General features: G+C 32.1%; 2 protein-coding genes, 2 non-coding genes and 1 pseudogene across 4 annotated transcripts; 3 read left to right on the top strand and 2 right to left on the bottom strand.

The window, feature by feature from the left end:
- The first annotated feature begins 6,890 nt into the window (after positions 1 to 6,890).
- On the top strand, positions 6,891 to 9,886 carry LOC131170691 (probable terpene synthase 13). The gene is made up of 7 exons (XM_058130379.1): positions 6,891 to 7,118; positions 7,213 to 7,477; positions 7,558 to 7,930; positions 8,457 to 8,675; positions 8,752 to 8,890; positions 9,068 to 9,316; positions 9,416 to 9,886. The coding sequence occupies exons 1-7, from the start codon at positions 7,017 to 7,019 to the stop codon at positions 9,704 to 9,706; spliced, it is 1,638 nt and encodes a 545-aa protein (XP_057986362.1). The 5' UTR covers positions 6,891 to 7,016; the 3' UTR covers positions 9,707 to 9,886.
- Positions 9,887 to 34,661: 24,775 nt separating this feature from the next.
- On the top strand, positions 34,662 to 34,768 carry LOC131170851 (small nucleolar RNA R71). Its single transcript, XR_009141616.1, has one exon. It is a non-coding gene; the product is annotated as a small nucleolar RNA R71 (small nucleolar RNA).
- An 8,031-nt stretch (positions 34,769 to 42,799) lies between these two features.
- LOC110635401 (probable terpene synthase 13) lies at positions 42,800 to 45,511 on the top strand (annotated as a pseudogene).
- Positions 45,512 to 56,120: 10,609 nt separating this feature from the next.
- Positions 56,121 to 60,036, bottom strand: LOC131170474 (probable terpene synthase 13). The gene is made up of 7 exons (XM_058129497.1): positions 59,807 to 60,036; positions 59,460 to 59,721; positions 58,999 to 59,371; positions 58,688 to 58,906; positions 58,461 to 58,599; positions 58,120 to 58,368; positions 56,121 to 56,548 (listed from the first exon to the last, which is right to left on the bottom strand). The coding sequence occupies exons 1-7, from the start codon at positions 60,005 to 60,007 to the stop codon at positions 56,258 to 56,260; spliced, it is 1,734 nt and encodes a 577-aa protein (XP_057985480.1). The 5' UTR covers positions 60,008 to 60,036; the 3' UTR covers positions 56,121 to 56,257.
- A 6,068-nt stretch (positions 60,037 to 66,104) lies between these two features.
- LOC131170842 (small nucleolar RNA R71) lies at positions 66,105 to 66,212 on the bottom strand. Its single transcript, XR_009141608.1, has one exon. It is a non-coding gene; the product is annotated as a small nucleolar RNA R71 (small nucleolar RNA).
- Between the last annotated feature and the right edge of the window lie 5,877 nt (positions 66,213 to 72,089).

Genomic DNA, 72,089 nt, shown 5'->3' on the forward strand with positions numbered 1-72,089 from the left:
AAAAATACCATTTTTCCTACAAAACAAAGTAAAAATTACAAATTAATCCAAAATTGACAATTATGAAAAACTAACTAAATAACTAATGAAATTAGTTAAAAGTGACTAATAATCAAATAAAATGGCTATGAAATTAAACCTAAATGATTATGCAAAATGTATGCATCAAGTTTTATGGAGATTTGACTATAATAGATCACCACAAGTATCTTGTATAGCTGTTGATGAAGAAAAGCGAGAAAAATACTCTACCCCTCAGCTAACTAAGCTAATCAATAAATAGACATGTGGCTGACATTGTCCCTCTTATGTGCCATGTCATTTTCCCTTTTACTTGACTCTATTAATTATTATTATCTCCCTATTAATTATTATTGAATTAATCCATATTATTTTTGAGAACTGAATTAATCCATATGTCGTTATATATCCATCAACCGTACATAAAAATTCATTGATGTGAAGTGAGATTTATATAATAAAGACAACATAAAATGTGTAACACCATTCTATGTGTAAACATTAATATTTATCTATTATTATTTTATTATATTTTGCTCCCTTTATCCCATTTAAATAGATTTTCAAGATTGTTGTATAAAGATTAAGTAAATAATTACATAACATTATTTTTATAAATAAATATTAATAATTAATTAAAATAATCTTACAGTATCATTATAATGTAAAAAAGTGTTAAGAAAAGATAAATCTATTAAAAATAATAATATATAAAGGTAAAATTGAAAAATAATATATTTTTTTAATTTTATTTCAATTTTTTTAAAATTATTTTTATAATGAGACAAAGGGAGTATAACTTCGAATTTTTTAACTTTTGAATTCCAATCCTCTAAAGTTTAAAGTTCATTCACACTGAATTTCCAGGGGATTTTCACACTTTTCCACGCTCAACTGTGGCTTTCAAACGTGCATTAATTGTAGTTAATTGAGATCATTTATCAAATTTTGTTAAATTATGCTCATTCTGTCCTCCAAGACAGAGTTAATTGCTCCTATCGTCATTGAATTTAGGAGTTTTTTTTATTTTTATTCATAAATTTTAATTTTTTAAAATAAAATCGCTCAATTTAAATTTCATTTCAAGAAAAATCACTCAATTTAAGCTCCATTTCAAGAAAAGTCACTCTTACCTGTTATCTTTTACTTGCAATAGCAGGTTTACCAGTTTAAAAAAATAAAATTACTATTTTGTCTATCTCTGAAAAGAACCAATCTCCTCGTCGCGATAATCATCCTCTACAGTAGGCTCTGACTTAATTTACAAATCAGCCACAACTTTTTCAAGAGAAGCAGAAAAGAAATCCATGTCACCACAAAATCTCATTTCATCGTTGATTATAAAGTGGGGAAAGACTTTAAAGAAAAAATTTCAATGTTGAGTGGAAATAAAATTTAAGTTGAGTGATTTTATTTTAAGAAATTAAAATTTAAGGACGAAAATGAAAATGCACCTAAGTTCAAGGACGATTGGTGCAATTAACCCTCCAAGATGTCGGGAATTCAAAATTTTTTTGATAGAAACTATTCGGTATTCGAAGTTTATTGACTTGACTAATCTGAATTTGTGCTGGATAAGCTCACAAATAGAGATAAAGCGCTCCCTTTCAAATTTGAAATGTGCTCTATATCTAGGGCTTAAATTCAAGATCATTGATTAAAGAAGAAGAGATTTTTATTATCCCATCTCATTCCTTGGTGATTCAGGAATTTAAATTTTAACAACCCATTTTTCTTTTAAAAATGTGAACAAATTTTTTTATTTAAAATAACGTTGAATCCTATAAATTGGGATCACTAACATTAAATTCTTGCATACAAACAAATTCTTCCTCTATTAGCCACTAGTTCTAGCTATTCACACTGAAATATGTTATGCTTATCGGTTTGGCCTTGTCTTCTATCTAAAATTAAAGTGGAGATGGAAATCGCAAGATTCCAAGTAGTTGAAATTCAAAGAAATCGAGGGTATTTGAAGGGGAAGTCATCCATCCACACAAGCTAATAAGTAATCTCAATGAGTGCATCCTTTCATGTTTCGCGTGGGTTTTGTTGTCTTGCTGGTCGGTTCTACGAAATAGCTTTTAACAAGTTGAGGCCCTGCAATTTGACTCTGGGGCCTCAACTCTAGAATCATCTTTATCATAATTAGACTTTGATTTAAATTACCCATTATTAATTTAGTTCAATTGCATCTAGATTTAGAATTTATTTGCTTGCTCTTTACCCATTCCAATTAGATTTATCAATTTACTTTGCTCATTTATATTTACCATTTATTTGTCAATCATTAGCCCAAATAATCGCTTCATTCATAGTTTGGTACTCAAATAGCAAATCCTCATGGAAATGATACTCGACTTATCACTTTATTAGTTGGTACGACCCATATACTTGCGGATTCGTCCATAAAAAAGTGCACTGAATGGAAGCCCCTTGGCATAGAAATGATGAGTTAACATGATCAAAAGACAAAAGTATGATATACTGGTGGTTTCGATTCTTGATAGAATTAAATTAAAACAATCGATTAAAAATTAAATTAAAAAAGCCTAACAAAATAGGCTCAAGTTAATAAATCAAACTAAATAAATTAAAAATTTTTAAATTAATATTTTTATTTTTTAGACTAACAATAAATTTTATAAATTACAAATCAATAAAAATCTGTCATAAATTGAATAAAATAATTGGTTTAATCTTGTGATTTTTATTGAAATTCAGACTTTTTAAAAAAAATTAATCAAATTGAACAAATTAAAAAATCGTTTTAAAATATAACCTATTTTTCTCAGCCCTAGGAATTTATCTGATCAATGGGCACATTACTCACTTCGCACTTGCCTTTATATATTAGCTTTCTTAAGGAAATCACAATTCAGAGAAGCAATTCTATTTGTAAATGATGAACTTAAAGGCAACAAAGCATTTTCACAGTAAGTGAGAGAAAATTCTGGCAGAAATAAACAGAAAAATGGAGTTGCCACTGCCCGCTGCACTCACACTATAAAAAAAATGTTTGATTTAATAGTAAAATTTTTTATTATTAAAAATATAAAATTTATTACTATAAATATATGAGAGCAAAATATAAATTGCTATATATAAAAATGTAATAATAATTGTGGTAATAGATATTTTATAATAAAATTATAATTATTATAAAAAAAATTATTGAAGTGAGAAAAAAAAAAGTTAGGTTGAGTAACCTAACGTGTTCAGATATTATTATTGGATTAGAGTACACTTGTGCTTAGAATTAGAAATAATTGCTTGGTTGAGAGTATGTGATTGTCATATGTGGTTGATAGTGGTGGAACGTGTTTAGATATTTTGGATTCGTATACATTTGTGATTTTAAATAATTGTTAGGATAGATGCTCAAGACGTAATAAATATTCATAATAAGTATGACGGGAATTATTTATTAAATATATAAATTTTATATATTTATATTTTAGATTAGATAAAATTTAAACAAAAATTTTATATTTGAAATAGAATAAAGGAGAAAAAGAAAAGTACACTAATGTGTTTATAGTGTTTGACTTTGTCATCCATATTCACATTTAACTTTGAGTCTTGCTTTCCATTAAGGACTTTTTTTTTCCCAAAATAGGCAAGAGCTGAGTCAATATTACAAGCCTAGAGTATAAGGGTGGTCACGGTCTGGTTTCGAATCAGAATTGAATTGGATCAGTTCGGTCAAAATCAGATCAAAATCGATTAAAATCAAAATTGTGAACCAACGGTTTCGAAAGTGATTGAACCGAAGATTTTAAATCAGATTAAATCGACAGTTTAAATATAAAAAAATTTAATAAATATCTCACTCAACTTTTAATTTATTTATATAAATATTAAATTCTCTTCACAATTATTTTTTACACTCTCTTTAATTCTTAATACTCTCTTAATTTTTCTCAAATTCTCTAAATAATTATTTTTACATTATTTTTAATTCTCAATTGTCTTTCAATTTTCCTATTTTATTATTTTATACATTCACTGAAATTTTTAATACTATCTCAATTATTTTGTTATTATTTTATATCCTCAATAAAATTTTCAATATCCTCTATTTTAATTTTTTTTCTCTTTTATATTTTTTTAATTATCAAATTATCAAACAATTTTTAGAAAAAGGGCAAACAATAGAATTGAAAACTTTGATTTCTCTAAATTTCAAGAGGATACAAAAGCAAAATTAAGTTCATGAACCTTTTTTTAATTTCTTTTAAAAAAATTAATTTCATCTCCTATTTTTTAATAAGTTCAAGTCTTTTCCTATTAAATTTTTCTTAAAGAAAAATTAATTTCATTCTCTTTTTTCTTATTTTATTTTGGTTGAAGGATTTCTAAGAAAAATTAAAATATTTTTACAAATATAACTTAATTCTAAATTAATAAAATTTTTCTCTATTTTTTTTTTATCTAAACTACCATTAAATTGCCCCTAAACCATCCCACAAACCACCCTTCAAACCGTTTTGAATAGTCTTTTTTTGAATCGCCTTTCAAACCATTTTAAACCGGACCTCGAATCAGAACCGGTGATTTAGAAACTATCTTCCAAACCATCTTATGGCGATTCGATTTAAATTTATAATTTCATTAAATCTGAACCGATAATTCAGAAACTATAACCAGCGATTCTTGAACCATGGCCACCCCTACTAGAATATGACCAATTGATTGATGAGTTTGCAAAATAAACTTAAATAAGATGAGAGAGTGAAAATATATATGCTTCGCATATTTTAGGCAAATTGATGAAAGCAAATTTTGAACCATGCATGGGTGCTTGACAATACAACTATATTTTTGAACCATGCATGGAATTATAGGCGGCTGGGATTAGGTTCAACTATCAACATGAACCACAAATGGATGCAACCCCTCTAATTTATTGGTTGCTTATATATATATATATATATATATATATATATATATATATATATATATATATATATTCCTGAAGCAACGTTTTTCAATATATCAATATCAAATATCGATATCAAACAAGCTAATAAGTAATCTCAATGAGTGCATCCTTTCATGTTTCGCGTGGGTTTTGTTGTCTTGCTGGTCGGTTCTACGAAATAGCTTTTAACAAGTTGAGGCCCTGCAATTTGACTCCGGGGCAGACGCGGGCTTGAATATGGATGGGGCCGGTTTTGAGATTTTAAATTTGAGTTATAGTTTCGCCGAAGTTAAATATATTAAAAAGGAGGGATCAAACTTAAATAGTCATATATTTTTTATAATTAATAAAAATTTATAAATCACATTTTTATTAAATAATAATTAATATTTATTATTTTTTTTTATAAATCATATATTTTATTAATTTTATTCATTTTATATGTGTACATTTACACATGCAACACCCATAAATAGAGCGATCATAAAAAGATGTGTGTCTTAATGATTTTTTTTTTAATATTTTCTCTATGTTTTTCAGAGTTCTAGTAAAAGATTGACAACAAGAAAAATAAGGTGAGACAAATAAAAATACGATTTATGAGTATTAAGCCAACATGTTACTATTATTTATATTCTGAGGGGGCCAAGAGCTCCTATTAATATATCATCTAATTTTTAAGCTAAGTAGGTGGGAGGGGATGAAGGGAGGATCCCTTGCTATTCACTTGTGTCTGCCCCGGTTTGACTCTCACGTCCTGCCGGCGACTTGGGTGAAGCTGGCTAATAAAGATAACATAAAATGTGTAACACACATTACGTGTACCATTCTATATATATATAATTTGTTTATTGAATATTAATATTTACCTATTATTATTTTATTATATTTTACTCCCTTTATCCCATTTAAATAGATTTTTAACATTGTTGTATAAAGATTAAGTCAATAATTACATAACATTATTTTTATAAATAAATATTAATAATTAATTAAAATAACCTTACAGTATCATTATAATGTAAAAAAGTGTTAAGAAAAGATAAATTTATTAAAAATAATAATATATAAAGGTAAAATTGAAAAAAAAATATTTTTTTAATTTTTTAAAATAATAAATAAATTGAAATATATTTTTTAAAATTATTTTTATAATGAGACCGATGGAGTCTAACTTTGAATTTTATAACTTTTGAATTCCAATCCTCTAAAGTCCTAAGTTCATTCACACTGAATTCTCAGGGGATTTTCACACTTTTCCAAGCTCAACTGTGGCTTTTAAACGTGCATTAATTGTCGTTAATTGAGATCATTTATCAAATTTTGTTTAAATTATTCTCATTCTACCTTTTAAGGTGTCAGGAATTTATTTTTTCTTTTTGGTATAAATTTTTTAATATTTAAAATTTATTAATCTGACTAATCTAAATTTATATATACTCATAAAGGGAGGAGGTAAAGTGCTCCCTTTTAAATTTTAAAAACATTTTATATTTAGAATTTAAATTCTAAATCACCAATTAAAAAAGAAGTGATCTTTATCATCCCATCTCACCTACTGAGGTTTAGGAATTCAAATTTTAACAACCCATTTTTCTTTTAAAAATGTGAACAAGTTTTTTATTTAAAATAACGTTGGATTCTATAAATTGGGATCACTAACATTAAATTCTTGTATCCAAACAAATTCTTCCTCTATTAGCCACTAGTTCTAGCTATTCACACTGAAATATTTAATGTTAAAATATTTAAAAAAATATTAAGGGAACTAATGAAATGAAAGTTTATTCTATTTCAATAGTATTTGTGATTATAAAATTTTAAATTCAAGTCATAATAAATATATATATGTGAGGGGCATGATTAAAATTAAAAAAAAAAAAACCCGCTGAATCCTATAAATTGGGGTTACACAGATTAAATTCTTGCATCCAAAAACTTCTTCCTCTATTAGCCTCTGGTTCTAACTACTCAGACTGAAGTATCTTATACTAGCTGGTTTGGGCTGTCTTCTATCTAAAATTAATTTCCCTTGCTTCCTCCTCTACTGTTCAAGCTGTAAAGTTAATTTATGGACTTGAAGATGAACTTCATTGCTTGTAACATTTCCGAAAATCACACATTGCGTTCTGGTCCTTCCAATGAAATAAACTATCTGGTTGGCTGCATTGGGGTGTGTATCCTCCCTTCATGCAACTATATATATATATAAAGTTTAGAAAATTCAAGATTTTTGAACCCTTTTCATTTCCCTCCTTGAATTGCAGGATGATATTCGCATTGAGTACGAGAAAAAAATTAAGGCATTCAAGAATATTCTGAAAAAACAAGGAAAAGATGCTGAATTTCAAAGTCTGGCTATGGTTGATGCTATCCAACGTCTTGGGGTTGAGCATCTTTTCCAGGAGGAAATTGACGCAACTTTACAAGGGCACTATATGATGATGCCTAAGACTCATAATGACACTGATCTCCATGAGGTTGCCCTTCGCTTTCGACTCTTGAGACAAGAGGGTTACTATGTTCCTGCAGGTTCTTGTTTTCGATACGTATATTAATCCTGTTTATATTGTTTGCTTTGAGTCTGCTCATTTGTTTGCTAATGGGTACAGGAGTGTTCGACAGGTTTAAGGGCGAGGATGGGAAATTTAAGAAAGAACTAACTCATGAAATCAAGGGATTAATGGCTTTATACGAAGCTTCACAGCTTCGTATAGAAGGAGAAGATATACTTGATGAAGCTGGAGACTATAGTTACCAGCTTTTGCATTCATACATGACAAGTCTTGACTATCCTGAAGCCAGAGCAATAGAGCATACGTTGAAGCATCCCCACTATAAAAGTCACCCAATGTTCTTCGCCAAACACTTCATTACAAATTTGCAAGGGGCTAATGGGTGGATGAATGAATTACAAGAACTTGCAAAATTCGATTTTACGATGGTTCAATCTCAACACCAACAAGAAATTCTTCGAATTTCAGAGTGAGTTCAGTTTTTATGCTCAATCTTGTATCAATATATACCATAATTTCAAACTTCATTGTATTTTTCTTTTCTATTTTTAAATTCATCGATCTATTTAATAGAAGATTAACAAATAAAAAAGGTAAATTACTATCAAGTCCAGTATTTTGTCAAAATTAACTACTAAGTCTCTACTTTTTTAAAACCCAATTAAAATGTTCATATATTTTGTGAAATCAAACTTTTTAATATTTTTGTTAGATTTTTGTTTAAAAAAAAAGTTAGTTAATTTATTTTAACATTAGTTGAAGGAACTAACAGGCATATATAGATAGTGAAATTATAATGACTAAATAGTATGAATAGTTAGAATTGTATGGTCTGAAAAGTATAAATATTTAAGGATAAAATAAATTGATTAACATTTTCTTTAACAAGATGATTTAAAAAAAAAAAAAAAAACTGCTCCAGCTAATATGGCATAATTTGAGCTCATGGCTCCTACAGGATCCTATCTCATTTCCCAGTAAAATTAATTTTTTAGGTGGTGGAAAGAGTTGGGCCTGAACAAAGAGTTGAAGTTTGCAAGAGACCAACCACTTAAATGGTGGATATGGTCGACGACAGCCCTCACAGATCCAAGCTTGTCAGAGCAAAGGATAGATCTCGTAAAACCCATATCTTTTGTTTACATGATAGATGATATTTTTGATGTTTATGGGACGCTGGATGACCTCACTCTCTTCACCCAAGTTGTCGACAGGTAAGGTTATATTTGATTAGTTTGGCTTATCCACTTAATAGGTAGAGATTTATTGAAATAGTTTGATTTTATATAGATGGGACATTGCTGCCACTGAACAGCTACCAGACTACATGAGGATATGTTTCAATGCTCTTGACAACGTCACCAATGAAATTAGCTTCAAGGTCTATAAACGGCATGGCTGGAATCCTCTACTTTCTCTACGAAAAACGGTATCTTTAACAATATCATTTTCCAATAAATTTAATGCTAATTTGTTAAGAATTAATCATAATCACAAACAACAACCAATTAACTGTATTGAAATTCTTACTTAAACTCGATTCATTGTAAATTCAAGATATAAATATGTGAGGCCCATATATTTAATAGATGATTGATTGTGGCAGTGGGCAAGTTTGTGCAATGCATTTCTAGAAGAAGCAAAATGGTTTGCTTCAGGTGATTTGCCAAATTCAGAAGAGTACTTGAAGAATGGGAATTTGAGTTCAGGTGTACATGCTGTTCTTGTTCACCTTTTCTTTCTGTTGGGTGAAGGTATAACCAAGGAAAATGTGGAATTGATCGATGCCAATCCAGGCATAATAAATTCTACTGCCAGAATTCTTCGGCTCTGGGATGACTTGGGAAGTGCCAAGGTACGTAACATCCAAGTTCAAACATGTTAATAAACCCTTGATGTTTCAGGGGCTGAGAGCTTGCATTATTTAGGCTACAAAAATTAAACTGAAATGCAGGATGAGAATCAGGATGGCTATGATGGATCATACGTGGAATGTTACTTGAAGGAACACCAAGGATGTTCAGTGGAAAGTGCGAGAAAACATGTCCACCAGATGATTTCAGAGACCTGGAAACAACTCAACAAGGAATGCCTTTTTCAAAATCCATTTTCACTCACTTTCACCAAGGCCTGTCTTAATGTTGCAAGGATGGTTCCTTTGATGTACAGTTATGATGAAAACTATCGCCTTCTGATTCTCGAGGAGCATATCAGTTCCCTCCTCCATGAAAGTGTCTCCATGTGAAGGAGCATACAATTGGATACCAGTAACTCTTCCCCCCTAGCAGCCTCTAGGCAAGAGGCCATTATATTTTGCTGTCTACAACTTAATTTGAGTGATGCTTTCAAATATCAAATGTCACATTAAAGATGTAATGAGTTTTCCCTTTCAAAAAGACAAAGGCCTTATTTGGTTCAAACTCTCTCAGAAGTGAACATCTCAGCAATGAAGGGCTTCTAATTATGTATCTTTAAGAGATTTTAACATTCAAAACGAGACAAGAAGCAGAAGATTGAACTACTTATCTAAAGGCAAACTTAATTTGTAGACATGCTTGTTTGATTTCCCAGTTCCACGAGCTCCTTGGCTTCTTCAACCCTTGATTGCTTAACCAACCAATATACCACGGCCTGGAACAGGCCTGCACCAATAAACCTCTATTCATAATCTCAATACACAACTCAAGAGCCATGTCAAAATCAAAATCACTCTTTGGCAAAGAAATGGAACGATCATCACATATGTGACCTTATTCGGCAAATAGCTATTGTCTCTCAATTTCCTATACCCCCTCTTCACTTCCCCTACATTCTCGCCGATTGTAATTGTTAGCATCTGATTTACATCCCTTGCTCTGCATTTCGCCTAGCAGTTTTAACCGCTTCCTTCATTCTTTTCTCTAAAATCTATCCTTGCAACCTCAAATTGTAGCTCTTTACATTACGGACAACATTCTTGCTTTCCATCAAATCCGATACACTATCTCCATCAACAAGCATCGTATTCCCATAAAACTCATTTAAAAGCTGGTAAATTTGGAGTGCATGTTGGTCAAATTATAATTTAATTCATTTTAATTCGATCTATATAAGTGATTAGATTACTAAATTGCTTTACATATCAAAAGGATTAGTCAAATTAATGTTATAATTTAACCATTTATATTTACCCTTTCATTTTTATACTTTCCCATATAGGATTTGTAATTCCAACACTCCCCCCTCGAGTGTAATCACATGATTGGTACTTGGCAATTAGTTTATATTTTTAATTCAATACAGACCTAATTATATACTCTTTGAGTGGCTGAAACCCATAATCCAATCCGAACTCTGATATCATATTAAATTTGAAAAGAGTATTGATCAAATTACAATTTTAATTCATTGTAATTCGAATTATATAAGTGATTAGATTGTTTTACACATCAAAATGATTAGTAAAGGCAATATTGTAATTTATCACTTATATTTACTCTTTATTTTTCTTATACTTTTTGATGTAGGACAAAAGTGTGTTAAATGCAGTCATACGTGACTCTAACCCTTATTTTGGAATTTTTATTTGTTACAACCGTTGTACATACTGCGGTTTATTTATAATCATTTATCATAATGTGACTCACATGGGATCTACTACAATAAATGGTTAAAATGAAACCGTTATACATACATCGATTTTATTATATAATTTTTTCTTATTATTTTTTATTTGTTGCAATTGTTGTATACAACGGTTTAATTATGATCATTGATCATGATGAGACCCATCACATAGAATACCCTGAGGTTGGGAAAAAATAATTTTCTAATAAGAGTAAATTTAACGAGCTTGTTATTTTTTTAGAACAAAATCAACAGTCATAATGTCCATGTCTAGGTGCCAAATTAGGTATAAGCCTATGTAATTTTCTCTACAAAGTTATCTCCAAAACTATTGTAAATCGTCTGAAACCTTGGATGAATTTATTTATTTCTCAGGACCAAGCAGCTTTTTTCCCAGCCAAAGCCATTCAAGATAATATTATTATTGCACATGAGTCCTTCCACTACCTCAAAACATCTAATAGCAAGACTCAATCCATGGTAATTAAACTTGATATGTATAAAGCTTATGACCAAGTGGAATGGTCTTTTCTGGAAAAAGTCCTGTTAAAGATTGGCTTCCATCCTAATTGGGTTCACTTAGTCATGCAATGTGTAACACTCAGTCAGCCTTTCTTTTTAGTCAATGGAGCTCTAACCTCCCCTTTCAAACCCTCAAGAGGTATCAGTTAAGGAGATCCTTTATCTCCCTACCTATTTCTTTTTGTTTCGCAAGCTTTATCTTCTTTAGTGGATGTGGCAAAACTTCGAGGGGATATTCAAGGCTTAAAACTAGCAAGAAATATTCCTGCCATTTCTAATATCCTCTTTGCAGATGAAACAATGCTGTTTGGCAGAGCACAAGTCAGAGAAGCTCAAGCAATTCGGGATACTTTATCTCTTTATTTAGCTGCTATGGGCCAACAAATCCCCATAATTTTTCTCTATAATTTTCGATCTCTACAATTTAAAAATGGATTAGAAACGAAATTGAATCATTTTCTAATTTAGAAATAGATTTTGGAATACGTTTCTAAATTTTTTAAGCTTCCTTTCATTTCTATAATTTAGAAACGGAATTTGCTATCCGTTTCTAATTCAGAAATGAAATTTAAAATCCATTTCTAAATTTAGAAACAGATTTTAGAATCAATTTCTAAATTTTTAACGTTCATTTCATTCTTTATAATTTAGAAACGGATTATAAATGAAATTAATAACTTTCTAATTCGGAAACAGAATTTGAAATCCATTTCTAAATTCTTAAATTTCCTTTCATTTTCTATAATTTAGAAACGGATTGAAAGATTCATTTCTAAATTTAGAAACGGAATTAAATCCGTTTTTATATCGTTCCTAATCTATTTCTAAATATTGCGCCATTTTTTTAGCGCTAAAAATAACAATAACTTTTTTTTTTATTTTTAAATTTTGTTTTTATTTTATTTTTAATTCACTGTAATTTCTAATAAACAAATTTAATTTCTATTTTATTATAAGTCTGCCGCAAATTAGAAACAGAAATAATTCATTTCTAATTTCTTTTTGCTATTTCGACACTTTTTGTCCTCCGGCCCAGTTATACTCACTTTCAGCTGATGATAGTTTGCACTTGTGTCTGCTGCTGGCAATTGAATATCATCTTTAATGAAAAAAAAAAAAAAGAAAAAGAAAATGTTTGTTTGATAGAATTATTGAAATTTCTTACAGTTCAAAATAATAAAATAAAATAAAATGGCTAGGGAAGGAAGATCACTCAGTAGTCAATAGTTGTACGATTGCTTGCTTTCTTTAGCAACTTCACTTTTATCTTAAACAGTTTTTTATTAAAAATTAGAAAGTGAGGACAGGCTAAAAAAAATAATAAAATAATTTATAATAACATATTTTTTAAAAATTATGAATTATTCAATCATAAATAATATATTAAATGCAAGTGAATAATATTTAAAGAAAACAATGTGATCACCACTAGTTTAATTTTATAAGAAAAAATTTAATATTTTAGCCTAAATATTTATTTTAAAAATTATATATATTTATTGTTTTAATTATATATAGATTAATTAATGATATACAAATTTTAATATAAATATTTAATTTAAAAATTATTCTTATATAACATCCAATTTATATTAAATGCGTCCTTCAACAAATACTAGCGTAACAAGAAGTCGGTAATACAGTGATAGGTGGACCTTCAAATTAATAATTATTGCAAGATTTATTTTTCTTTTAGTCGAGAAATTAACACTACACTATTAGCTAGGAATTATTCTCAGGAACATGATTGATGCAGAGTTGATTTGATTTATCCCGTAATCACGTTCAAAATTACAGGATACAGTTTCTATGAGCAGAAACGTGACATGGTCTTCAAGAATAGGAAGGCGTTGGTTGTCGTCATCAAGGGTTAACATTCTTGCAATATTCATACAAATCTTGGTGAAAGTTGATGAAAATAGCTTTCGAAACAGTCAATCCTGGTTCAGCTGTTTCCATGCATTTGAAATTGTCTTTTTTAATGCATGAAACATGATGGATCGGAATTAAGAATCTAGATAGAAAATTTCAGAAATATCATTAGAATTACACAAAAAAATTCTAAAACAATAGATGTTAATCAAATAAGAAAAAGGAAATCCTAAAACAGAAATGAAACAGGAGGTTTATGGAGATTTGATTACCATATACCACCACAAATATCATGTATATTTGCTGATGAAGAAAAGTGAGAAAATTACTCCACTTCTCAGCTAACTGAGCTGATCAATTGCAACATTTTAATATACCAATATTTTTTTATCAGTATCATAAGTAAATTTCCAATAGGCCCCTTTTATTGTAGTAATTTATAAATAAATAGATTTGTGAATGACATTGTCCCTCTTTTGTGACATGACATTTTCCCTTACTTGACTCCATTAATTATTATTGAATTTATGCATATTTTGTTATATATCCATCAATGCACATGAAAATTTATTGATGTGAAGTGAGATTTATATAATAAAAATATTATAATCAGCACGTAAATCTAAGATATATACATAAATCATATAATCACACAGTATAAAAAAGAAAAGATGCATAATATAGGATTTAAGGTGGTTCAACCGTGATGTCTACGTCCATGGGTAAGACAAGAGAAAAAAGTTTCACTATGATGAAAAGAGTAAGATACAATCACTCAGAACTCTCAAACCTTATTCCCAATGTGTTTCCCGAATATTTCACAACTCTACTACAAAGGGTAAAATATTATAATATTTATATTGGTATCGGCCCATGCCCTCTGCAACCACCACTGATCTCATTTTTTATCTCAATCGGGTCACAGCATGAATGTAACGGTCAAGCTCCAACCACTAGAGAAATTGTCTGCTTTGGCCATAAGCCTCATGGTTTTGTCCCATAGGTGGAATGGAGAACTTCATAGGAGGTCACATATTCCACTTATGGGACAAAAATGTGAGGTTTATGTCCAAAACTGATAATTCCTCTAGTGGTTGAAGCCTGACCGTTACAATTGGTATCAGAGCCGAAAGCTCCCTCAATACGGTGCAACAAGTGAGGGTTAAGCGTGCTCGCTTGAGAGAAATTCTAGGATATGTGACATTATGGGAAGTTTTCCATTCCGCCTATGAGACAAAACTGTGAGGCTTATGAGCAAAACGGACAACTTTTCTAGTGGTTGGAGCCTGGTTGGAGCTTGACCATTACAATAAAACTTTCGAGTCAAGTCATAATTTGAGTTCATAAAAAAATATATCCAAAATTCAAAATCACAAAGCCACAAAAATAACAAAAAACAACATGAAATGTGTTACACCATTTTATGTACATCACCGTACCATTTTATATATTAAATATATATATTTATTGAACATTAATATCTACCTATTATTATTATTTTATTTTTTACATTTACAATTAAGAGTATTTTCAATGATATTATACCCATAGATAATAACTCATAGATTTTTTTAAAATTTAAATTATATAATTTTAAAATATAAAATATATAATTAAATTATTTATTAAATTTATAAATTTTATATATTTATATTTTAAATTTATAATAAATTAAATTTAGACAAAAATTTTATCCGCGATAGTCTGATGCCATTCAGACAGAATTCCCAGAGATTTTTGTCACACTTTTCCACGATCAACTGCAGCTTTCAAACACGTATGTAAAACTCGTTCTTTTTATTTTTTATTTTTTTAATTTTTAATTGAAGTTAAATGAGATGATGTATCAATTTTTGTTTTTTCCAAAGTTAGGTTCATAATTCAGTAGCTACCTGTCAAGATGTTAGAAATTCAAATTTTAACAATCCTTTTGTCTTCCAAAAATTTCTTTTTAAATTTTTTTTTGTGAGAGTCAAATAAATAGAAGCTGAATTTGAATATATCAAATAAATAATATACTTTTAGCTATTACTAAATTGAAGTAAATAAATTTATTTTTTTAAATTAATAATAAGAAAATTTACATATTGTTACTATAAAATATAAAAAAAATTTCTTTTTATTTATTCATTTTTCCTTATTCCAATTTTTTTTTTTTATATATTTTAAGATCTCTTTAATTACCATGTTTTTTACATTTAAATGATGATAATATGTAATAGAAAATATATTAAAAAAAATTCTTTTGAACGTATTGGGATTGGAGCACCAATGAAAATTTTAAATTTGTCCATAAAAAAAAAAATTCAAAGAGTACCAATAAAATGAAGGCTCATTAAAAATTATATTTTAATTCTAAATTTCGAATCGCATGTTGGAGTTGTATAAATTAAAAAAATTATTTATGGCAAGGATTTTTATGGTCGTCGGACGATTTTCACCGAAGCGAAAATGTGAGAAGTCCTCACTTTAATTTAGAAGAAAAAAAAAAAAAAACTATTTGTAAAAATAAAATTTATAAAAACCACTTCTAAAATAGAAATTTTAAGTCCGGGATCCATGCACGGGTAGGGAAGGTGTTAGGCATCCCACCTCGTCCCTTAATGAGGGTAAGCAGATTTAACGATGTGTTCTTTATAATTTAATATCGATAATTTTGGGGTTAGAATTATGATATCGGTCCCTGTTATTGATAAAAGGAACATTCGATGTTTCACCATTTTGGGTTACCCAAGAACACGAGTAAGTGGGATGGCTCTGAAGTGAGTTGAGGTTGTGTTTGTTTAATTTGTTATGTATTTGTTAAGCTCCTCTCTCCTCAAATTAGAACTCTAATTCTGAAGAGGTGTTATTCGGTCTCTAAAGGTTTATAACGAGTGAGGAGGACTCTCGGCTCACACATTATGTGCCTCATCATTGGCATTCAAATAACTGAGGGTGCAACGTATGTAATGGATATACAGGAACCTATATGAGTATAGACTTTCATTCTCTTTAATTAGGACTCTAATTCAAAAGGGATGTGATAATTAAAACCTAGAGAATTTCCTTCATTAATGAGGACTCTCAGTTAATAAAGGGAGATATCATCATCGGCATAATTATCCATAAAATCTTTATCTATATCGTTTCTTGTTAAACTGTTTAATATTTCATAATAATGATATTTTATTTAACTAAGCCGAGTTGAAGGGAGGACTCTTCCTTAATAATGTGAGGACCTTGAGAAAGACTTTTCCACCGGGTCTCAATATAAAATTCAGGGTTCTTGGAAGGACTCTCCCGCGAACCGATTACCAGATTGTGTAATAAATTTTGTCTATAATGTTCTGTAAAAAAAATGTCGGGGTTGTCTAGGAAATGACTTTCTCCCGATCTCCCCTATTCAATACCGAACAGATTTATAAAAGTCCCAGGCCAAGGAAAGGGCTCTCCTCGGTCTCCTCTAAGTTAACATCGAACGATTTTTATAAAATATAAATTACTAGAATTCCGGGAAAGGACTCTCTCCCAATCCCTCTATTTTACACCAATCGATTTTATAAAATGTGTAAGAATGGGCTATATTCCGATCTTTCTGATTTAAAGCTGGAGAAATTTAAAAGGTACAAGAATTTCAAGAAAGGACTCTCTCCCGATCCCTCTATTTTACTTCGAACAGTTTTTTAAGACTACAGAAATCTTAAGAAATGACTCTCTCTCGATCCCTCTATTTTGAAAAGTCAGTTAAAAAAAGTCGCGGATGTTGAGCCCAACTCTTTGTCGATCCCCTTCTAGAGAGTCGGAGTAGTGTATCGCGCGCGGGATTTCTCGATCTCTTTATTATCCGAACTTTCTTGGTTTTCGATCTCATAACTTATGGTCCGAGCTCATCTCGGTTTCCAATCTCGTGACCTATCGCTCGAACTTGTCTCGGTTTTTGATCTCCAAACTTACTGTCCAAGCTTGTCTTGGTTCCCAATCTCCTGGTAATCATCCAAACCTTCCTACATCCGCCTAAACTATGACTATTTATCCCGATTATTTCCCCTTTAATTAGATCGGAACTCTCTATGTCATCACTTCCCTTCGTACCCCTTATAATACTTACGAAATTCCAGTGACTTTTATGTCATCCGAACTTTTATTCTTGTACTAAATAAAAATAAAAATAAAATAAAATAAAATTCTTTGGGGTGACGCGGATGTCACAAAAGAAAGCCAAGGGTAATATTTGTGAGATCAGTCAACCTAATATTATCCTATCCTGAAAGTTCGACATGACATGGCATCTTAAAAGTCCTTATATCATGAACACAGATTAGTTATATTTGGAGAATGATAGGTAAAAATACTTACCTGTGGAGAGCTGAAGTAAAGGAAGAGCCAATATTGATGTCCCGCAAAGCTGAAACTGCTAAAGCTAGGGGGGACAAAGTGACTTGAGTTGCCGAATATGATGAAAACAAGATCTTGATGATGAGCTGAGATTGGACCTTCAAGATAGTGCACGAATACTGAGGAGATGGATTGTAATATTTGTAGCTCTAGTGATAAAATCCTTTAGAAAACTTGTTTCTAAAGTCTCCAAAAACCTTAAGAGCTTTAGAATGAAAGGCAATAAGGCTATCGCAATATTTAACTTCAAAAATTTCCCCTAAGAATAACGATTGTCTCCTCCTACTACAGTATTTCATGCAGGTATTTATAGGAAACGGAGGCTTCAAATGGAGGGTCAGGATTTAAGTAAGATGAGGTGGAGAGTCTGGATTCAAAAAGACATGATCCGACATCTTGGAATTAAAGAGAATCAAAATCGAAGGTTGGGATTTAGTTAAGAATTTTTGTTCTTCATTCTCTAATCCAATCGTCAAGGGTCTTGCTTCACAAAATAAATCCAAGGGCTGGGAATGAAAAGTACCGAATTAGTTACTCACTTTTAGTCCGAAGGTCCCAAACTCATCATTACAAGTGAAATCGCGGTGTGAATTGAGGCGTATTAGGATACTTTAACCGCTTGAGATCCAATAGTTCGGGTTCGTCCTTACAAATGGGATGGATGGTCGGGATTAGATCGTACCCCAAATGCTTTAACCAACTTAGATATGACAACGGGGGAATTAACCTTATAGATTAAGGGTCATGATTGAAAATGATTCGATTCCCCAAGCTTTTTGATCTTTATTGGTCAATTCTCGGTTTACCCGATCTCTCTTTATGGTTGGCAGACCTGAGACCTCTTATTCCGATCTCTTAATTGAACCCTTTCTGCATCCGATCTCTTCTTGCTTCCCGATCTCTTTTTCGTCTCTTCTCTGTATCTGACCTGTATTGGCGAACCCTGAATAATAAAGCATTAAATTCTTTGATTACCGATGAGCCGCTTCGAGTTCTATATGCATTAAATGCCAAGGCCCTATATATATGCGGGAGGGAATTATGTTATTCTCACACTCACACTCTTCCTTCTTCGGTGAATTTCCAATGTGCTCCTTTTCTGATCTTTACTTTTTTGGTGAGAATTCTCATCATGACAACCGCATTGATCTTTTTTCGATAGCCTTCTTTGCCCATCTCCTGAAAATGGATGATACCAGCGATCAGAGAACTATGAGAGCGTCATCTGATAATGGCGAGGGAACCGGACTAACTGACCGATCAGGGTCCAAAATGACTACCAGTCTAGCTTTTGATCGGCTTGCCGGATCGAGCTACGGACCGATCTCGGGCAAGAGGACTGCTAATTTCAATCTTGATGTCGGTGACGGCCTCTGGAAGTTCATTTCAGTACAAGAAATTTGATATTTTGTGACGAATAATCTTATGACGATCCAAATTTCGTTATAAAAAAGTTACATATTATGACGAAAATGTTAAATTGTCATGATAAAAAACTTTTTATGACAAAATGTAAATGTGTTATCAAAACGTAATTAGTTCGTCACATATATGTACAATTGATGACGATTTATATATATTTGTCATAAAATACATTTGAGATTAGATTTCCCACTAAAATTTTGGCGTCAAATTTTTTATGACAAATTGATTTATTTTATTACAAAATAAATTGCAATAAAATAAAAACATATTGTGACAAATTTCATATTGTCCCTAAAACATTTATTTTAATGACAATTTATAATAATCGTCATTAAATAGTTTGGAGGCAAGTTTTACCTCCAATTTTATGTGTAAATTTTTTCAATGATAAAATATTTTTATTTTATGATGATACTTAATGTGGTAAACTTAAGACTATTTGTAACAATATCTTGGATTCGTCACTAAATATCTTCGTTTGTGACGAATTGAAAACATGTCATGTTTTTTTATATGAAAGATTTTTATCACTTTGTGATGAAATTAATCATAATAAAATAAAATAATTTGTAGACAAATTCATTTTTCGTCATTATAAAGACAATTTCAATTACAAATATTAAAATTTTCATGTAATTTTATGACAAAAGTCTTTTTTACTTTTATTTTTAATAAAAGCAATCATCATAAAATAATAATTTACTATGACAAATAATGTTATGTCACTTTAACATTATATACATTATATTTGGTAATGAATTGTAATAGTTGTTACTAAATATTTTCTAATGAATGCATATTTACCTTTTAATTAGTTAGATATGGCATGTAAGTTTGGATTAAAATTGGACTCTACAGCTTGATTTTGAAAATATAAAATATAAAAAATAAATATTAAATTATGTTATTAACATAAAATAATAAATAATTCGCACAACATATGGATAAAAAGACTAATTATTATTTAAATAATTTTTTAAAAAATATTTCTAAAATATGTTAATTAAAATAATTAATTCTTTTTCAACAATTTTTAATAATACTTTTAAGAAAAAAAATTTCTTTCTAATTTTATAACTTCAATCCCAAACAGAGTTTTAGTAATTAAATAAGCATTACAATTGAAATCCGCATTTTTTTTTTAATTCTGTCGAGAAAATATATGCCCGGTACAGTCGCATGTGAACTCTATTTCTATATTCATTTAGCATAGAGTTGAAGCACATTTCACTGTGTGATTTTTTTTTATATACTTACTATTAATTAAATAAAAATAATCGGAGATATAAAAATTTATAAAAATCACCATCCCTTGTTTTTTGTTCAAAATAATAAAATTAAATAAGATTTGTCTCTATTTAATATTAAAATTTTTTATGTTTAATAAATTATTGAAAATTTTAATTTTAGTGACTAAATTTTATTATCTATCTCTAAAAATTTCAAAATTTTTAATATAGCAATATTATGAAATTTAATATTTAAAATTAATATTATCAATAATCAATTAAATGTTGAAATTCCCGAAAAAAAAAATAAATGTTGAAATTAAAATATCTATATAGCTGGTTCATTACCATCCTAATTCTATGTGCTAGATGATTTTTCTAAACAGAAGTGTAGACTTAATGTGAGAACTGTTTCAGTGTTAATGCATTATTTATGTGCAGAAGTGGAAAATGTAGAAGGCATTTGGGTTACTTAGGAGAATGGAAAACGATGGTACTAATGTGCATTTTGATTTTTTTTTTTTTTTCAAATAATCGCTATAGCAACATATTTTTTTCATTACGAGTTATTAATTTTAGAATTATTAATAAAAAATATATTTTAATATATTATTAATTAAAAATTAAATTTAATATATCGTAATTACAAAAATATAAAATAGTAAAATAATTTGTTAAATTGTTTTTTATATTTTTTGTAATGATATCTAAAAAATTTCTTTAATTAATCCATAAACTTCAATAGTGTGTGCTTGCATATTTACAAGTAATTTGGATTAGTTACTATATTTTACTGATAATATTAATAAGTTGGTGTTTTTATAACATTAGTTTTTTTTTTTGTTTTCATTTAGATAGATGCACATATGGCATAGGATGATTGCTTGAAATAGAGTGGGAGGTTTCGCATCTTCTTTAAAACTCCAATATATAATTCAGATAAAAACGCTAGGGATTGTGGACGAGAGGAGAAGAGAAAACAATATTTCATACCTGTAGCAGCACTTGCACTCAGGGTGGGCTGTTGATCAACCAATTCTCGCCGGAGAAGAGCGAGTTATGATCATCTGATTCGGCCATGATTGCGATAAAACATGCATGTAGGTATGCCTTCTCCCTTTATTTGTTGAATAGATTGCGGGTGTAATTTGAATTAATTTATTTTGTTCATAACTATTGGGTATCGAAATTTGGTTTTTAATATCTTTCCTTTGGCTCTATGGCATGATTTTTGGTTGAAATCAAAGTCGTATAGGTCTGCGCTCGTTTCTGACGTTAATGAGGGAATCGATTTATAGGATATCTATGTTTTTGATTTGTTATCTTTTAAATAAATTTCGGATCTTTTTATCTTCCTTGTGATTGCAGAATCATCAAGATGTCAATTTTGAGGAAACAGAAAGGTACACTTGTTATAATGCTTGAAGGGTGCCAACAATCGGAAATTTTATACTAGTAGCCTAATTTGAAATCTCAATAGCTTTGGGGTTATTTGGGTTTCATTACTTCAAACTAGAAAATTAGTTGTAGAACAAAAATTTTATTTGGAAAATTTAACTGAACAATAGTAGAAATTGCTTGCATGATATCTCTAATATCGCTTGGAAGAGTTGTTGTTCATTGAGATAGATACATCAATGAATATGCTTTTTATTTGCCTTGGCCTTTTCTTTTTTCATGAGTCTTAAAAATTTTATGTCCTTGCTACTTTTGTTTATGTTAATGTAGGTATAATTATTTGTTTATTACTATTATTATTATTTTTGAAACAAATGTAGGTACAATTATAAAAGGCTTTGCTTTGAATTGTGACTTCTTTATTAAGAGGCTGTTGGCCTTTTGGGGAATGAAGGTTTATCTAGTGATTTTGATGATAACTGATTTATAGAATAGTTAAATTGATGAATTTAAAGAGTGTGGCTTTGTACCTAGCTCTGCTTTGATTGAGATCCTGTTGTACAATATTTGCTCATAACAAACATCAACCAAAGGGAGTTTAGGATTTTACATTTACAATAATAATTTTTTTTTCTTAAGCTTTTATGGGAGTCTAGGGTTTTAAGTTTTAGGTTTCTTTTTTAAAAATTTTTGTATTTCTTTTTGTAGATATAGCCTATCTTGAGAAGAAATTTGCCTCCTAGCTTTGATTCAAGTGCGTGCTGCATTGTGTGAGTGTAGTAGCCTTTCCCCCTTTATTATTTTTTTTATCAGAAAAGGAATTCCCTTTAATTATTTTATTAGTTGTTGTAGCATTGATACCTTATTTGGGTGAACTTGTAAATATACTAATAATGAAAAATTTTGTCTCATTCTGTACTTTTTATTGTAGGTATGTGGGTAACATCCACACTTTGGTTATGAAACCCCTCCTTCAAGAGGTTTTCTCAAACATTGGATCCATTGAAGGATGTAAGCCGATTAGGAATAAGAAGGTTTATTGTGTTACCTTAGCTTGTTGAAAATGTAATTATAGCCAGTTTTACGAAATCTATTTAATATTACTTTGTCAAGTTACTTTTTGTGATGAAAATATTTTGTTAATCCATTAATTATTGTTTTATTTGTATTGCAATAATAAAAGTGGTTATTCTACATGTTATTGTTATATTCTTTTAGTAATTTTTAGCTATTATATTTTGAAATAATTTTATTTTTCTTAATATTTAATGTGAAAAATTCTATAATAATTGAAACGGTAACTACAACATTTTGGTGATAGAATTTAATTATAAATTGTCACTATTTTTAAAATTTTTAAGTGACAAATATAAATCGTTACTAAATTCATCATTATAAGAGAGTTTTTAATGATGAAATAAATTTTAATGTGACAAAATTCCAAAACAAATTATGAACCTTTAGTGTCATTAAAAATATCACAACATTATTACGCTTTTACCATCGTCACCAAATGAATATTATTTAGTGACAAATTGAACAATTCATAATTGAAAATATAAGCTTTAATGACGAAATTAATAATTAAATTAAATGACAAAAATTAGATGTAAATTATGACGAAATATATAACATTAAAGGTATAAGATTTTGTGACAACTTATTTTTTCGTCGTAAAAGAGTTATTTATTCAGTGACGAAGTCAATAATTTGTAATAAAAAAATGAAAGCTTTAGTGACTAAATAAATATTAAAATGACAAAAATCAGACATAAATTATGACGATTTATATGTCACTAAAGATATAAACTTTTATAACAATCAATTTTTTTTGTCATCAAAGGGTGTTCTTTCGTGACGATAATAATATTTGTCATGTTATACATTATATTGCGCGATTACCATGACGGTCGATATGACTAAAACATTTCGTTACAAAAAACTTTTAATGACAAAAATACAATATTTAGTGACAATTTTAATCGTTATAATTTGTCAAATTTCTTGTAGTGTTTGGCTCCCAATCATCTCAGGGGTCCCGACTGTAGCTCGATTCTGGTCGATGACATCGACGATGACATTGAGCTTCCTGTAGTCTTTACCATAGTTGACGAGAGCTACCCTCCCGATCTCTACATATCTCTTAAACGACATCTTGGGATCAGGAGAAATCCGAACTGTGGGAGCGAGATAGGTAGAATGTAGGGTAGAGTAAGGGATATTTGTAATTACTAATCTTGAGAGATCGCCCAAATGATGTAATTTGATCTTTTGGAAATGAAATTGACTTCATTTATTTTGCATTTATTTTATTTTATCTTTATTATTCGCATTGCATTGATCATTTCTCCAATCTTCTAATAACTGTGTCCGATCTGATCCCTAATCGAATCCCAAATACCACCGATCTCCTCCGTCTGAACCCTATTACTATCCACTATATGGTCACTCTCTACAACCGACCTTACTTGTCCGATCTCTTCTCCATGCTTCTGGAATTTACGTAGAATTAAAATGACCGAATTTGGCTAACCGATGCGTCATGTGACATCCTCGTTTTAGGTAGTTCTGTACATTCTACTATTCCGGTGACTAATGTCTGATCGGACAGCTAGAATGTCTGGAACTATATTTAAACTAGAGTGAGGAGCCATAAATAAACTAAATAATGACTAAGCAAAGTTAAAGAGAAATCAAAGAAATGAGATGCAAAGGAGTTAAGGAGCACAAGGTTCCGGCGATGGGTAATCCTACTGGAAAGCAACTGTGGATACAATTGCCAACCCCAGGTTCGTGATAATTATTTGGGACTAAATTGAAGAATTAATGAAGATTAATGACAATAGAAATGTCAAGGAAATGCAAGAAAATTTATGCTAATCGGTAAAGACAAATTATGACTCGAGGAAGGGCATTTTGGTCATTTCACATGAAGAGTTGATTTTTGACCAAAATGTCAATTAAGTTAAGTGAAATTAATATAATAAATTATGAAAGAATTTTTAATGAAGATTTAAATAGAAATAAGTAATGGAAATGAAGAAAATAAAAGAAATGAAATTTAAATAACAATTATGACATAAGCATGATGTATGGATGATATAATTAAAAATTTAAAACCAATTAAATCTAGAAATATATATATATATATATATATATATATATATATATATATATATATATATATATATATATATATATATATATATATATATATATATATATATATATATATATATATATATAAGAGACAAGAGGATTAAATGTAAAAGAAAAATCTTCATCTCCCTTTTGCTACTCCCATGGCCGAGCCACTCTCCTTGGCCATCCTACATTGATGCTTCTTCAAGCTTTAATTTCCTATCAATTTCTTCCATATTTTCCTAACATCCAAACACAAAAACTTGATTTTAGATCTTGCTAGAGAGATTAAAAGCAAAATAAAGTGGAAAACTTGAAGATTTGGGAAGCTTGGAATTGGCTCAAAAGAGGTTAGTGCAAGTATTACATATTTCTCTTCTTTAATCTTTTAAAGCATGTGGAATTGAGTTGAATTTGCATGAAAATTTATGAAAATGATAAGTATTTTGGAAGGTGAAATTTCAGCCAGCCATAGAAGCTTAGGGGTTTAATGAGTTTGATCTAAATTAAACATGTATTGGGATGTTTTATGATATGGTATACATAATTGGTGAAGTACAGTTGCATGAATTGTGAAGTTGGGGGAAATTAGAGTTTATGGAAATTAGGGTTTTTATGGTAGGTTACTAAATTGATGATAGTAATGGTAAATTAAGGTCATATGATGTGCCATGAGTATATATTCATGTTGAATTGAGGAAAAGAATTGATGGATTGGTGGTGTGTCAAAGACTTCAAATTTGGACACTTGAGTCTAGTAGATTTGAATGAGTATAATTTGAGCTACATAGCTCCAATTAGTATGAGGCCAATTGGAGATGAAACTTAAGACATAATGCTAAATTTTTCATGAAGACACCTTGTCCAGAAACTGACCATAGATTGTCCTAAAATTGGTTTGAATCCGAATTTCAATTCTAGACTTGACAAAAAATGACCATATAAACAGTAAATGTTCAAATAGGCATAACTCACTGTAGAAAGCTCCAATGACTTGATTCTTGAACCGATGGAAAGCTTAGACACAGTTGATACGGTGTGTCCGCAAGTGCACGGGTCACAGTAGTATAGTTTTAAAAATTGATATCGATCCCACAGGGAATTGTGCTTAAATTGGAAATAAAAGTATAAGCAAATTAGAATGACAAAAATTAAAAGATATTAAAAATAAAATCTAAAAATTAAAATTAAGACAAAAATTAAAGATGTAAAATGAAATTTGGAATTAAAATTGGTATTTGAGGAATTAAAACTAGATCAATCAATTAACTAAAATTAATTAAACTAGATTACCCAAAAATTAATTTGAAATATCTATTTATGAAATTGAGAGGAATTAAATCTAAATTCAATAAAAATAAAAATAAAGTGATTATAGAAATTGGATTTAAATTGGATTTAAATTTAAATTGCTATTTATGAGGTTTGGAGGATTTATATCTAATTTCAATGAAAAATAAATTGATTCTAGAGATTGGATTTTCAATATTGTTTGCATGTGATTTTTTCCCTAATTTAGCCAAACACATGAGAATTGCAATTTTGAGGGAAATCAATTCTTAAATTTTTGAAACCTTTTTCAAGCATCTCAAAATTGGTTTTCATTAAATCAAACCCTGTTTTCACGGTATTTCAAATCTAACAAAAACCCAATTAATGCTCTAATTGATTTTTGGAAAGTTCCCCTTAATCTTCTTAGCTTATTTCTAACACCAAGAAAATAAAGTTTATTGCAAGATTATCCATCCCCAATATTCACTTTTCAGTCCATCTATTAAGGATTAAAACTTAACTTAATGAGGGCCCATTCATCAAGCAAGGAAATAAGCACACAAGCAATAAATCAAAATATAACAATATTCATTTAAATGGCTAAATCAGTTCAAAACCACAAAACAAATCAATATTTACAAACCCATCTCTAGAATCTCAATAAACTACTCACAAATCATTGTTTAAAGACAAACCCAAATGAAGAAATGAAGAAATAATGGAAATGTAAGCTTAAAGGGGTAGAAAAACCCAGCAAATCTGCAGCAGGATCTCTGCAGAAAAGTGCGTAAACTTGATCCTGTCACTGGAAGAAGAAATGCAAAGTGCTCCCTTCTCTCTTTCTAATCTTGCCAAAAAATGCCTCCCTTCTCTCTTTTTTTAGAAAGAAAGTGATAAAATGGGTCTTTATATAGGCTAAGGGACTGTTCTAGAATGGGTAAAAGGGGGAAGGATCCAGAAAAGGTGAGGTAAAAAGCTGGAGTAACGGAAATGCCACGTCAACAATTTTCCAAGAAAAACGACATAAGTTTAGTCGGTTGTGTCGCGGGTTGTGTCGCTCGGCGTGAATATCGACGATCGACACAACTGCGACATGAGCTAATTCGGTTGTCTTTGCCGCAGTTGTGTCGCTCTCGGCCATTTTTTTTCTCAACTTCAAAATTTTTGCAATTCGATTTTAATCTCCTCCAAATGGCTACTCTGATCAAAATACATCAAATTTCTCCAGATTTAACCTACAAAACAAATAAATTCCAAAAATTAAACTAAGAAACGTGAAAATTGTAAAATTGACTAAATATATACTAATATCTATAATAATAGCTATGAATAAGGGTAAATTATGTGCAAAAATTACTCCTAAATGATGATCTAAAATGCATGCATCAAATTCCCCCATACTCAAACTCTTGCTTGTCCTCAAGCAAAATTTCATTAAAACTCATTTGGAAGGGAATAGAATCATTCTTTGAAAACACAAAATTCACTAATCCAAACCACCAACTTACCTCTAGCCACCAACATTCCAAGTTCCCACCAGCGAAAGCACAAAGAATGAAGCAAGCACTCTTAACTATTACAGAATAGCTAAGAATTAACCAATCAACCCAAGCAACAAATACCAACCAGCTACAAGAGTCAATTGTGCCAAAACAAACCTAAATGAAATAGATAGCCAATGCGTCTCAAATAGATGGTGAGTAATGTATGGAAGATTATATTTGCCAAACCCATATGCAAGCATAAAAGATCTAACTCTACTAATGTAACAAGCATTTTTCAAAGAATCATTAGGTCTTTTTAAGGGTTGTAATGGGGTCTAATAGGGTAAAATTGTGGTTAACAAAGAAAGGGAATAAGGTAAACAAAATATGAGAATAATATTAATCATGAAACTCAAAGTGCATTCAAATTTTTTTTTTTTTTTTTTTTTTTATCAAGAGGAAAGAAATTCACAATGAAGCTCAAGTGCTATCACAATGATTATACAAAGGGACTATTTTTTTATGCTTATTTTATTTTATTTTGATTTTGTATTGGTCCCTATTTCATGTCACACCCAAAATTACCTTTGGGATATTTTGGTGACCTTTTCAACTTTTCACAATTACTCTAGCACTTTTCAAGATGTTTCAATCCTCCGAGCCTTTTTTTTTTTTTTTTTTTTTTTTTATATATCATTATCATTTTTTTTTATGCACTTAATTGCTAAAATACTATTCTCATAGATAGGTGGTAGTGTTTAGGTTTAATGGCTCGGTAAATGATTTGGGTTCCAAAGAAATTAGGGAATTAAGGTTCAAGGGGGTTTGCAAGGGTTGAAATGAAATTAAGGTAGGTTAAGGCTAAATGTGAGGTTTAAAATATGAAGGAATGCCTAAATCATATTCTTATCAAATGCAAGTTAAAAATTTCGCTTTGAAATATCTAAAATGCTTGTTCTAGGAATGGTGAGACGACAATGACCATTTTCTTCCTTAAAGGCTTATCTAGATACTCAAAACTCAAAATAACTAATCAGAATCTGCATACCTAGATGAATGTATTAATTTTCAGCTATTAAGTAAGAGAAAGAATAATGCTTAAGACTTTGTACCCAGCTGGAACTTTCATTCCACTAACCATCTAAAGGCAAGTTGGATTGCTTGAATAAGCAATTTATGGAATTCAAAGACTGGTTTAAAAATTCAAAAATTTGAAATGAATGAAATGCATGAGTGTAAATGTCAAGTCAATCTATATGCAACTAAGTATGCGTAACTAAGTATATGAGGCTATATGCAAGTGTATGTATGTGAATATGTACAAGTATGAAGTGATGAATGAGTATGTCACTATATGCAAATGAAAAGGAAAAATAATTTTTGCAAAAAATTTACCCTCTCCCCCATACTCAGAATGAACATTGTCCTCAATGTTAAAAATGTGCAAGGAATGGGATAATTTGGCTATATGTGCATAGAGAAATTATTACCCTGTTGCATAAGCGATAGCACAACTTGTGTTGAAAGTGACACAAGCTGAGATAAGAAGTGTTACCTCATTGAAGTGCAGCCAATTTAATTAGATAAAATTTGGACAGCTGCTGCACTCATTGCAAAAGAAACAGTGCAATGGAATCCATTAAATCAATTAAACTCAAAAAGTTGAAATAGGAAGTTAAGCTCAAAAATGTAACCATCAAGTGTAAATCCGAAGTAGCACATAAAAGCAAGTGAGCAATGTACTAGAGATATAAAAGAAAAATGTATTTTATGAGGAACTAAAAAAAAACAACACAAGCAAAATATTAACTAAACAAGTTAAAAACACTAATGAATTAAGCAACTAAATTTTTTTTTTTTTTTTTATGCTCATTTGCTTGCAATGCATTGCATCCCATCTGCACAAGGAAATTAGAACAATGTTAAACTCTGAATAAGGAGTATAGAAAAACTTAAAACAAATATATATATGAAAGAAATAAAGAATCAATGAAAAATTATGAGTTATGCCCAAAAATGCTAAGTTTAGGTCTTTAGCTTGACCATACTCACTCAAGATGTTATGGAGAATGAGAAAGATAGCAAGTTGCTATTTTCTCAATTGGCTCACCAACTGAATAGTGCCTCAATCTTTGTCCATTTACCTTGAAATTACTAGATTTTTCACCAAAAATTTCCACAACACCATGAGGTAAAACTTTCATAATTTTAAATGGACCGGACCACCTTGATTTTAATTTTCCTGGAAAAAATTTCAACCTTGAATTGAATAAGAGAACCAAATCTCCTTCTTTAAAGTCCTTTTTCTTGATATGCTTATCATGCCATTTTTTAGTTCTTTCTTTGTAGATCCTAGCATTTTCATAAGCATCAAGTCTCAATTCTTCTAATTCATCAAGTTGCAAAAGTCTTCTGTGTCCAAAGACTTGTAAATCAAAATTGATTGCTCTTATGGCCCAATAAGCTTTATGTTCTAACTCTACGGGCAAATGGCATGATTTCCCAAAAACTAACCTATAAGGTGTAGTTCCTATGGGGGTTTTAAATGCTGTTCTATATGCCCAAAGAGTGTCATCTAATTTAAGGGACCAATCTTTTCTAGTCTTATTGAATGTTTTCTCCAAGTTCTGCTTTATTTCTCTATTTGTGATTTCTACTTGGCCATTTGTTTGAGGGTGATATGGTGTGGCAATCATATGCTTTACCACATATTTTCTCATCAATTTTTCAAATTGGTGGTTGCAAAAATGGCTACCACCATCATCGATTATGGCACGTGGGGCACCAAACCAGTCAAAACAAATTTTTTAGAAATTTCACCATAACTTTTGCATCATTGGTAGGTGTAGCAATAGCTTCTACCCATTTAGATACATAGTCCACCCCTACCAAGATATATTTATTCCCATAAGAAGATGGAAATGGCCCCATGAAATCAATTCACCATACATCAAACAATTCAACTTCTAATATGGACTGTTGGGGCATCTCATCTCTTTTGGAAATGTTGCCTACCCTTTGGCACCTATCACATTTGCTTACAAAGTCTCTCACATGTTTAAACATATTAGGCCAATAGAAACCTGATGTCAAGACTTTTTCAACAGTTTTTGAGACACTAAAATGACCACCATATTCAGAGGAATGACAATGGTAAATAACATCATGTATTTCTTCCTCTGGTATACATCTTCTAATTATTCCATCATTGCATCTCCTAAACAAAAGAGGTTCTTCCCAAGAATAAAATTTAACATCATGCAAGAATCTTTTCTTTTGCTGCCAAGACAAATCAGGTGGCAAGACACCACAAGACAAAAATTCACAATATCGAAACCATGGAAGTGCAGAATTCAACACATACAACCGCTCATTCATGAAAAACTCATCAATTGGCACAATTTCATCATCTTTATTTTCGTTTTATCCTAGAAAGGTGATCACCACCACATTCTCAACACCCTTTTATCTCTTATTTCCAAATCAAATTCTTGAAGTAATAAAATCCATCTAATCAACCTAGATTTAGCTTCTTTCTTGCTCATTAAATACCTTATTGCTGTGTGATCAGTGAAAACAATTACCTTTGAGTTGACCAAATAAGAACGAAATTTATTGAGTGCAAATACTACCGCAAGGAACTCCTTTTCAGTTGTGGCGTAATTGACTTGAGCTTCATCAAGGGTTCGGCTTGCATAGTAAATGGCATAAGGTTTTCTATCTTTCACGGCCAAGGCGGCTCAACAAAGAAACTCGCTTGCATCACACATGATTTGAATGGCAAAGTCCAATCGGGGTTGCATGATAGGAGTCATTGTTAATGCCGTCTTCAACCTGCAAAAGCAACCATACAATCTTGATTAAAATCAAATTTAACATCATGATTCAAAAGATTTGTTAAGGGTTTAGCAAGTTTAGAAAAATCCTGAATAAATCGCCGGTAAAACCCAGCATGTCCAAGGAAACTCCGCACTCCTTTAACAGTGGTTGGAGGGGGTATTTTTTCAATAATTTCTATTTTAGCTCTATCCACTTCAATTCCCCTATTTGAGATCAAATGTCCTAAAACGATTCCCTCTTGGACCATAAAGTGGCATTTCTCCCAATTCAACACTAGATCATTATCAGCACATCTCTGCAAGATTTTAGACAAATTAGTCAAGCATGAATCAAAATTAGTTCCATATACTGAAAAGTCATCCATGAAGACCTCCATAATTTCTTCAATAAAATCAGAAAAAATGGCCATCATGCACCTTTGAAATGTGCCAGGCGCATTACACAATCCGAATGACATCCTTCGATATGCAAAAGTGCCATAGGGACATGTAAAGGTAGTTTTTTCTTGGTCATCAGGATGGATTGGAATTTGAAAGAAACCAGAATATCCATCTAAGTAACAAAAGAATGAATGCTTGGCTAATCTCTCTAACATTTGATCCATAAAAGGAAGGGGAAAATGGTCTTTTCTTGTAGCATTGTTCAATTTCCTATAGTCTATGCACATTCTCCAACCTGTAACAGTTCTAGTGGGTATCAATTCATTATTTTCATTTTTAACAACTGTCACCCCACCTTTCTTTGGTACAACATGCACAGGACTAACCCACTCACTGTCAGAAATAGGGTAAATAATTCCAGCAGCTAGTAATTTTAGGATTTCCTTTTTCACAACATCCTTCATTGTAGGATTCAATCTTCTTTGGTGTTCAATGGAAGGTTTACTATTTGGCTCAAGAAAAATCCTATGCATACAAACTGTTGGACTAATTCCCTTTATATCATCAATTGCATAACCCAAAACTCTCCTATATTTTCTCAAAACTCTCAACAATTTGTCAATCTCAATATCAGTCAAACATGCATTAATTATAACAGGATATGTTTCATTTGGTCCAAGAAAAGCATACCTGAGGTTGGAAGGAAGAGGTTTAAGATCTACCTTTGGGGCATCCTCTACCTTTAATGATGGTGGTTTGATCTCCAAATTTTGCACTCCTTCAAGTTGAAAAATTGTGGCTTCAGGATGTGGTGGAGAACTCTCCAAGTGTTGTGCAAAAGCAGCTATGTTGTGATTATCATCATCAATGCTCCCACCATGGACTAAGCAATTTTCAAGTGGGTCTTGTGGATAGCTTTGTCTGAAATGCTCTTGAACAATCTCATCAATAATGTCTACCCGCAAACAAGACTCAACTTCTTCATGTTTCCTTTTCATGGCTGGATTGATGTTGAATATCATTTGATCATCTCCCACTCTAAGTGTCAATTGCTCACCCTTCACATCAATTAATGCACCAGCTGTTGCCAAAAAGGGTCTTCCCAATAAGATAGGAACTTTTGTGTCTTCTTCCATATCCAAAATGACAAAGTCCACCGGAATGTAAAATTTCCCAACCTTGATAGGCACATTTTCAAGAATGCCTTCCGGATACTTAATTGAACGGTCAGCCAATGATAGATACATGTTTGTGGGCTTCAATTCTCCCATATTCAACTTCTCATATATTGAAAGTGGCATTAGGCTGACACTAGCTCCAAGGTCACATAAGGCATTTGCCACACAATTATCACCAATATGACAAGGAATGGAAAACACACCCGGATCTTTGAGTTTGGGAGGTAACTTTTTCTGAATTATAGCACTGCATTGCTCTCCCAAGTTAATGGTGTCATAATCTTCTAGCCTTCTCTTGTTGGAAAGAATTTCCTTCAAAAACTTGGCATAACTCGGCATTTGGGATAGTGCCTCAGTGAATGGCACATTGATATACAACTTCTTTAGCACTTCAAGGAATTTGCCAAATTGTTTGTCTAGTTTATGCTTGATGAATCTTTGAGGGTAGGGAAGGGTGGGCTTGTAAGGTTCAGGTGGGATGTATGGTTTCTCTCCCTCATCTTGCTCACTTTTGCTTTCTTCTTCCTTTTCATTTTTCTTGCTCTCAACTGAATTTTCTTCTTTTGTGCTCTCTTTTTCTTCTCTCTTGTTTTCACTTTCTTGACCAACTTTTTACCACTTCTCAAGGTTCTGACCTTACATTGTTCATGAGGGTTTTGTGGTTGGCTAGGTAGTTTCCCATAGGAATTGCTTCCTGATGAGCTTGCTTGTTGAGCCAATTGAGTCTCCAACATGCGGTTGTGGACTTGTAATTGATCCATGGTTTGTCTCATGTGTTGCATTTCTTCCTCCAATTTGTTATTCATCTTGCTTTGTTCAGCAAAAAATTTCTCCATCATGCTCTCCAAGGATGGCTTCGGTTCATGGGATGGAAGGGATTGTTGTGCTCTTGCTTGATATCCAGGTGGTGGCTGCCTTGTGGGCTGAAATTGAGGCTGAAATTGAGGCCTATTTTGCTGCATAAACTGCTGGTTATGAGCATGATTTGAGCTTTGGCCTTGTTGAGCAAAAGTTGCTTGTGGTCTCCATGTTGAGTTGTTCACATTAGAATAAGAATTTCCCATAGGTTTTTGTTGATAACCTCCTGCATAAGCAGCTTGCTCTTGCAAATAATCATCACCATAAGAAGAATAATCAACTCCACAACTTTGAGTTCCATTTGTGAAGGCAACTTGTTGCATAGTTGTAGGAGTTGAGGTTGTTGCCTTTGTGCAAAAATCACTAAGAAGCTGAGTCAACTGATCAAATCTTGCATTCATGTAGTTAACTGAGTCAAGTTCATAGATCCCAGCTTTCTTTGGCTCAAGTGCTCTAGGATTTCCCCATAAATGGGTATTATGAGCAATCTTCTCTAATAGATCATAGCATTCTTCACTTGTCATTCTCATGAAATCTCCTCCTGCTTGTGAATCAATTGTGTTTCTTATGGCTGGAGTAACTCTGGTGTAGAAATTCTGAACAATCATCCATTTGGGTATTTCATGATGAGGACATTGCCTTTCAAGCTCCTTAAATCTCATCCAAGATTCATACAAAGTTTCATCATCTCTTGGTTTAAAAGCTACCATCAAATTCCTCAAATGAGTAGTTTTCCCAGGTGGGAAAAATTGAGATAGAAAAGCTTGAGATAGCTGCTCCCAAGTAGCTATAATAGCTTGTGGAAGTGAATCATACCACTCCAATGCTGAATCCCGAAGAGAGAATGGAAATAAGGTGAGCCGAATAACTTCATCAGAAACTCCAGGTTGTCTTTGTGTACCACATATCATCAAAAATTTCTTCAAATGAGAATGAGGATTTTCAAGTGGGCTACCTCCAAATTGTGAATTCTGAACCATTTGAATGAGACCAGTTTTTAATTCAAATTGATTAGCTCCAATAATAGGTCTGTTATCTCTCACATCAGTACATCTAGGAAAAGCATAATCTAACATGGATCTTCTTTGAGGATCATTTTGATTAACATTTTGTCCGTTTTGCTCATTTCCTCCATTATCTCCTCCAATAGCTCTATTTTGATTCTCCATATTTTCTATTGTCTCCTCTTGCTCAAATATTTGTTGTTCTTCTTTTTCTGCTTCTTTTCTTCTTTTGTATTCCTTTTTGTTGGCTCGACAGAATTTTTCAATTTCAGGATTGAACAACAATTCAGTGTCACTTGTGCTTTTCGATCGTCTCATAAACAAGAAAAGTACCTGAAAAACACAAGGAACAATAGTAAAAATAAAAGAAAATAAAAATTCTAATTAGCTTAAAACAATTAAAATCCAACTTAAAAACAAACAATTCCCCGGCAACGGCGCCAAAAACTTGATACGGTGTGTCCGCAAGTGCACGGGTCACAGTAGTATAGTTTTAAAAATTGATATCGATCCAGGAATTGTGCTTAAATTGGAAATAAAAGTATAAGCAAATTAGAATGACAAAAATTAAAAGATATTAAAAATAAAATCTAAAAATTAAAATTAAGACAAAAATTAAAGATGTAAAATGAAATTTGGAATTAAAATTGGTATTTGAGGAATTAAAACTAGATCAATCAATTAACTAAAATTAATTAAACTAGATTACCCAAAAATTAATTTGAAATATCTATTTATGAAATTGAGAGGAATTAAATCTAAATTCAATAAAAATAAAGTGATTATAGAAATTGGATTTAAATTGGATTTAAATTTAAATTGCTATTTATGAGGTTTGGAGGATTTATATCTAATTTCAATGAAAAATAAATTGATTCTAGAGATTGGATTTTCAATATTGTTTGCATGTGATTTTTACCTAATTTAGCCAAACACATGAGAATTGCAATTTTGAGGGAAATCAATTCTTAAATTTTTGAAACCTTTTTCAAGCATCTCAAAATTGGTTTTCATTAAATCAAACCCTGTTTTCACGGTATTTCAAATCTAACAAAAACCCAATTAATGCTCTAATTGATTTTTGGAAAGTTCCCCTTAATCTTCTTAGCTTATTTCTAACACCAAGAAAATAAAGTTTATTGCAAGATTATCCATCCCCAATATTCACTTTTCAGTCCATCTATTAAGGATTAAAACTTAACTTAATGAGGGCCCATTCATCAAGCAAGGAAATAAGCACACAAGCAATAAATCAAAATATAACAATATTCATTTAAATGGCTAAATCAGTTCAAAACCACAAAACAAATCAATATTTACAAACCCATCTCTAGAATCTCAATAAACTACTCACAAATCATTGTTTAAAGACAAACCCAAATGAAGAAATGAAGAAATAATGGAAATGTAAGCTTAAAGGGTAGAAAAACCAAGAAATCTGGCAGCAGGATCTCTGCAGAAAAGTGCAGAAACTTGATCCTTGCTGCTGCTGGAAGAAGAAATGCAGAAAGTGCTCCCTTCTCTCTTTCTAATCTTGCCAAAAAATGCCTCCCTTCTCTCTTTTTTTAGAAAGAAAGTGATAAAATGGGTCTTTATATAGGCTAAGGGACCGTTTCTAGAATGGGTAAAAGGGGAAGGATCCGTAAAAGGTGAGGTAAAAGTCGAGTAACGGAAATGCCACGTCAACAATTTTCCAAAGAAAACGACATGTAAGCCGGTTGTGTCGCGGTTGTGTCGCTCTCGGCGTGAATATCGACGATCGACACAACTGCGACATGAGCTAATTCGGTTGTCTTTGCAGGTTGTGTCGCCTCTACCATTTTTTCTCAACTTCAAAATTTTTGCAATTCGATTTTAATCTCCTCCAAATGGCTACTCTGATCAAAATACATCAAATTTCTCCAGATTTAACCTACAAAACAAATAAATTCCAAAAATTAAACTAAGAAACGTGAAAATTGTAAAATTGACTAAATATATACTAATATCTATAATAATAGCTATGAATAAGGGTAAATTATGTGCAAAAATTACTCCTAAATGATGATCTAAAATGCATGCATCAACAGTAGAACATTTTTCATGCAGATTAGAAACCCTAATTCTAACCTTAACCCAACCAATTTTCTAGGCAAAATTCATCTAACAAATCTGCCAGAACCAAACCTGACCTAGAAATTTTGGACTTTAGGCCATCCGACCAGTTGTGGAAAAAATGCCATAACTCAGCCTACAAAACTGCAAATGCAGTGATTCAAAAGCCAAAATCTTCATAAGACCTATAACTACAATTTTGATGTTTTGACCAAAACCCAGAATCAAATGCAACTTAGGAAAATTGCTAGGAGAATTCAGGACTTCTCAATCCGGAAATTCCTACACCTGGACAAATTGACCATTTGACACCCGGATAGTAAATGAACCATAACTTCCAGTAGAAAACTCTAATTGGGATGAGCCAAATTGATATGAAAACTTAAGAAATAGAGCTATAATTTTGGTTTAGAAATCTTACTCAAATTTTGAGTGTAAGGATCTCAAATATGAGTTGCAAATACTGACCTGAATATGAAATCCTGCATGGACAGGGTTAGGAGTCCAGGTTGGTTAATTAGCCATAACTCACTCTATACAATCCCAAATTTAGTGATTCTTGAACCTGTGTAACCATGAGACACAGGGGAACAACTCATATGAAGAACACTAGGGAAAATTATGGCTGTAACTAGTCCAAATAGCTTGACAAAGTTGAGTTCCAGAATCTGTCTTGTTCTGGAACAGTATTGGTCATTAGACCAGTACTTGGTAAATTGTCCATAACTAGAGCTAGAAAACTCCAAATTAGATGATTCAAAAAGAAAATTAAACTTAAGACAATAAGGAACAGCTTTCATGAAAAAAGTATGGTCAAATTACTACTGTAGCTTGACCGAAAATGAGAGTGAAAACAAGACTAAAATTCTGGAATTTATGAAACATCACATAAATGACTTTGGAAATAGTTGGTATTCAATACCATTAGCTCAATGAGCTTGAATGTGAGAAGAATATGTATTTGGGACCCATGTTCCCAACATGATTGAAACCAAAAATGCTATGAAGCATAAACATAAAATGTAACGATAATATATGACCTATGAATGCTTAAAAGCTATAAGTGCCCATGTAGGCCTAGATATATTTGTTTGGTTGGATAGATTGGCATGCCAAGAAGGGACAGTTATGTTTAGCAGTGCTGCTTATGGCTTTTATGCCATTCTGTTATGCATGGCTTGTGTGCCATTCTGTTACATTGGCTTTATGCCCGATATATGGCTTTATGCTCGTTTATGACCTTTAAGTCATTCTGTTGATATTATGGCTTCTAGCCATTCTACATATATGGTTGACATTATGTATCCCATTGTATGACGGCTCGAGATACCACGGTGTCCAGTGCTCAGAAACCCGCGTATCCAGTTCAATCAGTCTATCATAAGTTACTTGGGCAATGATAATTGCTAAGAAATACAAATTGACACCAATTAAATATGAACTAAATTTATAAATCATAAAATGCATTTTTAATTAGATAAATATAAATATGAATTAAATTTTATTTATTTATCTAGTTTATTTTTATTTTATTATTGCACCACTAAGTGTTTTGCTTAGAGCGTTGGTTTTTCATCGCGTAGGCATTGAAGATAAGGAGAAAGCCCAGCAGACATCCTACTAGGAAATTTGTAGTCCAGATCTGCATAGAGTCCAGTGTCACCTCCTCCTTGCAGTGTATTTTGGTAGGGCTCGCAAGCCATATTAATGTATTTGTACGTTGTAAATTAAATGTTAATTTTGTAATATAAATTATGACTTCATGTAATTAAATTTGTATGTGATGTAAATTAATGAGATTTGAATATTTCATATATGAATTGAATATGAATGGATATGTATGAAAATAATTGCAAGAATTGAATGTGAGATGATAATGAGATTATGAATTAGAAATTGAAAATTTATATGAGATTTTCAAATAGGTGAATAGTATAATACGTCAATTGATAAATAAACAGGGGAGACTCCATCAGTTTCTCCACATGAAAATAAATTGAATAATTAATTAAAATGGTAAATAAATTTTAAGAGAATAATAAAATAAGACAAGATAAGGTGTTTCGGCACAGAATGTAGCATTCCTTGCTCAGCTACATTGTAGACCGGGTAAGGGGTGTTACATGTCACCTAGGGCCTTGCGAGCATTTAATGCTCGGACGAGTATAAATAGGAAAGAGGGGGAGGGGAGGGGGTAGTCATTTGCACACTTACGTTGCTCCCAACTTTTCAAAGCAATCTGACACTCTCTCTTAGTTTCTGCATTTTTCGGCACCGATTTATACTCTGGTAAAGGTCTTGATCTTTTCTGGTCAAGTTTATCATTATCGTTCGAAAATGAGTGACACCGAAGGTCAAAGAGTTGCGAGCCCCTCTTCCGTTCACTTTTCATGGACCTCGGAAGAAGGTGATGCAGCCGGACCGAGTGGGCTATCAGAACCTATTATGGACATCATCCCGATCTCTAGTCAGCCAGCCGGGTCCAAACAAACACAAGCTTCGACCACGAGGAAAGAAAATCTACTTGTGGACGAACTGTCATCGGTCCTCGAGGAAGCCGAACTCCAATCCATTAGCCAAGAATACAATCTATGAATAGACTCTTTCGAGCTAATTAGATGCTATGAGGGTCTTCGAGCCGATCACTTTTTTGATGAAACCGATCAGATCATGGTGTATGAAGAGCAATTAAAAGCTGGGCTTTGGTTTCCCTTGGATGAATTTTATAAAGACGTTCTGAATTTCCACTGAGTCAGTGTAGCTCAAGTGCATCTGAATTCTTGGCAGACTATGGTGGCCTTCAGAGGTCTTTGCCAGGCTAAGGGACTTGAGCCCACAGTGAAGGTTTTTGCTAAACTACACAGGCTTGCTGGGCGAAAAGACGATGAGTATTGGTTTTTCCAAGCCAAGCAGAACTGCGGGCTCTTCACGATCTCCCTTCTTCACTAAAGAACTGGAAAGATCGATTTTTCATACTGAGAAATAAAGATCCTAATGGCTTCGAAGGCGTTCCCCGTAACTGGAATTATTTGGTCCCCAAAGCACCAAAGAAGATCACTCTGAACAATGACGAGGATGCCATAGTGAAGGAATTGAAGAACCAGGCGATCACTTACAAATATTCTTGTTCAGACGTGATTATGGCTGAACTAAAATGGTGGATGATGTGGGTGATCGCCCGCCAAAATTATGAACTACAACTCTTTGACCTCGGCCCTGGGACTAGTAAAACCTGAACCTTAGGTCTTCTAGTCTTAGCGAACTCACTAACTTGTTTTATGTGCAGGTATGTCTAGGGCCGAATCCGCAAAGGAGAGTCGCAAGCGAAAGAAGGAGCTCGCCCAAAAAGTGCTGGAGATGAAAGAAGCCGCTACCACTGCCCAAGCTCAGGGCTGGGTTTTGATGGAAGTGCCGAGCTCCCCTTTCTGATCTCAAGAGCAGCCAGCCTCAGAAGCAGAAGTCGTTTCAGAGCCCTCACTTCGACCAGCTGAAGCTCCTCCTCTTCCTCTGGTCTCTTCAGGCGTAGAAGGTGGCTCTTTCGGACCAGCCGTCCCAGCTGCTCGATCGCTTTCCCAAGGCTCTCAGGTCTTACTTCAGTCATTGGAGAGGAACCACTCCGTTCGGGGAAATCTCGATCTGGCTAAGGTCTTGGGCGCTTCAATCTGCTTTCAAGAAGATTGGACTCAGATGGCCTAGGATAGCATCAACGATCTCCTGACTCAGACAATGAGTTTGGGCTTGGAAGCAGTTGTGAACCAGCAAGTGATCAGAGAGAAGGCTCATCTCTTAAGGAGGGAGATCATCAAGGCAGTCTAGGATGCGACAGTTGCAAAGTCTCAACTCTCGGCTGCCAATGATCAGATTGCTGACTTAGAGGGCCAAGTGAGGTCTTACAGGGAAAGGACAGCTGAGCTAGAGCGGGAACTTGAAGACTCTCGGGCCTGTCGAGCTGCCGATCTGGCTCGATTTTCTGATGAGATAAGGGCCAAGGAAGACAAAGCTTTGGTGAAGGAAGCTGGTGCCTATGTGAACGCCCATAGTGATCTTCTAGCCGAGCTAGTGAAGTGCTACCCTGAAGAAGACTTCACCTGGCTGGAAAAGCTCGCTCTGGGAGTTGAGGCCGAGAGTGAAGAGGAGGAAGAGAGAGAGGAGGGAGAGAACATTGAAAATGTACTTGAAGAGCAGGCTAGGGAAGACCCTCCTGCTGAATGACTTGTATATTTTTATCTCTTGAAATGAATTTTAAAGTTTTCGTGATCAATTCTTGATGAGATCGGAAAATATCAAACTAAGCGTGGATGAATATTGAATCAACTCCCAATTGATTGGATGAGCTCGAACACAGAACCTAAGATCGGTTATTGATCATAAAACATGACTGCCTAAAGAGATCGGAGAATCTTGTGACCAAAAATCAATTAAAACTTGGAAACATTTTAAAAATGATTTGAGAACGGGTCCTAGTATGAATTTGTTAAGTTTGGGTGTAATAGCCCGATCCTTCTCCAATTAGTATTATCTACTTTGGCCTGTGGGCGTCACGGATTTGCCCCTTGGGAGGTTTCATTCCCAAAAGCGCGCTGACCAGGTGAGGAAGGCTCCCACATATATGGCCCAAATCTTTTCTTCCCGTTTCCGATGTGGGACACGAAGTTTCCACTCCAGTGTGTAGCTGGTTAAAAAAGCACGTCCCAACCCCATCCCTGGATCGTGACAAGCCCACCAGCTTCCGCCTGGTGCATCCCCGCACCACACACCGTACTAGAGGGATTCCAGCTTTGATACCACAATGTAACAACCCGATCCTTCTCCAGTCAGTATTGTCCGCTTTGGCCCGTGGGCCTCACGGATTTGCCCCTTGGGAGGTTTCATTTCCAAAAGTGCTCTGACCAGGTGAGGAAGGCTCCCACATATATGGCCCAAATCTTTTCTTCCCATTTCCGATGTGGGACACGAAGTTTCCACCTCAGTGCGTAGCTGGTTGAACAAGCACGTCCCAACCCTATCCCTGGGTCATGACATCGGGACCACTTATTTAGATATCGGATAAAATATTAACTTGGTTAAATACTTGAACAATTCGGGCGAGATGCCTGGTCATGAATTTACCCGCAATTTGGGATTTTGAATACAGAGAAATCGGGAAATCAACAAAATGTAAGATTAGGTGTTATGAAGATCCGACACCAATCTGAACAGGTCGAATAAACGGAGAGATCAGAGAAAATTTGATTTGAACGTTCATGAGGTCAAATAAACTTGTAATTTATTATTTATCTGTGAGGTTACCAATTCAGGGAAAATGACCTGTGGTCAGGTAACTGGTTGAGATCGGATAAACACTTTCAAGGGAGATCGACTAAATTGCAATCCTTATTAAAAGGTGTATTAATTACACGAGTTGTGCCTTTGAAAATCGGCCAAAATATGGTGTCTACAATATTAAAGAGTAAAATGAATATAAGAAAACATTGAATCCTATAAATTGGGGTTACACAGATTAAATTCTTGTATCCAAAGCCTTCTTCCTCTATTAGCCTCTGGTTGTAGCTACTCACACTGAAGGATCTTATACTAGTTGGTTTGGGCTTGTGATCTTCTATCTAAAATTAATTTCCCTTACTTTCTCTTCTAGAGTTCAAGCTGTACAGTTAATTTATGGACTTGAAGATTAACTTCATTGCTTGCAACATTTCCGAAAATCACACATCGGCTTATTCTGGTTCTTCCAATGACATAAACTCTCTGGTTGGCTGCATTAGGGTGTGTATCCTCCATTCATGCAACTATATATATATAAAGTTCAGAAAATTCAAGATTTTTGAACCCTTTTCATTTCCCTCCTTGAATTGCAGGATGATATTCGCATTGAGCACGAGAAAAAATTCAAGGCATTCAAGAATATGCTGAAAAAACAGGGAAAAGATGCTGAATTTCAAGGTCTGGCTATGGTTGATGCTATCCAACGTCTTGGGGTTGAGCATCTATTCCAGGCGGAAATTGACGCAATTTTACAAAGGCAGTATATGATGGTGCCAAAGACTCATAATGACACTGATCTCCATGAGGCTGCCCTTCGCTTTCGACTCTTGAGACAAGAGGGTTACTATGTTCCTGCAGGTTCTTGTTTTCGATATGCATGTTAATCATGTTTATAAGCTGTTTGCTTTGAGTGTGCTCGTTTGTTTGCTAATGGGTACAGGAGTGTTCGACAGGTTTAAGGCCGAGGATGGGAAATTTAAGAAAGAACTAACAGGTTTAAGGCCGAGGATGGGAAATTTAAGAAAGAACTAACTCACGAAATCAAGGGATTAATGGGTTTATACGAAGCTTCACAGCTTAGTATAGAAGGAGAAGTTATACTTGATGAAGCTGGGGACTACAGTTACCAGCTTTTGCATTCATACATGACGAGTCTTGACTATCCTGAAGCCAGAGCAGTAGAGCATACATTGAAGCATCCCCACCATAAAAGTCACCCAAAGTTCTTGGCCAAAGACTTCGTTACAAATTTGCAAGGGGCTAATGGGTGGATGAATGAATTACAAGAACTTGCAAAATTCGATTTTACGATGGTCCAATCTCAACACCAACAAGAAATTCTTCGAATTTCAGAGTGAGTTCAGTTTTTATGCTCAATCTTATATCAATATATACCATAATTTCAAACTTCATTGTATTTTTCTTTTCCATTTTTAAATTCATCGATCTATGTAATAGAAGATTATCAAAATAAAAAAGATAAATTACTATCAGATCCAGTATTTTATTAAAATTAACTACTAAATCTCTAAAATTTTAAAACTCAATTAAAATGTCTATATATTTTATGAAATCAAATTCTTTAATATTTTTATTAAAAAAAAACGTTATTTAACTCATTTTAATGTTAGTTGGAGGAACTAACAAATATAGATAATTAAATTATAATGACAAAATAATATGAATAGTTAAAATTGTATGGTCTGAAAAGTATAAATATTTAAGGATAAGGTAAATTGATTAACATTTTCCTTGACAAGAGGATTAAAGGGATTGATTAAAAAAAAAAAAATTTCTCTCCAGCTAATATGGGATAAATTGAGCTCATGGCTCTTACAGGATCCCATCTCATTTCCCGGTAAATTTAATTTTTCAGGTGGTGGAAAGAGTTGGGCCTGAACAAAGAGTTGGAGTTTGCAAGAGACCAACCACTTAAATGGTGGATATGGTCGATGACAGTCCTTACAGATCCAAGCTTGCCAGAGCAAAGGATAGATCTCGTAACCATATCTTTTGTTTACATGATAGATGATATTTTTGATGCTTATGGGACCCTGGATGACCTCACTCTCTTCACCCAAGTTGTCGACAGGTAAGGTTATATTTGATTAGTTTGGCTTATCCACGTAATAGGTAGAGATTTTTTGAAATAGTTTGATTTTATGTAGATGGGACATTGCTGCCACTGAACAGCTACCAGACTACATGGGGATATGTTTCAATGCTCTTAACAATGTCACCAATGAAATTAGCTTCAAGGTCTATAAACGGCATGGTTGGAATCCTCTACTTTCTCTACAAAAACGATACCTTTAACAATATTATTTTCTACCAAATTTAATGCTAGTTTGTTAAGAATTAATCATGATCACAAACAATAATTAATTAACTATATGTGAAATTCTTACTTAAACTTGATTCATTATAAATTTAATATTTAAATACTTGAGACCTATTTATTTAATAGATGATTGATTGGGGCAGTGGGCAAGTTTGGGCAATGCATTTCTAATAGAAGCAAAATGGTTTGCTTCAGGTGATTTGCCAAATTCAGAAGAGTACTTGAAGAATGGGAATTTGAGTTTAGGTGTAAATGCTGTTCTTGTTCACCTTTTCTTTCTGTTGGGTCAAGGTATAACCAAGGAAAATGTGGAATTGATCGATGCCAATCCAGGCATAATAAATTCTACTGCCAGAATTCTTCGGCTCTGGGATGACTTGGGAATCGCCAAGGTACGTAATATCCAAGTTCAAACGTGTTAATAAACCCTTGATGTTTCAGGGGCTGAGAGCTTGCATTATGTAGACTACAAAAATTAAACTAAAATGCAGGATGAGAATCAGGATGGCTATGATGGATCATACGTGGAATGTTAATTGAAAGAACGCCAAGGATGTTCAGTGGAAAGTGTGAGAAAACATGTCCACCAGATGATTTCAGAGACATGGAAACAACTCAACAAGGAATGCCTCTTTCAAAATCCATTTTCACTCACTTTCACAAAGGCCTGTCTTAATGTTGCAAGGATGGTTCCTTTGATGCACCGTTATGATGAAAACTATCGCCTTCCAATTCTCGAGGAGCATATCAGTTCCCTCCTCCATTAAAGGGTTTCCATGTGAAGGAGCATACAATTGGATACTAGTAACTCTTCCCCCCTAGCAGCCTTTAGGCAAGAGGCCATTATATTTTGCTATCTACAACTTAATTTGATGCTTTCAAATATCAAATGTCATATTAAAGATGTAATAATGAGTTTTCCCTCTTCAAAAAGACTAAGGCCTTATTTAGTTCAAACTCTATCAGAAGTGAACTTCTCAGCAATGAAGGGCTTCTAATTATATGTCTATGAGAGATTTAGAAGCAGAAGATTGAACTAATTATCTAAAGGCAAACTTAATTTGTAGACATGCTTGTTTGATTTCCCAGTTCCACGAGCTCCTTGGCTTCTTCAGATTGCTTAACCAACAGATATACCACGGCCTGGAACAGACCTGCACCAATAAGTAAACCTCTATTCATAATCTAAATACACAACTCAAGAGCCATGTCAAAATCACTCTTTGGCAAAGATGTGGAACGATCGTCACATATGTGGCCTTGTTTGGCAAACAGGTATTGTCTCTCTATTTCCTATACTCCCTCTTCACTTCAAAAAATTAATGGTTTCATTGTAATCGTTGATTGTGGTAGATCTCATGTGAGTCTTATCATGACAATGATTACACTAAATAAAAATTTCAAGATAAGGGGGTGAAGTCGCTTATGATTCTTTTGTCCTACATCCAAAAGTATAAAAATGAAAGGGTAAATATAAGTGATAAATTACAATATTAACTTGGCTAATCATTTTGATATGTAAAACAATATAATCATTTATATAAATTTGAATTAAAATGAACTAAAATTGTAATTTGACCAACAATCTCTCCAAACCTAATATGATATTAGAGTCTGGACTGAGTTGTGGGTTTCAGCCCCCTATAAGGCTGTATAATTGGACCCATATTGAGTTAAAAATGCACACTAATTGGCAAGTGACAATCATGTGGTTATGCATGAGGGGGGAGTGTTAGAGTTATAAATCTTACATCGGAAAGTATAAAAATGGAAGGGTAAATATAAGTTAAATTACAACATTAACTTAGCTAATGTAACATCCTCATATTAAGTAGTCCGTACATTCTACTGTTTCCATGACTAATGTATGTTCGTACGACTAGAATGTCTGGGACTATACTTAATTCACATAGAAGAGCTATAAATAAAATTGATAAAGATCAAATGAGGTTGGATTAAAATAGGAGTAATGAAGCACAAATAGGTAAAATGAGCCTGGGTCCCAAGGATGGGTGACCGACCTGGGAAGCGGCTGCGAATTCAGTTGCTACCCTAAATTCGTATAAGACCATATGAAATCTTTAGTTAAAAGATAATTGTAAAATTATTGGGAACTAGAAAATTATAGAAATATAAAGGGAACAAGTATAATTAAGTGAATTAGGACTTTAGGACTCATCGGATATTATTAAAAGATGGGCTATAACCCGATGAGGGGCATTTTGGTTAATTCACTCCTAGAGGTGACTTTTAACCTAAATGTCCATTAAAATGTATGAGATTAAATTATTGAAAAAGAATTTAAAATAGGAGAGGTGTATGGAAAAAGAGAAAAGAAAGGAAAGGAATTTTCAATTTTAAATTTGATTTATGACATTAGAATGATACAAGCATGACACAATAAAAAAATGATAATTTTTATAACTTAAATTTTGATATTTATCTACATAAAAAGAAGAAGACAAAAGAAATAATTAAACTAAAAATTTCCACCTTCTTCCTCCCATATGGCAGGCCACCATTACCACTCTCTCTTCCTCCATTTTTCATGATCCTAAGCTCTGATGCCTCTACTTTCTCCCACAATTACCACATAAAAATCCATAGAAACTCTAAGTTAGACCTTGATTAGAAGATTGATAGCAAGAAAAGTTGAAGAAACTTGAAGATTAGAAGAGTTGGAAAAGCTCCATTAAAGGTAAGTTTCTTCCCAAGTTAAATTAGTGTGTAGTCACTTAATTTGAGTTAAATTATGAAGAAATAGCATGTAGAATTGAAGAAATTATGCATGAGACTTAAGTGTGAAGTTCGGCCAGCTGGGTAGGAGTAAGGTTTAATGTGTTTTGAATAAATTGAGGATGAAATCTAGCTTGTATGAGATGGTATATGTGATTAGTGTAATAAAGTTGCATGGAATTGCATGAATTAGTAAGGTGAAAAAATTAGGGTTTATGGAAATTAGGGCTTTGATGGTATGTTATGCAATTGATGTGTATAAGGTTTAATTATGGTCATTTGGTATGTTTTGATTGGGAATTAATGTGAATTGATCAAGGAAAAGAAAGGATTGGTGGTGTGTTGAATTGTAGGAATTTTGGACCTTAGAGTCCAGCAGTTTTGAATGGGTTTAACTTGAGCTACATAGCTTCAATTGGTGTGAGGCCAATTGGAGATGAAACTTATACATAATGCTCTAACTTTCATGTAGAAATTCTGTTCAAAAATTGACCATAAGTTGCCCTAAATTTGGCTTGAATCTGGATTACAATTTTGGATCTAACAAAAAATGACCAAATAAATAGTACTTAGTAAATTACGTATAACTCACACTAGAAAACTTCAAATTAGGTGATTCTTGAACCAATGGAAACTTAAAACATAGAAGAACAATTCTTATGAAGATCATAAACCCAAATTATGACCTTAACTTAGTCAAATTGCTAAGCAAATTTAGTCCATCAAATCTGCCTGATTCTGGACTAACCTAGAAATCCTGGACAAATGGTCATCCAATCAGTTTTGGTAAAATTGCCATAACTTGGGCTACAAAAATGCAAATTAGGTGATTCTAAAACCAAAATGTTCATAAGACATAGGACTACAAACTTTATGTTTTGACTAGAACCCAGTTCATAGGGCAAGATAGGGGAATTGTTGGGATAATTCAAGAATCCTAAATCTGGAATTCCTGCTCCTTAGCTAATTGGCCTTATGACTTCCGAATGGTTATCAGGCCATAACTTCCTCTACAAAACTCTAATTGGAGTGATTCAAAATGATTTGAAATGCAAGATAGAGGCTTAAAACATTATTATAGGGACCATGGCCAAATTATGAGCTTAAGATGCCCGGATATAAAATGCAAAGTTAGGATACAAATCTGGAAAACCTAGAATCTCAGGATATGGCACCTGGAATAGTGTTTAGTAATTTGGCCATAACTTGAGATCCAAAACTCTAAATTGAGTGATTCAAATTGGAAATAAAACTAAGACATAGAAAAATAATTTTCATTAAGGTCACTTTCTCGAATTATGACTGAAATTAGGTTGAAATGGGATTGCAAAGTCAGCGTTCCAAACTGTCCAGAACCCAAACTCCTTGAAATTGCATAAGTAACTTAGGCATTCAATTGATTAGTTATTGGAGATAATTGGAATAAGTATTGAGACATTTTTATTGTGTATTTTCAATGGAAAAGGAGCCTCCTAAAGAGAAGAAAAGTGAAATTAAGTAAGAGGAGTATAAAGAGGTTTGTGCACAATTATCCTTTTTCCATGTTTTAAATTTGGATTTGACTTGAATGAACTTTATATGAATAAATTATGTTTTCTTTGTAATTGTAAACTTTAAATTGTTAAAGTGACTTTGCATGATTTATATATAATTACTTTTGTGCACTTAAGAATTTTATGTATTGTTTTGATGATTGTGAAACGAAATTGCAACAAATAAGTGTGTTATTGATTGTAAATGCGTTTTGTGGAATGGAAATTGTTTGAACTGTATTTACTTCATTTACAATGCGATTCTTTGAATGGAAAATTTTGTGAAATTGTTTTGAAACAACAGTTAGCATGGCAATGTGATTGTGTTCCTCATTAGCTTGTCTAGTGAGATGATATTGATTGTGATCCCCTCCACTTGTTGGGGTTGGGTTTTCCCTCTCTGGCTAAAGTATTGAGGTGTGTTGCCAGTTGAGGAAGGATTGAATGAGTACTCATATTTGCTAGCTAGCTCGTGTATTCTCCTTTAGCCTTTGGTTATTGAGAGTATTGACTTTGTCGTGGTGTACAACCTGATATTATTTTAGTGTTATACTCTAAACTGTGCGAATATTTTCAACACCCTTAATTTGTACTTATTTTGCTAAAAAGATGAAATTTTAAATGCTTTGTTATGATTTGGATAAATTGTGCTTCTTTGATCAAATATTATTCAACAAATGATTTATGAGATTGAAAACATGGACTTTGATTTTATGAATTTTGAAGAATTTAAATGGTCCACGTTCTCTGTTATGATTTTTCAAAATATGTTTTATATTGAATTTTAATTTATTAGTTGTGCACTACTAAGTTCACCGCTCAGCGATAGCTTTGTATGCTTTCGCAGGTGAAAGTAAGGATAGAGCAGCTGAGTGAGATTATTTGAAGCTGTGACTTGAAGTTGTGTCGAGATTATCTTCGGGTATATCATAGGTATACCTTTATATATTAGATTTTGATGTAATCATGTAGCTATTGTATGTAATTACATTCGAGCAGTTGTACAGAAATAATTGTAATATTATTTTGGGACTGTAATCAAATTTAAATTATTATAATATTATTTTTCTGAGATGATCATTTGAAAAGTTTAATAATATTAATGTTATTACTTCAATGGATGTAAACATTTAAATTTCTTTCTGAGACTTGCGAATGATGAATTATTTTCTTTATGATGAGTTTTGTTGAGAATGAAATGAGACAATTTGAGTTGATTGAGTTCCAATTGGGTATGATGTATTTTTCGTAAATTATTTTTCAACAGGTTCGAAGAACCATTTTGATATAGTTTTAGCCGTAACCACGCAGATTTTTCGCAAAATTTTAAAAATACCTAATTATTCCTAAATAAGATTTATGAAAAATATTTGAATTAAAAACACTTAGTTTAAATTTTTATCACCACGCTAAACTTAAATCTTAAATTGTTTTGTCAAAATTTCTTGTGGTATATTTAATAGATTATCGGTAGGTAAAGTTTGATAATTTATTAGGCATGCTACGAGATCATGTCATATCTTACAGAGGGGTAAGGTGTGACAACTAATCATTTTGATATGTAAAACAATTTAATCACTTATGTAAGCTCAAATCAAAATGAATTAAATTGTAATTTGACCATCATGCTCTCCAAATTTAATAGCTTTTAAATGAGTTTTATGGGAATAGGATGTTTGTTGATGGGGATAGTATATGGGATTTGATGGAAAGCAAGAATGTTGTCCCTAATGTAAGGAGTTACAATTTGAGGTTGCGGGGATTGATTTTGGAGAACAAAGTGAAGGAAGTAGTTTAAAACTGTTAGGTGAATTAGGGCTGAGCATTCAGTTCAAATTAAACTGAACCAAACCGAATCATCAAAACCGAATTTACTGAATTATCATATTTTAGAAACTGAACCGAACCAAAATAAATGAAAAATCGAATCGATCTATTTTGATTCAGTTCGGTTTGAATCGATCAGTTTTTGAGTTTGATCTTTTTTAATTTAGACTTGATTTTCAAGTTATTTGGTCTAATTTTGACTTTGGTTTGAACCTAATAACCATTAATCAATGAAATTAAACAATTTATATATATATAATTACATATAATTCATAAATTCTCCATAAAAATAAATCAATTTAAAAATCAATAAAGTAATTTGGTTCTGTTCGACTGATTTTTTTCTCTAAAATCGAATCGAAATAACTAAAATTCTTAAAATGTAAAATCGAACCGAAACGAACCGAATTGAATTATCTTAACAATCGAACCGAATTACCGAAGTAAAACGGTTCGATTCAATTTACTTGTTCAAACTAAATAGTGCTCACTCCTAGGTGAAATGAAGAGCAAGGGATGTAAATCAGATGCTAACAATTACCATCGGCGAGCAAAGGGCACTCTAATGATAGGAACATAGAGGAAGTGAAGGATTTTTTATTTGGTGCAATTATTGTGCATATAATAGTTTAATTATAATCATTGATCATGATTAAACTCATCACATATAATATCATGAGATTGGGAAAAAAAAAATTTCTAATAAGAATAAATTTAACTAGCATGTAATTTTTTAGAACAAAATCAACAGTCATAATGTTCAGTGCCAAATTAGGTGGTGCCTTGCTATTCCAAAAATTTTTTAAATTGAAATTTTACCCTTGCATTTTAATATACTTTTTAAAAAAATTACTATTTTAATGAAAAATTTTTTAAATTAAAATTTAATGTATTTTTTGAAATAATTATTGTTTAGCCATCTAATATTTTTATTTTTTTATTCAATTCCTGTATTTTTGTTTAAATTTTATTTATATTTTTTATATTATTTAATTTTGATCTATTAATATTTTATATTTTAATAAATTTTAATATTTATTTTTATTCTCGAAAGATAATCAATCATGGCCATGCATATTAACCAATTATTTAAACTAATAATTTAAATAGAATTACAATGATAATAATTTAAACTACTACATATGAATTCCCTCATTTCCTCAGTTTGAGAGTTTCTTAAGGTGTCGTTGAGGACACGTTTCCAACGTTCATGGCCATTATTTTCTTCACTCTAGAGAATCTCGCAAGCCGACTTTCCCCGATTAGATTAAATATTTATATTAAAAATTATATATATACACGTTAATTAATTATACATAAATATTTAATTATATTCTTTGACAAATAAGAGCTGATGACAAGAAGTCGGTAATACAGTGACAGGTGGACCTCCAAATTAATAATTGTTGCAAAATTGTCTTTAAGTAGAGTAATTATTGCAAGATTTAAAGAAAAGAAACACCCCACTTTTTTTGTTTGTGTTCTATATGTTATTAGGAATTATTCTCACGTGTTTAATTGAATCAGAGTTTATTTGACTTTTGCATATATTTGTGATATTATTCATATCAACTAAAAGGGAAAATTTAATTATTTTCTTTCCCATGTATTTGTCATACATCCAAATGGAGCATTGGTTATGTAAGGATATAGAATAGTCTCTGATTTTCTCCCTTTGTTCATAAGACACAGGATTCTTCTTTTGTTGGATACGCATCGTTCCTTATCCATACTGGGCAGGGGATGACCTTTCTTCCTTTAGCACGGATGTGGGTCTCTCCCTCACCACATTTGGATAGATTTTTATATAAGTTCTAAGTTAACTTCTATTTCATAGATCTTGGGGTTTAATGGAGAGGGTTCGCCTTTGATTTATTGGATGTGGTTTTAATTTCTGTATTTGTTGATCTTTTCTACGGCGGATGAATTATCTCGAGGATATTCATGGTACTGCTTCTGTGGTGTCCCAGTCTCTCGAAGCCTAAATTATTGCAAGATTGTCTTTTAGTAGAGTAATTATTGCAAGATTTAAAGAAAAGAAACGCTCCACTTTCATGTTTGTGTTCTATATGCTATTAGGAATTATTCCCACGTGTGTGATTGAAGTATAGTTTATTTGACTTTTTCACATATTTGGGATATTATTCATATCAAATAAAAGGGCAAATTTAATTATTTTCTTTCCCACGTGTTTGTCACACATCCAAACAAAGCATTGGTCCTGTAGGGATACCCTTTCTGTGAGCAGAGACTTGATATGATGTTCAAGAACAGGAAGGCGTTGATGCATCTCGTGCATGCACGTTATAAATTGAGTTTGCTCTTCACTTAAGCCTAAATAAAAATGTTGAGTTATAATAAAGCAATAAGAATTCTCTTCTCTAATCCATTATTTTGGTGGCAACTTTTATATATTATATAGAGGCAATTTTTGCAAGGCAACTTGTTCAAAACTAATATAGCTTAAAAGAATTTTAATTTAACCACTAAACATAGTTACATCAGTCTTTCGGGATATAGATTAATATCTGGTTTTCTCCCTTTGTTTCTGAGACACAGGACTCTTCTTTCGTCAAATACGCAATCATCCTCTGCCTGTACCGGGTAGAGAATGACTTTCCTTCCTTTCTCCCAGATGTGGATCTCTCCCTCACCACATTTAGATGGGGTTGTATATAAGTTATGGGTTAACTTCTATTTCGCAAATCTTGAGGATTAATGGAGAGGGTTTGCTTTTGATCTGCTAGGTGGGGTTTCAACTTTTGAATTTGTTGATCTTCTATGCGGCGGATGGATTATCTCGAGGACGTTCACAAGACTACTTTTGTGGTGTTCCGGTCTCTCAATGCTTGTATGAGAGTGAGATTGGCTAGAGCATTGCCATCCTCCCTTGCGTTTTTAGCTGTTTCAAAACTTTTGTTTTTTCTTTTACTCGATCTAGCTTGGCTGCATGTTCTTTGGGGTGTATTTTGGCTTAGGGTCTTTTGTTTCAGGCATAATAAGCCTTTTTGGCCCCAACAGTGCTTCAATATTACTTTGTCTCCCCAAGGTGCGTGGTTGATCAATGATATATGCGACTCGTTTTTAAAATGACATTTCATTAAAAAAAAAAAAAGTTATATTTTCTAAAAAGAAATTATTTTTAATACATGAAAACATTTAAATTTTACAGGGCTCACTTACATGATTTTTATCGACTTACAATTTTATGTAGAATATCTTAAATGAAATAGCTGATTTATCATATAATTTTCCCTCTGATCGTCAATAAGCATAAAGTCAGGTTGGAAATCGTGCGATTGCAAGGACTTGAAATAATTAATAACATATCATTGTATACTGAAAGCATTTTGTTGGTGAAATAAAATCTTAAAAATATATTAACATAATTATAAATTATAAATAATGATAATAGTAGTAATTTTTATAGTCTATCCTCAAACTTTACTTCGTATTTCACTTCTATTCTTTAATTTCAATTTATTACTAAAAAATTTTTAAATTTTAATTTTATTTTAAAATATTCCTCTAACTTGTAATATTAGATTTTCAGATTAAAAAATATCTCTAAACTATAGTATAATGTTTATCAATACAATTTTAATACTTTTCACTGATGAGTAAATCTTAATACTTTTCAGTGATGAATAAATCTTCTTCCTTTACAAGAAACAGTAATAACATTGATATTTTTATAATAGATCTAAATAATGATCGAAACAATTAGTATTTTTTAGAGTATAAGAGAAAAGAAAGTAAAAAGGTGATTTTATTTTTATTTTTTAACTTAAAAACCTGCTATAGCAATTTTATAACAGATTAGAGAAATTTTTGTAAAATAAAATTAAAATTTAAGAATTTTTTAATAAAAAATTAAAATAAAAAAAATAAAAATAAAATATGAGATAAAGTGTAATATCGGCTATAAAATTACGTACGATAATAATTTAAAATGACATTATATTTTTAAAAAATTAAGAAATATTTTAAAAATTATTTAATCATAAATAACATATTAAATGCAAGTGAATAATATTTAAAGAAAACAATGTGATTACTAAAAGTTTAGTTTTATATAAGAAAAAATTTAATATTTTAGATTAAATTAAATATTTATATTAATATATATTTTTTTTATTGTAATAATACTTAGATATTAATTAATTATATATAAATTTTAATATAAATATTTAATTTAAAAATTATTCTTATATAGCATCCAATTTATATTAAATGTATCCTTCAACAAACTCTAGCGCAACAAGAAGTTGGTAACACAGTGGCAGGTGGACCCCCAAATTAACAATTATTGCAAGATTTTGTTTTGTTTGGTTTTTTTTTTTTCATTTTTTTATTATAGAGTAATTATTGCAAGATTCAAAGAAAAAGAACACTACGTGTGCTTTCTTGTTTGTGTTCTACTTTTATAAATTTTGAGTTTATTTTGACCTTTTTCACTGTATTTGGGAAATTTTTCAGAGGAATAGAAAAATAAAAGATGAGAATATTATCTATTTTTATTCGAATTTGTGAAAAATAGAAAAGAGAAAAAAAATCAAAGAATAGTTATATTTTTATAAATTTACAATTGTATCTTTTATTTTTTTTCTCGTTATTTATATAGAATTATATGTGTTAGAAAGTTTAAAAAAATAAAGAATTCAATTCAATTGAATTATTTTTATTAATTTTTATATATGAATTAAATGTTAAAATTTTTAAAATTTAATTTTTAATTAAAAAAATCAGTTTAAAAGAAATAAATTTATGCCAAAAGTGGCATGATTTTACAAGAATTTAATTTATTTAGACATTCTTCAAAAAAACTCAATTAATAAATTAATTGAATTCTCATATAATCATACTCTCTTTATTTGAAAAATTGAATTTTATAAGATTTCAATTTAATTTTATTTTTTTTTATCACTTCTCATGTCTTCATTTGTAAGGTTTTCAAACATGATAATCGGTAAAAAAAAAAAAATTAAATTTTTGTAAAATTCTAATTTCAAAACAATATGATAAGAGAGTTTTCTATTAGATACTCAAAGGATCTCTACTTAAATTATATTTACTTTTTTATAAATAACAGTAAAATATAAAAATAAATACATTAATTTCACTTATCAATTATTCCAAATAATAGAATTTGAATGAATTTTGCCATTTTAAAAAGTATTCTAAACACATAAATTTTCTTACGAATTCATTTGCATTAAATTCTATCAGTGTACATATAATTTCGAAAGTAAAATATACTTATCACACGATTACAAGAGAAAATAAAAGTTATTTTCCTTCTTTCCTTTATTTTCTCCTCTATTTCCTAACAAAGAAAAGGGAAAATTCCTCTTTAATTTGCTCATGTCATTTTCTTTCCCACTTATTTTTCATACAATTATACAGAGTATTGGTGTTCTAAAGGGATGCACTTTCTGTGAACAGAGACTTTACATGGTGTTCAAGAACAGGTAGGCGTTGATTGTCGTCATAATTATACATCAAGGGGACCATCCTTGCAAGATTAAGACAAGCCTTGGTGAAGGTTGATGAAAATGACTTCTGAAATAGGCATTCCTGGTTCAGCTGTTTCCATGCGTCTGAAATCATGTGGGTTACCTGCTTTCTTGCGTTTTCCACAGTACATCCTTTATATTCCTTCATGTAACATTCTACGTATGATCCATCATGTCCATCCTGACCCTCATCCTGCAAATTTTTTTTTTATAAATTTCTCATCAATTTGTATTAAATCAAGAATGAAAATATTTTGAGTTTATTATTAAGGATCCGTTTTAGTTTGCATATTGAAATCAAAATCGAGTGAAATTGGATACGGAATGATAAATTTTTATTTATGTTTGGTTCACCGTGAAATTGGAATTAGATTTATTTCAAAGGGTTTGACTTGCAACTATAAGTTACAAAATCAGAAATAAATTTATTTTGTACTTGATAAAAATCAACTTAAAATATTTTTTATTTTTTTATATTTTTACTTTTTAATTTTAATTATTATAAGAGAATATAAAAATAATATTTTTTATATTTTTAATTTTAGTTTATTATAATTAAAATTATAATTTTTCTATTTTATTTAATTATAAGTAAAAATAATAATATATTCTATCCTTTTACTAAAAATAATAATATATTCTATCCTTTTACTTTAAATAATTAAAGTTAATTATATTTAAAATTTTTATTTTAATCAATTATATGAAAATATAAAAATTATATTTTTTACTGTATTTCATTCTAATTAGTATAATTAATTATAATTATAATATTTAATTTTAATGGTATATGAAAATATAAAAATAACAGTTTTATATTTCAATTATTGTTATAATTATTTTATTTTTTATTTTAATTAATTATTTTAATTATAAGATTATTTTAATTATTATTATAATTATTTTAGTTATTTCAATTTTTACAATTATAATTATAACTATAATTTTTAATTAATTATTTGAAATATAAATATATTATTTTATATTTTTATTTTAATTAACAATATGAAAATATAAAAATTGAAAATATTGAGCTCATTCTCATTCTTGTATTTTTATTTCTACGTTGAAAAGGAAATGGTGATTCCCTTAGCTCATTCCCATTCTTGTATTTTTATTTCTAGGTTGAAAAGAGAAATAGTGATTTCCTTAATTATGAGAATTAAATTCTCTAGTTTGTAAGAATGAGAATGAAAAAAATAAATTTCCAAACACTTATGAATCATTTCCATTCCTTAGTTAATTTTTGTTAAACCAAACGGGTCTAAGTGTTTTTTTTTGTTTATTTATTCCATAGGTACCCTCAGTTTGATGGATCAGGACTAATCCTATTAGCACTGGGTAGATTCATTAAGGAATAAAATATTTTTAATAGATATTTTCTCAATCCATGAGAATCAAACACTCGACTTCATTTAAATAATAAGAGTGCATAATTACTTATACTAAACACATTGATAATTGTTTATTTTATAAGACAGAAAATTAAATATTTAGTCTCTTATTTCAGAATTTTAAAATATAAAAATAATTGACAATAATTAATTTATTAATTTGTTAACAAACTCTATATTTATTATATATTTAATTTATAATATTACCGAATAATTTATGCAGATATACCACTAGTCAATTATGATCCTTAATTGACCTTGGACCATCGCACACCATATGTCGTCCATATAAAGAAATGAAGACAGCCGCAAATTTAATAGTTGAGAGAAAAGAGAATTTAGAAATTGAAAAAAAAAAAAAATTAAATACCTTGGCACTTCCTAAATCATCCCAGAGCCGAAGAATTTTAGCAGAAGAGGAAATTATGGCTGGATTACTGTCAACCAGCTCAACAGCTTCCTTGGTTAAACCATGACCCAGTAGAAAGAAAATATGAACTAGAACCACATGTACACCTGAACTAACAATCCCATTCTCCAAGTATTCTTCAGCGCTCGGCAAGTGCCCAGAAGCAAACCATCTTGCTTCTACTAGAAATGCATCGCACAAACTTGCCCACTGCATGCAACAATCAAGAGAGATAGTAATTATAATTCCAACTTAATTATAGCAATTTAGAATTAAATTTTCTTTTTTTACTGTTATTCTACCGTTTTTCGCAGAGAATCAACAGGGCTCCAACCATGCTGTTTGTAGACCTTGTAGCTAATTTCATTAGTGACGTTGTCAAGAGCCTTGAAGCATGTCTTCATGTAGTCTGGTAATTGTTCAGCGGCAGCTATGTCCCATCTTTACGTTTATGAAAAAATTAATTTTATTATTAATCAATCAATTAAATTAAATTAATTAATCATCAACTTTCATGCGTCATATTTACCTTTTGATAACTTCTGTAAATGAGATGAGTCCATCAAGAGTCCCATGAACGTCGAAAATATCATCTATTAGGTAAATAAAAGAGATGGGTTTTGTAAGGTCTATCCTCTGCTCTGACCAGCTTGGATCTATGAGGGTTGCCATGGACCATATGTACCATTTTAGTGGCTGGTTTCTTGCGAACTTTAGCTCCTTTGATAAACCGAGGTCTTTCCACCACCTAATTATGTCCACAGAAAAAACATATTGGAATTAGGTAAGTGGAACATGGCTTTGCCAAAGACACATCATGATCATCATGTTGATTATTACCTCGATATTTGAAGAATTTCTTGTTGATATTGAGATTGGATTTTCATAAAATCTAACTTAGCAAGTTGTTGCAGTTCATTCATCCACACATTTCCCCCCTGAAAATCTCTAATAAAGTGTTTGGCCGTGAACCTGGCCAAGCTTTTGTGATGTGGGTAATCGAGTGTATCCTTTATTGCTCTAGCTTGATTATAGTCAAGCTGTGTCGCCCATGAATTTAGAAGCCGGTAGCTATAGTCTCCAGCTTCGTCAAGTATATCTTCTCCTCCTATAGTCAGCTGTGAAGCTTCATATAAACCCAATAGTCCTTTGATGTCATAATTTAGATTCTCCTTGAATTTGCCCTCCCTGTCTTTGAAGTTGTCGAATACTCCTGTATGGTATTTACCCATTAATTAGAACACAATTAAAAGAGCAAATTAATTAATAACAGAAGAAAAAAAAGAACAAGGATAACCAACCTGCAAGCACATAGTAACCCTCTTGTCTCAACAGTCGAAAGCGAAGGGCAGCCTCATGGAGATCATTATAATTATAAGTGCTATGTATCATATGGTGCCTTTCCAGAATTGAATCAATTTCTTCTTGGAAATGATACTCAATGCCTAAGCGTTGGATGGCATCAACCATGGCCAAACCTTCGAATGCATCTTCACGCTCTTTGCTTAGCATATGCTTCAACGCCTTCAACTTTTTATGATGATTCTTGATGTGAAAATCATCCTGCAAGAGAATAGAAACAGGTTTATTTATAAAAATTCCAGCAAAATAGCTATAGATTTTAGCATAAAAGAGAGCATATATATACTTTAATAATGCAGGGCTGTTCATCAGCTAGATAGACCAAGTGATTTGAGGAAGTAGAAGGCAATGTGTTTTCTTGGGTGATGCTCCAGTTTTCAGGAGCAATGGCAGTCTTGAAGTCTATTTGGTTGAAACACTTTGGAGTCCGGTTTTGAGGAAATGGAATGGGAGATGAAATAAAGGTTGCTTTAGAAGAGAAGGCCATTGTGAGGGAGAGACCTTTCAAAAATCACAGTACTTATGAGTGCATGAGCATAAGTAATCCAGGCAACATAATTTATAGGATTCTGCGAGACACAGAGATATTACTTGGTATCGTTTTGCAGTGGTTCACATCAATTAGGTTGCAACACCAACGTGTTATTTGAGTGATAAACTGTTCAAAAACTTTTTCAAAAATAAATTCAAAATAATAAAATTATTTCTCTTGTTATTCTTCAGGACAAGAAAAAGAAGTCTTCAAATTTCAAAGAAACGTTTTACATGCGTTGCCTGAAAAATTTAGGAAAAACTACAAATAAATTGAATTATTTTAAAATATCCAAGAAAAATATCCAAGAAAAGTATCCAATACTATTGTAGGAGAATTATTGAGTTTGTGCCACATTCAAATACGAAGTTCCAAGAAATTGCACTATAATACATATGTGCACGTTTTAAAGATGAATCAATATCATTGATTTATTGATACTACTAACAAATTATTGGGAGATAAATTGTTTATATAAAAAATTTTCAAAAATAAATATAAAATAATACACTTGTACTTCTAGGATAAGAAAAGATATTTTCCAATTTCAAAGACACGTTTTACATGCAGGAAATTAAAATCTGCAAAAATTAATTTTTGTCAAAGATCTAAGGATTACTGCTTTTTTTTGTTGCAAGCAAATACAATTGTCCAAGAAATTTTAGCCATAGAAAAAATATCAATTGCATTTTACATGGAAAATATTGTACCAGCTAGCATTTTGAATATGAAATACTGTTCCTACAATTAGAACAAATTACTGATGAATTTTTGTTTAGGAGGTAATAATTAATTTGTTAAAATATGACTCAAAATTATTATTAGATTTGGAAAAAAAAATATTTTCTTAGTTTTAATAGGATAAATATTACTCAAATTGAAGTAATACTCATGTTATTTTTAATTGGGTGAAATTCTTATTGAAATTAGAATTGAAGGGACTGTATCACTACAAATATGAACATTGTAAAAAAAGTTATTTAGATATAGTCCATGTGTAAAAAAGTTACATAAAATTCAAAAGAAATGAATAATTGTCCATTGCAGCGTGAGAAAAGACATAAGAGGAAAGATGAAAGAACTTTGAAAATGAATTCAAATAAGCTCTCCTTAACTTTTTATTAAAGTCTAATAAGTTGAATTTTATTTTTTTTCAGAATAAACTCAGAATTTTGTATTTAAGCTTAAATTAATCCCAACTTAATAAAATATTATTTTTATTATGTCCCCCTATTTTCAGTCTGGTAAATTATTTTATCCGTCTATTAATTTTTTCATTAGCCAATAAATTTTAATGCCAATCAAACTGATATTTAATCTCTTTATTTTAGTAAAATTAATTAATCAGTCTATATATATTTATATAAAATACATTAGTAAGTTTTGTAATTTAGTTCCACTAATTTTTTTAGTCCATTCAGTTATTTTTTATACCCAAACTGTTCCTACCATTTTCCCTTTATTTCTCCCTTAACCACTTTTATTTCTCTTTCCTCGTATTTCTTTCCCTCTACACCCACAACCTTCTCCTCCTCATTATCTCTTTATTTTTCATCTTTTAATAAAAAATGGTACAAGTTATCTGCGCAAAAAATTTAATCAGTTCTCTTATATCTTCAAGTAATCAAGGTGATAATTCAAGAAAATTATTTGTGTTCTGTATGTTATTAGGAATGATTCTCACGTGTTTAATTGAGGCAGAGTTTATTTGACTTTTTCACATATTTGTGATATTATTCATATCAACTAAAAGAGCAAATTTAATTATTTTCTTTCCCATGTATTTGTCATACATCCAAATGGAGCATTGGTTATGTAAGGATATATAATAGTCTCTGATTTTCTTCCTTTGTTTATAAGACACAGGATTCTTCTTTTGTTGGATACGCATCGTTCCTTGTCCATACTGGGTAGGGGATGACCTTTCTTCCTTTCGCCCGGATGTGGGTCTCTCCCTCACCACATTTGGATAGATTTTTATATAAGTTATAGGTTAACTTCTATTTCACAGATTTTGGGGTTTAATGGAGAGGGTTTGCCTTTGATTTATTGGATGTGGTTTTAATTTCTGTATTTGTTGATCTTTTCTACGGCGGATGAATTATCTCGAGGATATTCATGGTACTGCTTTTGTGGTGTCTCAGTTTCTCAAAGCCTATATTATTGCAAGATTGTCTTTTAGTAGAGTAATTATTGCAAGATTTAAAGAAAAGAAACACTCCACTTTCATGTTTGTGTTCTATATGCTATTAGGAATTATTCTCACGTGTATAATTGAAGTAGAGTTTATTTGACTTTTGCACATATTTGGGATATTATTCATATCAAATAAAAGGGAAAATTTAATTATTTTCTTTCCCACGTGTTTGTCATACATCCAAACAAAGCATTGGTCCTGTAGGGATACCCTTTCTGTGAGCAGAGACTTGACATGATGTTCAAGAACAGGAAGGCACTGATGCATCTTGGCATGCACGTTATAAATTGAGTTTGCTCTTCACTTAAGCCTAAATAAAAATGTTGAGTTATAATAGAGCAATAAGAATTCTCTTCTCTAATCCATTATTTTGGTGGCAACTTTTATATATTATATAGAGGAAATTTTTGCAATGCAACTTGTTCAAAACTAATATAGAGCTTAAAAGAACTTTAATTTAACCACTAAACATAGTTACATCAGTCTTTCCAAATAAAACAATCCCACTTCTTTATTCGGGATATAGATTAATATCTGGTTTTCTCCCTTTGTTTCTGAGACACAGGACTCTTCTTTCGTCAAATACGCAATCATCCTCTGCCTGTACCGGGTAGAGAATGACTTTCCCTCCTTTCTCCCAAATGTGGATCTCTCCCTCACCACATTTAGATGGGGTTGTATATAAGTTATGGGTTAACTTCTATTTCACAAATCTTGAGGATTAATGGAGAGGGTTTGCTTTTGATATGCTAGTGTGGTTTCAACTTTTGAATTTGTTGATCTTCTATGCGGCGGATGGATTATCTCGAGGACGTTCACAAGACTACTTTTGTGGTGTCCCGGTCTCTCAATGTTTGTGGTTGGAATCCTCTACTTTCTCTACGAAAACGATACCTTTAACAATATTATTTTCTACCAAATTTAATGCTAGTTTGTTAAGAATTAATCATGATCACAAACAACAATTAATTAACTATATGTGAAATTCTTACTTAAACTTGATTCATTGTAAATTCAATATGTAAATACTTGAGACCTATTTATTTAATAGATGATTGATTGGGGCAGTGGGCAAGTTTGTGCAATGCATTTCTAATAGAAGCAAAATGGTTTGCTTCAGGTGATTTGCCAAATTCAGAAGAGTACTTGAAGAATGGGAATTTGAGTTTAGGTGTAAATGCTGTTCTTGTTCACCTTTTCTTTCTGTTGGGTGAAGGTATAACCAAGGAAAATGTGGAATTGATCGATGCCAATCCAGGCATAATAAATTCTACTGCCAGAATTCTTCGGCTCTGGGATGACTTGGGAAGTGCCAAGGTACGTAATATCCAAGTTCAAACATGTTAATAAACCCTTGATGTTTCAGGGGCTGAGAGCTTGCATTATGTAGACCATAAAAATTAAACTAAAATGCAGGATGCGAATCAGGATCGCTATGATGGATCATACGTGGAATGTTAATTGAAAGAACGCCAAGGATGTTCAGTGGAAAGTGCGAGAAAATGATGCATACATTTTGCATAATCATTTAGGTTTAATTTCATAGCCATTTTATTTGATTATTAGTCACTTTTAGCTAATTTCATTAGTTATTTAGTTAGTTTTTCATAATTGTCAATTTTGGATTAATTCGTAATTTTTACTTTGTTTTGTAGGAAAAATGGTGTTTTTGAAGGACTAAAAAGAAATTTTGCCATTGAGGAGTGATTTCTACAGCCAAAGATGTCAAAAACAAGTTTCAAAGTTGAAATATGCATTGGCCAAATTGCGCATAACTTGCCGCATAAGTTATGCAGATCTGCATAAGGAGAAGAAACACTGTTCCAATACCTGCCGAATTGTGCATAAGGAGAGTGCATAGCTTATGCAGATTCACGCCTCCCTTATGCAATCTCACGGAATTGTGCATAACTTATGCGCTTGGTCATGCAGTTTCGCATAAGAGAGCCAGAAACCAGCCGAAAACTGCATAAGGGACTGCATAACTTATGCAGTCCACTTATGCAGTCCCACAAAGATTTCATTAATGAGCTGGCAGAAGATTCCCTCAGAAAATCACACCTCAAACACACCATTTTAGGGCTCCATGTCACAAAAAAAGTTATAAAAAGGACCCTTATCCCATTTTAGAAGAGAGAAAAAAGAAGAGGAAGAAAAGGGAAAGGAGCAGGCAGCAGCTGAAGAGTCACAATCATCTCCCACACCATTTCCAACCAGATTTGGAGATTTCTTTCTTTTCTTACATTTATCCTACCTTTCTAGTATTGGGTTTCTTAGTTCTTAGCTTAGATTAAAGTTTTATTTCCTTATTAACTTAGAATTTCTTGTGTTAAACATGGGTTGTGAGTAGTTTTCTTTGATTCTGGAGTAAGGGATGTAATATTTTAGTTATTTTTGTGGATTTGAACTGGGTTAGTCCCAATTTAATGAATTTATGAGGTTTAATCCATTTCTTGTGTGCTTATTCACATGCTTAATGAAGGGCCCCATTAAGTTATGTTCTTAATCCTTGGTTGAAGCACCGAAAGGAGAAAACCAAGTGATAGTTAATCAAGAAATTGGACTTAATTAACTTAGATCTAGAAATAGACTAAGGGTTAAGAGGGTTTTAATAGATTGATTAAAGAACCTAATGGGTCTTGGTTAATTTTAACTCCACGAAAGTAGGATTAAGTTAATTAAGGCACTCTTTGTCTCACTCGAAAGAGTTTTCAAAGGATTTTAGAATTAATCTCCTTTAAACCCATAAATTTCATGGATTGGGCTAGCTAGGGAAAATCCCAAAATGACTTAAATATGAACCCTTAACTCTAGAATCATCTTTTATCAATTATTGCTTGGAATTTTACTTTTGAGTGTTTAGTTTAATCACATTTTATTAATTTTCATTATTATCAATTTCTTTATTTTGTGAATTATTAAATTAGTCATTGTTTGAATTTAGTTTTGCATTTTCATACCTTATGCTTCAAATTCCTAAATTTTTTTTATTAATTTGATTAAAATACAATTTTAACATATTTTATTTTACATAAAAAAATTCAATCATTAACACAACTCCTCGTGGGAACGATATCTTTTTCTATACTACTTGAACGACTCGTGCACTTGCGGTTGGGACACATCAAGTTTTTGGCACCGTTGCCGAGGAGTTGTTTATTTAAGATTGAATTCTTGATTATTTTAGTTGTTTATAGTTTTATCTTTGTTATCTTTTCATTTTGTGTTTGTTTGTTCTTTTTAGGTACTTTTAATCTTTTATGAGAAGAGCTAGAAGCACAAGTGACACATCCTTATTGTTTGATCCTGAAATTGAGAAATTTTGTAAAGCCAACAAGAAAGAAACCAGAAAAAGGAAAGAAGCCTTGAGGGAAACTGAAATTGAAGCAGACATGGCTGATGAAAGAATTAAAATTGGTGGTAATGCTAGAAATGGTCAAAACGGTGAAAATGTAGCCCAAGGTGAAGAAGTTGTAAATACTAATGTGCCTAGGGGAAGTATGATGGATCATGCTTTTCCTCATTTTGATGACTTAAGAGAGAGTATAGCAAGACCAAGAATTGATGCAAATAGTTATAAGATGGATTTTGGAGTACTACAAATGATTTAGAATTCTCAATTCGGAGGTCATCCTTCAGAAAATCCTCATACTCATCTTAAGAAGTTTGTTATGATCTGCGACATGCAAAAGCAACCAGGAGTGTCTGATGATGCAGCAAGGCTAAAATTGTTTCCATTCTCTTTGAAAGATAGAGCATTGGATTGGCTTGATTCTTTACCTACAACTCAATTACAAATTGGGAGCAACTCACTGATGCATTTCTTGCCCAATACTTTCCACCTGGAAAAACTCAAGAGTTGAGGAATCAAATGATTGCTTTTAGACCAAGAGAAGATGAGACTTTTTATGAGTCATGGATGAGATGGAAGGAGTTGGAGAGACAATGTCCACATCATGCCATTCCTAAATGGATGATAAACCAGAATTTTTACACAAATGTCACTCCTGCTATCAGAGGAATCATTGATGCTCAAACTGGAGGGGAATTCATCATTAAGCATGAAGATGAAGCTTATGAGTTGTTAGAGAAAATAGCAAAGAATAGTCATTTATGGAGTAGTCCAAGAGAGTCAACTCCAACTCAAAAAAGGCAAGTTGCTGGAATATATGAGCTTGATCCATTCAACATGATCAATGCCAAATTTGATGCACTCGCTAATGTCCTTGCTAAGAAAATGGAGGATTTAAGTATACTAGTCAGTTCATCATCATGCTCTGGAAGTTCTCAACAAGTTACTTATGCAGAAGGAACAATGAGCTGTGGAGTAGATTATCCTTCATATGCTTGGAGGAATCATTCCAATTTTTCATGGGGGAATCAGCAAAATCAAGCTTCAACTCAGAACTTTCCACCACAACAACAAGGGCATCAATACCAACAACCTAGGCAACCACCACCTAGTTTTCAGCAAAAGAATGCAAATCCTGCACCTTTACCAAGACAGCAAGAACAAAGTTCCACAACAGAGGCTTTATTACAACAAATTCTTGCTAATCAAACTAAGCATGATGAAGAGATGAGAGAGATAAAAGCAAGGCTGGAACAAATGCAAACACACAATAGGATGCTGGAAAATCAGATTGCACAACAAGCATGCTCATCAAGTACCAATTCTATGAGAAAACTTCCTAGTCAAACAGGAAATCCAAGGGAGCAATGTCATGCCATCACACTGAGAAGTGGTAAAATAGTGCATACTGAGAAGAGTGGAAAAGTTGAGAAGAGAGAAAATGAGAAAGATGTCGAGGGAGATGAAAAACAAGAGAGTGCAGAAAAAGGTAAAGAGGAGGTTAAAGAGAAAGAAGAGAAATACGTACCTCCAGAGCCTTACAAGCCACAGCTTCCCTTCCCACAGAGATTTCAAAAAGCCAAGCTTGATAAGCAATTTGGGAAGTTCTTAGAGGTTTTGAGGAAGCTATATATAAATGTGCCTTTTATCGATGCTCTTTCCCAAATGCCTTCTTATGCTAAGTTTTTGAAAGAAATTCTCTCAAACAAAAGAAGACTTGAAGATTATGAGACTGTAGCCTTAACTGAGGAATGCAGTGCTATCCTCCAAAGGAAACTTCCTCCAAAGCTCAAGGATCCGGTGAGTTTTTCAATTCCATGCCACATTGGAGAATCATGTTCTGTAAAAGCTTTATGTGATTTAGGGGCTAGTGTAAGCCTTATGCCTCTCTCCATCTATGAGAAGCTTAACATGGGAGATCTTAAGCCAACCCACATTTCTCTTCAGTTGGCAGACAAATCAATTAAATATCCAGAAGGGATCTTGGAAAATATACCACTGAAGGTTGGAAAATTTTACATCCCAGTTGACTTTGTCATTTTGGACATGGAACAGGATTCTCATATGCCAATCATTTTGGGGAGGCCTTTCCTGGCTACAGCTGGTGCTTTGATTGACGTGAAAGGTGAAAAGCTTACTCTTAGAGTCGGAGAGGATCAGTTAGTCTTCAATATTGGCAATGACAAGAAGAAGCAACATGAAGATGTAGACTCTTGTTTGAGAATTGATATAGTTGATGAGTTAGCAAAAGAGCACTTTAGAAAGTGCTATCCAAAGGCTTCTCTTGAAAGTTGTCTTGTCCATGAAGGGACTATCAATGATGAAAATCCAAAAGAGGCTGTATTTGCACAATATTTGAAGAGTAATCCACCTTGTCATATGGCACCAATCTTTCTACTTGAGCAAGTGGAGAAAAGTGAGGTCAAGCAACCATCTCTCAAAGAAAAAGATGCACCAAAGGTCGTCAAGAAAGAAATGGTTGGATTTTTAGACAAAGCAACAAGGATCTTCTCATGTGATGGAAAGAAAATGAAGTATAGATTCATTGAAGCACCTATTGGCAATAGAGGCAATAAATTCCAATTCCAGCCACCATGAAGCATGAAAAGGGTCAAGCTAAGGACCATAAATTAGCGCTTTTGGGAGGCATCCCAAGTCCTTTTATTTTGCTTTTGTTGATTTACTTTTATTTACATTGCTTTTGTTTTTATCTTAAATCACCCCATATTCAATTTTTGACATTGTTGAATCTTGTCCCTTGTAGATGTATTTCAATGGAGGAAGGTTGGTGAACTGCTGGGGAGTGACCCTTAACTGATATTTTGTCCTTCAACTCTCCCAAGATTGATTTATTTTTACTGCATAACCTGTGCAGATTTGCTTTTTGGTTTATGCAGAGAAATGCAATTTTCAACAAGGAAGGGTCTGCAACACATGGCTTATCTTTCTTTGTGAGGTTGGGTGTGTAACTTTTAAGTATTTGTGCTTATCATGTTAATATGATGGTAAGTGGGTCATTTTTTAAGTTTTGAGCTTATTTGGGTTGTGAGATTCAAGGTGGACATACTGCATTTTCTTGGCATAACTTGGGGAGTCCATTCTCATTTGTGGATAAATGCAACTTTATGCAGATTTTATTGAGTTTTTAATGTGCTAAATGTTGATTTGTAGAATTTGAGTTGAAATGGCATAACTCACAAATGCCTCTTATGCAGAACTCACTTCTACAAGCTTGTATGATGCAATTTTGATGGATTTTATATACATTGATGTGTTTTTGGTGATAATTTCTCATGATTTATGCTTCATAGAATTATTTTTCTTCATTCTAGGGTATTTTTCATACTTGCAAATCATTTTCAATTGTAATCTCAATCTTGTTGAATTGTGCATAAGTAACTGCATAGCTTATGCAATCCTGCATAACCAAAATTCTTGCCATTTTTCACCTCTGTTGCAAACTGCATAAGGATGTGTATAGCTTATACAATTCTGCATAGCCTCATTTTTGTCAAATTTCATATCTGCTGAAACTTGCATAAGTGTGTGCATGACTTATGCACTTCTGCATGACTTCAAATCCTGCATTTTCTCTTTCTGCCGAAATCTGCATAAGGAGAGTGCATAGCTTATGCACTTCAGCATGACCACACTCTCCAAAAACCAAAACCTGCCGAGACTTGCATAAGGAGAGTGCATAGCTTATGCACTTCTGCATGACCACACTCTCCAAAAATCAAAACCTGCCGAGACTTGCATAAGGAGAGTGCATAGCTTATGCACTTCCGCATGACCACACTCTCCAAAAATCAAAACCTGCCGAGACCTGCATAAGGAGAGTGCATAGCTTATGCACTTCCGCATGACCACACTCTCCAAAAATCAAAACCTGCCGAGACTTGCATAAGGAGAGTGCATAGCTTATGCACTTCCGCATAACCACCAACTCTCCAAAAATCAAAACTTGCCGAAACTTGCATAAGGGAGTGCACGGCTTATGCACTTTTGCATGACCACATTTTATGCACTTCCACTATTTGCCGAAACTTGCATAAGGCAGCTCATAAGTCATGCACTTTTGCATAACTGACTTTTTCCACTACAAATTTCAACCGAAACCTGCATAAGTCAGTGCATAAGTTATGCACTTTTGCATAACCAATTTTTCACACTCTTTATCTTCTGCCAAGACCTGCATAAGAGAGTGCATAACTTATGCACACTCATTTTCCCCTTATGCAGTTTTACACGTCCTGTACAAATTAAAAAAAAAATTTTCGGCACCCACTTTCCCACCTCCACTTCCCGTCATTCTATTGGATGGCTATTCCATTAGTTTTTCATTGATTCTCATTGCCTTTACTGCCCTTTTGTGCATACTTGTCCATATACTGTATATATTTACATGCCTCTACTGGTGTTTGCACAATTTTCCTTGCTATATCATTATGCAGCAGCTTTTGAATATACTGCACAGGCTGTGAAACTCCTTATGCAAATGTTCTGCATAGCCTATGCAGTCCCTTATGTAACTCATGCAGAACTGCACAGCTTATGCACCCTCCTTATGCACCTGTTCTGTACAGCATTTTATTCTGCATAACTTGTGCAACTTCTTATGCATCATCATCATCTCTTGAATTCTCATCTGCTCTATAGCAGGTAACTCTTTATTTTTGCTCTTAAATCTCACAATTCCTGGTAATTCCTGTTTACTTTGAGTTTTGATGTTGCATCGCTTGAGACATTGAGGACTATGTCCAATTTTGAGTTTGGGGGTGTGCATTTTGATTTTTGCTTCATTTTTCACATTTTGAGTATAGGAACGTGTCATCCCATTCCATTTACATATATTGTAAATATTTTACATATACATCCTTACATACATACACATAACACATTTACACACACATTATACATCACTTAGAAATTGTACACATTGCACACAAATAAACAAATAGATTTCCTCCATTTAGTTAATGCATTACTCATTTTTAGGAATCATGCATCATGCATTAAAATCTTTTGCCAAATCCCTTGAGTATTGAAAAGTTGCCTATGAGAGTGATTTGACTTACCTTTAGTTGGGTTTGTAGATTGAAAGTTTCCTAAGAGGTGCAAGGTTTTGAAGTGTCTATCCCTTGCCTATATCTTCATAGCCAAAAAGCCACCCAACTAGTCATTTAAAGATGGAAATGTTTAGAGGGAGTTATTGGATATAAGGTAGTCAAATGATGTCTCACCAATCCTAGAACAAATTTTCTAAACCTTTCAAGGCGAAATACCAGCTTGTACTTGAAAAGAGAGATGATTAGGCATTCTTTGATTTAAACCTTCTCATTTTAAACCTTTGGCCCTTTTCCTAATTAAAATTGACCCTTGCAAACCCCTTTTGAGCCTTTTTATCCCTAATTTTTCTTGAATCCCTTATTGCTACCTAGCCAATGAACCAAACACTCCAACCCTTTTCATGAGAATAATTATTTACAATATTAGGTACATAAAAAAAAAAGAGAAAAAGAAAAGAAAAGAAAAAAATACAATAAAAGGGAGAAGAAATGCTTGTCATCTTGTAAAAGTACTAGTATATGTACTTTTCATTATTGTTATTCAAATTGAAAGAAATCCACCCAAAGTAATTAAAGGAAATGAGTTTGGGGGTGGCATTTTTAGGGACAAGTATCAAAAGAAAATGCAAGATACAAGTTTAAAGTATCAAAGTGTCCCTCTATTTTTATGTATTTTGTAAAATATGCTAGCACTTGAAAATCCTCATTGTGTATTTCTCTCCTCCATATATATATAAAAAAAAGAAAAGAAAAAAATAATAAAATAAAAAGTGTACCTTATGTTGTCAAAGATTGAAAATATTCTCATGCTTTGAATCCTTTTTACCCATCTTTCTTCTTAGCCTCATTTTGAACCCCATGGCCTCATTACATCCCTAAAAAGACCTTTGATCTCTTGATAGTACTTGCTACATTAGTGGAGATAGGAGTAAGGAATTTGCCTATGGGATTGGAAAATTATCTATTCATTCATTTAATTCCATCATTCTATATAGAGACACTTTGACTATTGATTGTCCTAGAATTCCTTTTGAGCATGACTCTCTCTTTTGATTGGTTGGTTTGGCAATTTTGATTGATAATTGACTTGATGGCTAAGTGGTGAAAGCTTGGATAAGCATTAGATTCTTTGCATTTTGAAGGATGGGTATATGGATTACTGGTATGGCTAAAGGTGTGTTAAGTTACTTTAATAGGTGATTTTCATAGCTCTTTGGATAAGGCACCCCTAAAAAAATTGCATCACATTTTAAAGTTTGCTTGAGGACAAGCAAAAGCTTGAGTTTGGAGGTATTTGATGCATACATTTTGCATAATCATTTAGGTTTAATTTCATAGCTATTTTATTTGATTATTAGTCACTTTTAGCTAATTTCATTAGTTATTTAGTTAGTTTTTCATAATTATCAATTTTGGATT

This window comes from Hevea brasiliensis, chromosome 11 (assembly GCF_030052815.1).
Source record: "Hevea brasiliensis isolate MT/VB/25A 57/8 chromosome 11, ASM3005281v1, whole genome shotgun sequence".
NCBI classification, from domain to species: Eukaryota; Viridiplantae; Streptophyta; class Magnoliopsida; order Malpighiales; family Euphorbiaceae; genus Hevea; species Hevea brasiliensis.

Excerpts from the sequence above, each read along its gene's own strand:
- LOC131170474 (XM_058129497.1), bottom strand. The coding sequence starts at position 60,007 with ATGGCCTTCTCTTCTAAAGCAACCTTTATTTCATCTCCCATTCCATTT. Across the intron at positions 59,372-59,459 it reads GGGTTACTATGTGCTTGCAG|GAGTATTCGACAACTTCAAA; the intron begins GTTGGTTATCCT and ends AATACCATACAG. Across the intron at positions 58,369-58,460 it reads TTGATTCTCTGCGAAAAACG|TGGGCAAGTTTGTGCGATGC; the intron begins GTAGAATAACAG and ends TGTTGCATGCAG.
- LOC131170691 (XM_058130379.1), top strand. The coding sequence starts at position 7,017 with ATGGACTTGAAGATGAACTTCATTGCTTGTAACATTTCCGAAAATCAC. Across the intron at positions 7,478-7,557 it reads GGGTTACTATGTTCCTGCAG|GAGTGTTCGACAGGTTTAAG; the intron begins GTTCTTGTTTTC and ends TAATGGGTACAG. Across the intron at positions 9,317-9,415 it reads ATGACTTGGGAAGTGCCAAG|GATGAGAATCAGGATGGCTA; the intron begins GTACGTAACATC and ends ACTGAAATGCAG.